The following is a 72089-nucleotide window of genomic DNA, read 5'->3' as shown; positions in this document are numbered from 1 at the left end:
GAAAGCAAAGTTTGCATGTGATATCAGACAGGACCCAAGAAGGAAACAGAAGCCACACCAATTATTTTAGCAGAGATAATTTAGTGTAAAGAAATTGTTCACAAATTTACATATAATGGTATATGTGAATATCTCCATAAAACTGGGGAGAAAGAATTATTCACCAGGGATAAGAGACCTGAAAAGGCAATAGGGAACCCTGAAGTTTCCCTGGGGTGACTGCAAGAAGCAGCTTCGGCCACATGGCTGGGGGAACAAAGGCAAGAGTGCGGGGCTATAAGACCAAGGGGCATGAAGGCGGATCTCACAGAGATGGAACCCAGACCTCTGAGGAAGGCACATGCACTGGCCTGGGCTGGAGGCTCCAAGGAGGGACAGTGAGACTGGTTTGTGAGTGTGAGAAAAATGAAAACCAGAGTTACCTACTCTATTGAAATCATCTGCCACTGCGAAGGTAAGTTGGGGTGATGCTGACAGGAACCAGAAGCAATCACAAAGCTGCACAGCCCTCCTCCTACCTTCAGTCTCTCTAGCACCCCCTATTGGTAGAGCCTAATTCTGACCCAGCTGGCAAAGGAGATAGGGATTTGCGAGTCCCCGCTCCAGAATCACAGAGCAGATTATAAAACGTTGGCATGAATTTGAGACACAATAGTGTAATAACCAACAAGAAGCCAATAGAAACATAATGGAGAGTTATAAATTTTGCAACATATCAAATATTATTCCAAAGACAAACTATGTGTGAATGTATACACATGTGTGGTGTGTGTAATATGTGTCTCTAAATAGCAATGCATCACGTTTCATGGTAGCTCGTTATTTCTAATAATAGGATCTAATATGTACTAAGAGGTTGCTAAGTACAAAGCAGGCACCAAACTCTTCACATCAACGATCTAATTCAGCACTCACAAGAACCTGAGGAGATAAATACTGAAAGAATTTTAATTTTATAGATGTGAAAAATCAAGACATAAAGAGGTTAAGTACCATGCTTCTGATGATCAGAAGGTATACTGGTCACAAAAATTAGGGGATGTTTTTAAAATGAATATGAAGCGATAAAATATCCCCTAATTTTTCTGAGCAGTGTAGTAGATCCAAGACCCGGTGTCATGAAGCTCATGCACAGTCCCTGCACCGCCCTTGTCGAGTGGGCGCCATAGCTACAAGGTGCCCACCTTGTCCTCTCTTCCCACTAACACGGTCAGACCTCCTCCGGCGAGAGGGCCGACAGCGTCCTCGGCGTCCTCTGCTCAGATGTGACGTGCAGCTCCAACTCCATGGGAGAGAGAATCACAGCACTAAAGCTTACACAGCCCTAAGGCACATATACACAACCACAAAACCCAAGGAAGAGCAGAAGAATGCTCACATAGCAGTACAACAGTATCATATGCAAGAAACGTATTGACAGAGAAAGGAAATAGCTAGCATTTAACGAGAGGCTCCCATCTCCTGGGCACTCACTGTATTATGAGTTTATTTGTATTAACGTATTTAATCCTCACAACAACTCGATGTAGTAGATTGCATTATTATTATGCCCATTTTACAGATGAAGAAACTGAGGAACCTCAGAGGTTATAGAATTTGCCGAAGGTCTTAACAGCAGTAAATAATAGCATCAGTATTCGAAACAAGGCAGTCAGGCTTCAGGGTACCTGATGCTGACACCACACTATTCTGACTAGAGCAGAGTGCAAAAAGTTTTGGGACATACAATGCAATTACAAAGAAATCAGATTACAGAAAAGTGTGTGTACTATTTTCCCATGCTTGAGATAAATATATATAATTTTTAATCCATGAGGGAAAGTCTGGAGGGATTAATAAAATATTAACAATGGCTATCTCAGAGCGGTTGTTTGATGTTTTTACTTTGTCATTTTTAAATAACTGTATATTCCGGGTTTTCTACTATAAAATGACTTTTTTATAATTTAAAAAATTAATATTCACTTCCAAAGAAATGAGTGTCATCTCAGGGAAAATGATCTGGCAATTGGAAGAGCTCCTCATATTTGGGGTACATAAGAAAGAACCCTTGTGTCCCCACTACACATGTACAATAAAAAAGAGATAACACATCTGCTTCATCCAGGCAAGGTCATAAAACGCTCCCTGACAATCACCACCACACCCGCCGGGTAAGCCTGGGAGTCAAATCCCAGCATTGTTTTAAGCATGTCTCCTCTTCCACAGTATTGTGAGGAGAGTTTGCAAATTTATTGAACATGAGCATGATGATTCCACTTTGAAACTCATGTCACCTCAGTCCTCATCAAGATGACTTGGTCCTTCTGAACCTCCAACATTTGCGTGCTGGATAGCATTGTTGTGGTAGCTGTGATGTTATCCCTTTGCATCGAGACTATTCTCTCCAATTTCCCCAAGCCATGTGTTGCCTTGGAAACAACATGATTCTTATAGAGATCTAAGCAAAGGGAAATAATAAAAATAATAAAATCTTACAGTTGAAGTCTATCTTTCATGCCACCAAGGCGCGTTGCTAAACCCTTCTTCTAGATAAAAGGACAGACAGGCAGAGTGGCTCATACCATGTGTCATCCTGATAATTAACAATTAGAGAAAACACATTGATCTCTGTTCTCTAGATAATTCAGGTCAAAGTAGTTTTCCACCTGAATTAAGAGGGTTGCCAAGGCCAACAATTTCATGAACAGGAAGATTTAGTCCCATATTTAAAAACACTATAAAGAAAGAGGCCTCTGATCTGGGAAGCAACAAAGACTCCTGCCATCATAGCATCGCCCCATGTGAAAAAAAAAAAAGTCTGACGTAATGCAGGAAATCTTCCTTTTAGAACAGCAGTCAGCAAAATTTTCTCTAAAGGACTGAATAGTAAAAATGTTCAGCTTTGTAGGGTGTTATATTGAGTGGGATACTTGAAATCATGTCAGCACAATAAATTAAAAATTAAAATTAAAAAAGAAAGTTCAACTTTGCAGACCATAGTCTCTGTCTCAACTATTCGATTTTGCTATTGTAGGGTGAAGCACCCACAGATAATATGGAAAGGAATGGGCATGGCTGTGCTCCAATAAAACTTTACTAATAAAAACAGGTGGAGGGGTAGATTAGACCCAGGGACCATGGTCTTCAAACCCTTGCTCTGGAGTGCAGAATGAGGATCCTCAAAGTGTGTCTACACTAGTGAATGGTTACCCTCAGAACACAATAAAGTTGGCAGAGTTGTTCTCATTCATTTATTCCATAAAAGCATGTTGTGTCCCTTTAGCGAGCCAGGCTCTGGCTGAAGCACTGCGAATCAGAAGTAGGAAAGCACATCATGTCCCACAGCTTACATCTGACAGAGGAGGAGACAGAGGAGAACATACTAAGCAAGTAAACACATAAACAAACAAGAAACATTCAGGTAATGATGAGTGGTAGAAAGATGACAAAGAAAAGCAATGGCTTAGTTGGTGGGAGAGGGGAGAGTCCAGTCTGGATGTGGTGGTCAGGGAAGACCTCCTGGAAGAGGTAGTTTTGAGCTCACATCAGAGTGAAGAGAAAGGGATCAAATGCAAAGACCTGGGCAAAGAGCAGGCTATCAAGTAGAAAGAAGGCAAACACAAATGGCCTGGTGGCAGGATCAGACGTCATGAATTTGAGGAAGATGATGAACAGGGAGAGTATGGCTTGAGATCAGGCTGAGGAAATGGTCAGGTGTCACCACAGGCAGGGTCTTCCAAGTCACAGGGCCTTGCATTGACCTCACTTTACATGGTCCAGCATTTCTGGCTCCCATTGTAGCTTTCATGGACATTCCCAGGCTCTGGACCTCCCTCAGTTCCCCGCTTCCATCAACTGTGGCTTGTCCAGGAGGTGTTCTAAAGACACTGAAATGGAACAAGTTCCTCTACCAAGGAAAACACACCTCTTTTCATTGGAGCCATCAGAAGACAGACTAAAGCAAAATAAATTAATGCCGTAGTAAGATTTTAGGCACCTGATCAAATGATTTCTTTCTACCTCCCTTTCTTAGAGTCAATGTTTAAACCAAGATAAATAAGGAAGCAACTAGATGAGTGCTTCAGTGCTTCAGGGCCATGTTCACAAATGGAAAAAGAAAAGAAAGAGAGACAGAGAAAGAGGAAGGAAGGAAGGAAGGAAGGAAGGAAGGAAGGAAGGAAGGAAGGAAGGAAGGAAGGGGAAAGAAAGAGAAGAGAAAGAAAGAAAGAAAGAAAGAAAGAAAGAAAGAAAGAAAGAAAGAAAGAAAGAAAGAAAGAAAGAAAGAAAGAAAAAGAGAGAGAGAAAGAAAGGGAGAAAGAGAGAAAAAGAAAAAGGAAGAAAGCCTATTTAACTCCTTCAGCTTAATCAATGATAATAATCTCCAAACTTGAAAGCATAGAATACACATGTTTGGGAAGACACTGAAGCATAAGGTTGAGAACTAGTAAGACAGTCTTAAGCTATTTTAATGAGATGTATGGCCCCCCAACACCAATAAACCAAGAGTAGGATGCATCTCCAGTACCAGTTATAATAAACTGGGACCTCTGAGACCAGGAGAGGAGCCGGAAAAGGCGATGTTCTTCTTTTCAGAAAAAGCAACCAGGCATATTTCAAAAGCTACAACCCATGAATTGAATATCAGTCCCTAAAAAAGTCCTATAAAAGATAATTATGTAATCACATTTCATGAGCAAGAGGGAAGTGGTAAGTAGTATGACCAGCATGGGTTTCTTGGAACAAATTTCACAGGATTATCCTCACTTCTTTCTTTGATATGATGGTTACATTCAACAAATGTTTAATATACACTAACTCAGTTCTCCTGCCTGGGACAGGTTCCACATATGAACAAGGCAGACAACAGAATCTTTCTACATCAGTGGAGGTCTTTAAGAATATGCCATTGGACTCTCTCCTTGATCCTATCTTGTTCAACATTCTTATCAGTAAGTCGTATGAAGACATGGAAGGCGTGGCTGTCAAACTATGCACCATAAAATGGAGTCCAAAATGGGTTAAAACCAATGAAAAGAAATGGAATGTGAACAAATATTCCATCTTGCACAAGTTAACTCTAAAAGTACAGGATGCAGTCTTCTAGTTTAAAATAGTCAAGTGACCAGAGGCAAAGAGAATGGAAAAGGGGATGTGAGAAGCTGAGAGATTTCATACGTTTTGGAAGAGGAAAGATCAGCGGCAGAGTGATGGGCGATGCAGCAGGATAGAGACAGGCACACATTAAGACGTAGATACTAGGGCAAAAAAGATTGCCAGTTTGCCCTATGGACCTTGGAGAAGCCCAAGACTCAATCAGACTGCCATGAAGAAGGGCACGCAGTGCAGAGCTGCAGGCCACCTGCATCTGACACTGGAACCCCCAGTCCTTCGTGCACCAGCTGTTGAGAACACCAGCAGCTGGGCACTCACCCATCACCACCCTTCTCCAGGGAGGATATCACAAATTCTTCTCTGGGGAATTTCAACAGTCTCAAAGAAAAGACTGTTACATACTGATACTTGGGTTTCTCCCAGTGCCAACCTCCCACCCAGTCACCTGTGGGAAATCTTCCCACTGACAAGCTCCAAACCCATTCTCAGACACAGAGCTACCCATCAGCCCTTTAATCTTGCTTTATTATAGGATAGGAATAGACAAGCAAGATCTTTGACAAGAGTCATCAATGTACAGAAAAGCTAAACTCAACTGGTAGAAAAAAAAGGCACATTGAAACAGTCCTTGTGACTTCAAATTTAGCTTAAAATCCTCGTTCTAGAAATCATCTATGTCTCTTCTCTCTTTCTCTCTCTTTCTTTCTCTCCCTTCCCCCCACCCCTCAGAGACCTAGCCTTTCCCCGAATAATCAGCAAACCCTGAGGCAGCAGAAGGCCTGGATCTCTGGCAGGCTGAAGATAACATCCTGACCTAAATTATATTTCAGCTCCTGAGCCCTAAGATGGAATGATCCCTTGGTTACTTTCCCATGAAACCAGACAGAGGAGCGCCAGAAAAGACCTCAGAACTATACTCAAGACCTGAAGAACTGATTAGCACCATTACCTCACCTCCAGCCAAACAGCTCCCATCACAAATTCAAACCCTAACCCATCAGGGAGTTTGGCCTTTTGAGTATTACTTGCCATTCTCCTGGGGGAGGGGGGGAGGACCATTCATAATTAAATAGCCAATATTTCTCTGCTGAAATTCTTGGGGTTAGTGTTTTGCTCTGCTAGCAACGGGTAGACAAACTCTTTCTGTTTGATAACAATATAATGCTGGAAACAGACTTAGCAAAGAAAAAATACATCTAGTCAGTTTCCTGTAAAAAAATTGACACTTGTCAACAAAAAATATATATACATATTATGAAAAAGAGGTCATCATAAGAACTTTTTAAATTAAAAACATGATAGTATATGTAAATGATTGATAGCCTGCATAAATATATAGAAATAGTTGGAAGATAAAGTTGAAGAATCTTGTAAGAAGTAAAAAAGAGACTGAAAATACAGGGACAAAATTAAGATTCAGCATACGAAGCAGGAGGCCCAATATCTAACTAACAAGAATTCCAGAAAAACAGAACGGAGGGAAAAGAGAAGGAAGACATTTGTATGGATGAATGAGTCTCCAGGTTGAAGGACCCAGTGTAGGCCCGGCACAATGAATGCTCTCACTAAGACCTCTCAAAGTGACAACGTACACCCTAGGAATAACAAGAAAACCTGAAAAGCTTCAGAGAACCAGGCTGCTTACAAAATACCAAGACCAGACTGACAAAGGACTTCTCAGGAATGCAATATTCTAGAACAGCACTTCCCAAAGTATGTAGTGAAGGACTTCACTATTTTCAGTCAATCACTGACTGCTACTTTTATAAAATAAGAGTACAAAACTCATTACCGTACTAGGAAAAATAAAATTCAAAAAAACCATACAAATTACAAGCCCAAATTTTATCAACAGCTTCAGTAGACATAAAAATGACACAATCAAATGAGTATAAAAGTCTGGAAATACTTTCAATTCCTGTACTTTCCTCCTCACAGGTGGATGATGAATCCTTTGCGGACTGACAGTGGTCCCTGGACCACACTTCGTGTAGCAATGTGGTAGCAGAAACACCTTCAGGATTCCAGTCCTTCCTCCAGAATTCTCTAACCAAACTATCAGTCACGATGAGAGCAGAATAATGGAGAACCTGAGACTTGCAAATATGGAGACAGTGTAACTCCATGAATCCTTTCCTAGGAAGCTCCCAGGAGGCATTCAAGCTCAATGAAAGAATCAATCTGGAAAGTGTAAGACTAGTCCAGTCAAGGGAAAGTAGCAGTGGAGTCCTCCAGCCCCTCCGTCCCAACTAGGGCCGCTGGTGTGAGACTGCCCCCCTGCAGTGACTCTCTTCTGGCCCTTGAACAAGCAATCCTCCCCCTCCAAGTTTAAACCCCTAAGTGTGAACCTGCAATGGGTGAGTATATGTGAGGGCGTCAGAGAGAAACTGCAACCAGGCAAGGAAAGTGCCAGAGAAAGGAGAGCCTTGATTTCACCTGTGCCTTTGCTGGGTCTTTCTTATCTGCATGCGTCTACCCAGGGATGCCGATGGGCTCCCACTAAAATCCGGGCTCCCAGCCTGAGATTGTCAGAGAGAGAGGCACAAACGTGGCTGAGGTCCCCAGCGTGGGTCTGCTCCTCCTGACTGCTGGGGCTTACTTACTTCACTCTCTTCTTTCCACTCCGGCGATCCTGGAGAACGATACGAAATCTAAAATATTTGCATTCGGTTTGAGATAACACCACATTTTTTGTAATTATCCCCGCTCCTAAAATCATTTTCTTCTGTGTTTTTTGAGCAAGAAGGGAGGGGCGGGGGGACCAAATGAATTACTTGGCAACAAAAATCTAATTAGTCAAAAACTGTTCTTAGTCATTCAGAACCTCTTCAGCCCACAAAAACAGCAGCCAAAAAGAGCAGGAACAAGTTAATTTGGTTGGAAAAAAAAACCCACCAAACTCAGGTGCTCTTTAGACAACAGTTTCCATGAATGTGCAAGTAGGAGGCAGGGTTGCCCAAGAACTGGAACAGGGTCTTTGGAGTTGGTCTGAGCGGGGCTTGAATCCCAGCTCTGCCTTTTCCTGCATAACCTTGAGCAAGCTACTCTGTCCCTTTGGGCTTCAGTTGTCCCATCTGTAAAAAAGGGATAATAATACTCTCTCATAAGATCCGAGGAGAGATTGAGATGACGTCTGTAAAACCTTCACAGAGTTTGTCGCATTGGAAACATGAAGCATTGATGATGCATTAACATCTCAAGCACTGCTGCTATCACACAAAGTATAAACTTTTAGATGACAGTTTTTTTCAAAGCTGTTTTAAATAGCATTAGGAAGTGTGTTGTATCTTCAGGAATACATACTAAAGAAATAATAGGACATGTATGAAGACAATTAGCTGTAGGTATGGTCGTCATGCTATTCATTCTAATAGAAAAAAAGGAAATGATCTAAATGTGCTAAAATAGGACTTGGTAAAATAAATTATGGTATGCCCATAAAATGCATGATTACTCTTCAAAATGGATGTCAAAGGGTAGTCTATTGATGAGAATATATTGTAGGAGGTGGAGAGGAGGGAGTCAGTTACCAGTTTGTAAAGTATGAACCACATTTATTTTGTCCAAAATATTTTCTATCTGTGTGTATATATATGTACAGATAAAATTTTCTGGCAGAATGACCAAGGTAGTTTTTCTATTTGAGTATTTATTGTCTTCTTTTCACCATTTATATTTCAAAATTTGTTTATAACAATCATCCTCTCTGTGATTTAAAACTTTTGAAATTTTATTTTACCTTTTATAAAGAAAAACCTAGATTTCCTAACTCCACTCAACCTCGTGGCTCTCTGGATGTGACCCCTGAATAACTATCAGCCAGCCGGGTGCTCTGTAAACACAGAAGATGCGCAGAGGAGCCATCTGGGCGCAGTCGTCAGCCTGGTTCCCAGACAATTTCTACAAAAGCCACCAGGGCTGTGCCTCCCCAGCTAATAGGAAATAGCTTCTGTGAAAGAAATAATTCCACTCTAATGTTAACTGGGGTCACCAGCATTGAGTGTGGGTTTGTTTGCTGAGCCATATCTGCTCGCTTTCGCATTCTTTGAGGAGGAGCAGGGGACCCCATTGCTTGCCCTTGATCTTCCCTTTCTCCTCTGGGGTATCCTCAGCCTGTGAGCTCTTGGGCAGGATAGGGCTGCCAGCCTGCCCGCTCCCTCTCCTCCAGCTCTCGGCTGTCACCCTCTCATACCCCCTGCACAAACCCTTGTCCCCTCCAGTCCTCCTCAGGCAGTGCCCTGTGCTCTACTCAGGAGCCAGCCGTCCCTTTTCCTGTCCCCACCCTCCCCGCCCTCCACAACACCCACCCATCCCCTCCTGGGAGGAAAGGCAGATCTGCTGTCAATCACTTATAGCCACTACCATCTGAATTACCTCCCTCCTCCACGTCAGTGTGCAGATAAATAGAAGCACTGATTCAAGGGGGGTAACCTCAGAGATTTACAAAGCCTTTTGGGTTTGCTAAACCTTCTCCTCTCCAGGGTCTCCTGCTACCTTCACGACAGTCTCTGGTGGGAAGAAGGGGGTGCCATCTCCCCATTTTGCAGAGGAGGAGTATGAAGTGAGGCTAGAGGTGAAGCACAGGTCTTAACCCAGCTCCTTAGTGCTCATGCTCAGCCCTACCATTGAGCTAGCCTCCCCGGTCAGTTCTGCCCACTGCAACTCTCATCAGCAGCTCTCTGTACCAGAAGATAGAAGCAGACCTGTGATTTCTCAAAGAACTTTGAGAACAGTTTGGGGAGTGCTGAGCTATAAATAAAAAACCAGAATTTCAATGAAAGAAGAGAGGGACAGAGAAAGGAAAGAAAAAGGGGAGGGAAATAGAGAAGGAGAGAGCTTCGGCCAGGTAGCTCAGTCGGTTAAAGCGTCGCCCGATACGCCAAGGTTGAGGGTTTGCTACTCGGTCAGGACATGCACAGGAGTCAACCAACAAGTGCATAAATGGGTGAAAAACAAGTCAATATTTTTCTCTCTCTCTCTCCATTCCTCTCTTTCTAAAATCAATCAATAAAAACGTTTTTAAAGGAGAACCGAAGAAGGAAGGGAAGAAAGGAAAAGAAAGGAGGGAGGATAGAGAAAAGGAGAGAGTGAGAGGTAGAGGAAGAGGGGGACAGAGAGGGAGGAAAGGAGAGAGAGTGAGTGAGAGAGAGAGACAGAAGCCAAAAGCTTACTATCCAGGTCTTAGCATGCTATCACCGTATGATTCAAGCCCTACTCCCATGACACGTCTCAAGACTATGGTTTCAGGGTCCCCAGTCACCTCCACGCAGTCCACAGAAATCCCATGGGGAAACCCCCCCGGACTCTGAGCATGGCTGAGCAGAGCACAAGGTGACAGCCTAAAAGCTGACGGCTCTGGTGGAAGTTTGAAGACACGTCTTTGGACCTTTCAAGAACTTTCTGCCAGAGGCTTTTGCAAGATGAAGCAGGTGCTGTAATAAAATGTCATCCTGTTGAATCTCCAGTGGAAGAAAGAAACTTCGAAGCAAAACAACCATGAAATGGAACATTTAGCTGCAGGAGCAAAAGAGAAATCAGTAAATAGGAAGAATAATAACAAAAACCCCCAAACAGCTTGACTTGGATGGATAGTCTGTACTTACTCATTTAATTCAACAAACACTGTGTGTCTCCATGGGCTGGGGCCAGGAGCGTTACAGAGATTAGGACAAGGTCAGCCCTTCAGGGTTCACCGTCTCATGGAAGTGTTTCTTCAGGTTCCTTCATGGGACAGACTGTATCTTCCAAAAGCAGCCAGACACAGTAATATTTCTGGTCATACATTTCCTTTCATAGCCTTGCTACTCCTCCATCAAAATGTGGAGTCCGTCTCCCCTCCCTCAGGATCCGGATAGGTCTTTGTGACACGGCAGATCTGACAATGCCCATCCTCCGAGCTAAGTCAAACGCTGATGGGAATGTTCACCTGAAACCTATGTACTCTTATTGATCAGTGTCACCGCTTTAAATGTAATCTTTTAAATTAAAAAAAAAAAAGTGTGTGTGTGTGTGTGCGTGTGTGTGTGTATATATATGTATATATGTGTGTGTGTGCGTGTGTATGTGTGTGTGTGTGCGTGTGTGTATATATATATATATATATATATATATATATATATATATATATATATAAATGGCTGATGGGACTTCTGCATGATTCTCTCTTTTCTGGTCCCACACTTCAAGGGGCTGGCAGAGGCGGGGCCACCATGTTATGAGGAAGCCCAAACCAGTCCACATGAGACAGTTCATGGTGACCTATGTGCAGAGGACCATGGCTCCAGCCAGCCTCAGTCAGCAAATGTGGGAGGGAACAAGCTTTTCTTCTGATAAATGCAGTCTCTAGCCTGCGACCCTGCCAGCTGAGGTGCCAGACATCACGGGGCAGAAATGAGCCTTCCTTGTGGTGCCCCCTCTGAACTGACAGTGAGCGCCCAGAAGGGTTGGCTTAGGCCACTATATTTGGGAGGAATGTGCTACTCATTATAGTGACTGGGACATCTTGGGTTTTTTGTGCCAGGCAGACCTGTTTTTAAACCTCAGCCCTGTCATTTCCCAGTTGAGGGATGCTAGCAGAGTCCATCTGTCTGAGCCTCACTTTCCTTCTCTGTAAAATAGGAATAACATCTATCTCACACGGCTGCTTTGAGGTATCCATGCCGCAGTGTATTGAAGCAGCTAGCCCTCTACTGTGGGAATGGAGAGGCACTGCTGTGAGCACAGGGGTCAGCCACGGGGCTCGAGTCATCAGACAGTATCCTTGAAAGAGGTGAGAGGTGAGACAAGCACAGCCTTGGAGAGTTGGGACAGATAGAGAGGAGGTGCAGGGCGTCCGGGGGCCCAGAGAGGCACCTCCGCTATGGGCCAGGTCTGGATGGGCCTGCCTGGCTGCCTGCCTCCAAGGCCCTGCAGTCCCTGGCCCAGGGGCTGCTCAACAGCTCCTACTGGAGCTTCTCCTCTGCTCTGGAAACAATGCTGTCCAAGCCAGGGAAAGAGCAGTTTAGAAGCCCCACTTTCTGGCCACTCTGTCACCGCCACCCCCCTACCAAGTAAACAGCTAATCAAGGCACCTGCTGAGAATCCAAAAAATTGCCTGGCAACTGCTCAGGGCCTCCCCGCATCTCAGACCTCCACCCGCTCCTGGCCGGAGCTTTGACCCACTTTCGTCCCTGTACCCGACTTTGCATTTGTAGAAGGATCTTGGTTTCCCCCATCTGAGCTTAAACACCTCTGAGCACTCTGGCTCCTTCCCATCTTCTGGTTCTTTCTGCCTGACTCCAACCTCAGCATCAGCCTAACCATAATAATAAGAAATAGTTACCAATGATTGACCTTCCATGACAATCCATGTCCTCATAACTGACTCATGTAAAATCCAACAGTCCTCTGAGGTTGGGACCACTGATACCAGTGATTTAAGATGAGGAAATACATGCCACCCAGAGACATTAAATCACTAGCGCAAGGACACCAACAAGCTAGTGGTCCAGGCTCTGGGATCCCTAAAATCTACATATTCTAACTAACTCCTGGGACTGCGGTACCCCGCCTGGCCTTTGTGGCGTGCACACCCACCCACAGCCCGCACAGGCAGGTCATTCTCCACTGCGCCCGCCTCCCTCCTTCTGGCCTGGAGTCCTTCCCTGAGGTCCCACAGGGATCTGTCTGGACGCAGACCTCTCTTATGCTGCCTCCTTATCGCAGCTCCCAACTCAGGAGCCAGGACACCCCATCCCCAGAGGCCAGGCTACCTGGGACAAGGCGGGTGTTTGAAGTGGCTCAGCTACAGGTGATGGGAAGGAGACAGGCTGGGACAAGGGAGCTCACGGTATCTGAAGAATGCAGAGGCAGCCCCGGGAGCTGCTTCCGCAGGCCTGGCCTTTGCTGAGATATCACAGCAGGGCTTCTGATATCGGTCAGATGTCCAGCTAAGGCTTCAGGCCCGAAACTCTCAGAATCCTGTTCCTTGGGGTGAAGAACGAGTGTGCCTGACTTACTAGGCAAATGATTTTCTACCATTTTACACTGGGTACCAGTAAAAATAGGAGAATAATTGCGGGGACCGCTAAGGCAGAAATCACCCCGAGCATAAGCCAATTCGACTAAGATCATTGAGTCTATAATCTTTACACAACGTCAGGGTGGTTAACTTTTGCAGACCATCACGAAATTTCTAGCAGAGCAGTCCACAAGCTGGCAGTTGAAAAACACTGTTCTAGACAATCCTTCTCGTTTACTGCTACCAATTTATCAAAGCAATGGTCAAGCTGTTTATTGGAACTGGCCCCTCAGCACAACTAAGCTGGAACAACTGGCTCAGCTAGACAAAGTCAGGTAGGTGCTCAGTAAGTATTTAAACAAACGGATGAACACACTAAACAGTTAGGTTTCATGAGGACAGACACCAGGTCTGCTTTGCCCCTCAATGCCCAGCATGGCCCCGTGTAACGAGTTCTTTGGAGGCCCAGGGTCAGCTCAGTACAGGGCTGGGCTGACGGGGAAGGACTGAACCTCGGGGGTGGCAGAAGGAGCCCGCGAAAGAGGCCCTGGGATGGGTACTTGAAATAGCGGGGGGCCCACTCTATAGAGTACAGGACCATCTAACCACTACGCTGTACACCTAAAACTAATACAAAAGAATATTGAATGCAAACTGTAATTGGAAAAGAAAAAAAAGAAATTCTGCCAGAAAAAAAAAAGAAAAACCACTTATCAATCCCAATCGATCACATCTATGATTTTCTAGTCATTAAAATAAATAAATAAAGAGGTTCTGGGAATCAGAAACCAGAAGACGAGGTGACAGGTTTGGTGTGGAAGGTGGACGGAAGAGGGAGTCCAGGATGTCCCTGTGTTCATCGCCTGGGACTCCAGAGGGTCACGGAGGCCTTGGCCTGTCAGTGGAAGAGAGGGGACGCTGGCTGGAGGGAGCACAGCCCCAGGGCGGGTGCTCAGGGGACAGCTGCTGCAGGACAGGAAGAAAGGCATGCTAACCCCGAGAGACTGGAGAATCGACAGAGGAAAACGTCCAGCTAGACGCAGCCATCCTTCGGGAGTCGTCCTGGAGGTGATAATTGAGGCTGGTGCAGGAGGGAGGGGGGGAGAGCTGGGGAGCAGGTGGAGCCCAAGGAGCCAGGCTTGTTTAGCCAGAAGATAAGCCACTGTCAGCTCACAGGGGGGCGTGCGTGTGAGTGAGAGGTCTGTCACCACACACTTGGGGTCGGTCAACCCACTCCAGGGCTGCAGAAATTCTAACTGAAGCTACAGGGACTCCAAGACCACAGGAGCAAGCAGAGACTGTGGGGAGAGACCCCAGGGGTAGAAAAGAGGAGTTGGAAAGGACATCAAATCATAAAGGACAAAAGCAGTATCAAAACAGACGAAGCCAGGAGTCTGGAAGGAAAGAAAAGCCACATCAGGGAATCAGAGGGCAAACAGGGAAGGTCTGGATGGTTGTCTAGGAGACAGCGGCTGGAAAGGCCAGAGCAGGCATGTGACTTCACAGGGAAGCACCAGGACCAGGGAGAGAAACCAAAGGGACACAGCTTTCAGCCCAGCAGTGAACACTTTTCATACCCAAAGACGTGACTTGCCCATCACTGGAGTATCTGACCCAAGGCGGAAATGCCCCTGGGAAGGGACATGCAGAGTACACTGAAGCTTCACCTCGAGCGCTGGACCAAGGACCATTCAGGTCCGCCCCACCCTCAGACGCCAGTTCTCGCCAGCCACCTGCACTCCTCACAGGCCCCCCATGAGCGTGCTCTACGCTGCCTTATCACCAGCAGCTCTCCTTCCTCGTTTGTTAGGTTACACTCTCCTCCCCACCATTATTATCCTTAACAAGTTATCCCAAAACTCAGTGGCTTAGAAGCAACATTTCTTATCTCATCATTTCTGTGGGACAGAAACCCAGAGTCAGCTAGGCGGGTCCTCCTGCTCTGAGTCTCGCAGGCTGAGGTCGGGGTGTTGGCCGGCATTGCAGCACCCTCACGGCTCAGCTGGAAGGACTGGCTGCTTGGCTTACTCATGTGCTGCTGGCAGGTTGGTCTGAGGCCTCCGTTTCTCAGGAGCTGTGAGTCAGAGGCCGCCCTCAGGTCCTCGCCACGTAGATCTCTCCATAGAGCCTCTCCAAACATGGCAGTTTGTTTCATCAGAGTGAGCAAGAGGGGGAGCGGGGGAGAATGAGATGGGGAGAGACAGAGAGAGGTCACACACTTTTATAACCTTACCAGAACTGACATCCCATCACTTTGGCTATATTCTATTTCTCAGAAGTGAGTCACTAGGTCCAGCCCACGCCTAGAAGTTGGGAATTACACAGGTGGTGACTACCAGGGGTCACAGCTGCCACACTCCTTCACCCACCCATCCTGAAGGCAGCTTCCTGACAGCAGGCACCTTCTCTGCCGTGTGTACCCCGTTACCCCGTTGCTTCACGCATAGAAGATGTTCAATACGTATTTTAAATGAATGAACAAGGTAAACTGTAATCTCCATGAGCTCCCAATACTGCATTATACAATATATGTTTGTTGAATGAATAAACAAATGAATGAATGAATGAATGAATGAATGAATGATCCAAATGTCCCTTGGTGATACAATTTCTAAATCACTAGCTAAAATAATTTAGGAGACTGAGTAGCTTAGTGGTACCACAAAAAATAAGTTTTCAGGCATAATTATTGATACATTCTGTTTCCCAAACATGTGTCCAGAGGCCATTTTAAAGATGCTTAATAACTTGGGGGTTCCTCTGGAAGGCATGTGGCAAGAGGGCCTGCTGCCCAGGAGAGAAAGAGATGGAAGGCAGACCTTTTATCCTCTTGCCAGGCTGTGGCAAGGGCTCCTGAGAGTTTAAATTTGCATAATTTTCCCCTTGACTGGCTCCCTTCCCTGCGAAAACTGGTGTCCTAGAGATGCCTTTCCGAGTGACAAGTATATTGTCAACACCGGGCCTGCTGATGGCAGGCCTATTAAATAACAAGCAAGGCCCCAAATGAGCAACTTTGGGGACCTGGTGGAAGAGGCTAGTAAAAACATGTCCTCCCCCTCGCCACCCCCACCCCTAGCAGGGCTGTTAATTGCAAAGGGGAATCCTTGCTAAATTATACTGAAAACAGATAAACAACTCGAGCTGTTTATTAAAGAAATAGCAAATGGCACGACGCCAGCACGGATGAGACTCGCTGTAATCAGTGTATGTATTTCACCCAAGAAAAGCCTGCCTGGGCTTCTTTTAAGCCTGATAAACTCATTATGCTAAGTTTCAGCCTTCATAAAACTGAAGCTTTTCTATATGTTAATTCATTTTAGTAAATAATTATTGTTTGGCAAAGGGAATGCATATCTGTGTAATTTAATAATTGGGAGGGTTATTACATGTGATTAATAGGAATCATAACTGAACACTGAGAATAGAATAAAGGAGAGGTGGGGGAAATTCTTCATCCCCCCCCCCCAGCCCCTCCTTCTTTTCTTTTCAGAGTTAGGGATTTGGTGCTTGGAACAGGAGACGTGGCCTGTCTCCTCCACCTAAGACCCAGTTTTTGCACATGGCACGCTGCTCTTCAGAGCTCTGAAATGTGCCTCTGTGTGTCCCTAGGAAACAGGTAAGAAAGGGAGAAGTGAATAGAAAAAACAGAGCGCGAGATAAAGAAAGAGGCAAGAACTTGAATGACTTGTTCTTCCAGGCCAGAGGCTACCAAATGCCCGTCTGAGCCCTGACTTATACCTTTAGTTTTTCCACAGAGCCAAAATGTACCCAATTTTTTTTAAATTCTGGGATCATCCTTCATCCAGCTGGAGTATTAATAATGTCCTTTTGTGCAATCAGGGTCATTGGTAACATCTTTTGCCATCTCCTTACTTGGAAAAATGAAAAGCTAGCAACTTTTGACCTCTTCCCTCTAATTTTTTTTTTTTTTTTTTTTTGCATTTCTAGTTTAGAAATTTCCCAGTCTGTGAAACCCCTAAGTCTTAGAACCTCTGGCTTAAACCAGAGCCTCAAGAATGAAACCATCCCGGGACCAGACTTCCAAGTCTGATTTTCTAGGTTATTCTCTTGTTTATGAAATGGAGAAACTAATTAACCTCTTTCAGCAATTCAAAAATATTGAGCATCTACTATCCAACAAGCACTAGTCTTAGCGCTGATGATAAAGCAACTGATATATTTTAGTAATTAGGTGATTTAGTAGGAGCGTTACTCCTGCAAACATACAGATATGCTGAACATAACTAAGGCAACAACCATAATTCCTGGTTATTAATAAGGGTTTGTTGACTGATTGAATGAATGTACTGAACATGATATATATATATATATATATATATATATATATATATATATATATATATATGATGACAGATATAAAGGTCCTTTACATATTTCAATATTCTTGTTGTTACCATTGTTCCTGCCAGGAAATGGACCCTTCAGACCCAGGCAGGGCCAGCTGGGAAGCCCTAAGGTACCAATGCCTACAAGGAACCATGTGACTGCCACCCCATTATCATTCTACATATGCCTTCTAGTTGGCTCCTCACAGCTGCTTGCCCTCCTGGCCACCCTCAAACCCCAGACCTACTCTCTGACCCTGCGGTTCTGATCCCGATTCCAGCTCTTCTCAGTCCTGACCTTTCCCAGCTCTGCCCACCCTCACCTGCTCTGGCCCATGGGTCCACTGCGGTGCTCCCTGACCTGCCCCTGTCCTGCTGGAATCTGCTTCCCAGGTTGGGACACAGAGATTTGGGCAGAGGCTTCTGGTGATGAGGCTGCTTCTTGCCAAACAGGCCTCCTCTCTCCTAGAGCCCAGTGAGCCTAAGGAAGTACCAGTCCTTACGCCTTGCAGGCACAGTTAACTAGGCCAGGATCACTGCTCCTGTGAACGTGGCACACCTATAAGCCACAGAGAGTTAAGAGCTTCAAGGTGCATTAATTCACTCAACAAATATATTCAGTTTGCACCTAACGTACACCAGTGACTGTGCAAGGCACTAAGGAGACAGCGATGAACAAACTGGCAAACTCTCCACAGACAGATAGAAACACATATTCTATAATACCAGGCAGTGATATGAAGACAATAAAGCAGGACAAGGCATAAGGTGGCAGAGAGGGCCTCTTTAAGGGGGTGACCTGTGAGGTGAACTGCACAGTGCCTGGGGGAAAGGCATTCTAGGCAGAGGTAACAGCACATGCAAAGGCCCCGAGGCCCAAGCTCGCTGGAATGTTATAGAAATGGGGCGGGGGAAGCACAATATAGTAAGCCTGAAGGGGACGCAGTGTGGCAGGAGAGAAGATAATGGGCAGCCAGTTCAGGTGGCACCTATAGGACAGTTGTGAGGACTCTGGATTTAGTCTGAGTACTTAAAAAACTAAGAGAAAAAAAATTTGATTAATCAAAAGCAAGGAGAGGCTCAAACTGAGGCCTGGCCTGGCCCAGCCAACCACGTAGTCTCAAAAGAGGCAGTCAGCCTTCGGAGAGCTCCTCCCAGCCTTTTCTTCTTTCTCTATACCACCTGACACCCTTCCTACTGCTTCCTTCCCAAGACCTCTAGTTGTCTCCCATTCCCACTGCTCATTAGATGACGTCTCATCAGCAAATAATTCTGAAGGGGGTGGTGGCTGGGGGAGGGGACAAAGCACCATGCCATGCCCCATGTTTGTTAGACAACCAGCAGGCAGCCTGGTTTGGTAGAGACAGTACCAGATGTGTGATCAGAGATGGTTCTAGTCCAACTTTGCCATTTAACAGCTGTGTGGCCTTGCACAAGTTACTTAACCTCTCTGGGCTGCCTTTGTCTTTAAATGGCAACTGCAATACTAACTGCTCTGCTAACCTCATGCACTGGTTAGAATCCAGAGTGACAGTGCCACAGATAAACTGCAGCTTGTCAGTTGCCTGAGCCTGCCTGCAGGATCTCACCCTCATAGTGAAGAGCCTTTATAAACACCGTCTTTCCTGACTTCTGTGGGTGCTGGGCCCCAGAGCTGGCTCACCTCCACTCCTCCCTTCCAACTCCCCTGACCTCACTGTTTCTCAGCACTGTGGGGAATTCTGACCTTTGAGATCCCAAAGGTCACAGGAAACGTGCATGACATGGATAAGGCATGGCTTAGTGTCTGACATACCCAGCATTGTCTGGGGGACATCCTGTGGACACCTATCTCAACAGCCTCACAGACAGGCAGGCAGGCAGGTGGGCCGATACACACACATGCACGCACGCACACAGGCTCTAGAACGTTAGCACCATAAGGGCGGGGACTTGGGAGTGTTTACTGCTCCATCCCCAGCAGCCAGAACAACAAATGGCACGTATTTTTTAAACGAATGTTAGGAAGAAACTATTCCAGTCCAAGAGCAAAGCAAATCATGAAGTGATCATGAAGAGGAGCCAAGTTAAGGACAGAGAGGCAGTTTCCATTGGTGGTGGGAGAGAAATCCGCGAGCTGGCTCAGGCAGCTGCTCACAGGGTCCAGCAGTGGGCAGGGTGCTGCAAAGGAGGATGTTACCTGTCAAGGAACACGCGGATGTAGCTGAGGCTTTGAACGTGGCCTTTTTTTATAGAAGGGTTCAGGTCACCCACTCCACCCATCCTCACAAAGGCTCAATTTTTTGCCCAGAAATTGGTAGGCAGAGAAAGCTGACACCAGCCATGGGGCAAGAACATTAACCAGACAATGAAGAAACCAGCACAAATAAAGAAGACATATAATCCTGTTCTCCCTGAGAAGCCGAGGCCCTGGAACAGGCTGAGGTAACAGCTGCCGGGCTAAGGAGGCCATTCTCACAGACCTGCTGTTTGGAAGGTAGCAACATAAGCAAACAAAGTTTATTTCGGATTCTATGGGCTCAGGACAGGGAGCCTATGACCACCGAACAGCCATGACTTGGAGGAAAAGCAGAAAGTCTACACCTTAATACCACACTTTTCACTTATTACTGAGCCAGACGGTCATCAGAGCAGCAAAGTGATGTCTGACCTTGCCCACGGGTTCAGATTAGGTCATGAGAATGTGTTAGTCCCCATGAGCTTGATTCGCACAGGATCAGAGGGGTAGGTGATGGATGGAACTTTACAAGGGAAGAGAGGCCAGTGGATGCAGCACGTTCAGCAGTCGGGTGGCCCAGGCGGCGGCAAGTGGACGATGTGACTCCTGAAGAAGGCTCATTTACTCGGGCCTCAGGAGAGACGACAGAGCGGAGCAGAGAGGAGGGAAGAGAAAAGCAAAGTGTTTCCTGTGCACGAAGGTGAGTCGTAGAGCCTCCAGCCGGAAAACAAGCCAGTGCAGAAACAGGAGGCAAATGTCATTATTTATTCTGAAGAAACTAAAAGAGAGGCGACATTCAGAAGATGTAAAGCATCAAGTAATAGTGTGAAGATAGATTTGTAGATTTAACCAACCATGAAGACGCACCTCCTAAGTAAATCAGGAACTCTACCCACAACTCTTCCTTTCAGTCACTGATCTTCTAGCCGGAGAGCAGAGACCGTGGCAATGTGGGAGGAAGAGCCCTGGGCTGGGAGTCAGAACTTCGCCCTCTCACTTGCCACTAGTCACCTCAGCCTCTAACTGCAACTTCGTTACCTGGTAAAGTGGGAACATTAAGACAGATGTTGCCCTGGCCATTTAGCTCAGTTGGCTAGAGTGTGTCCTGATACACCAAGGTTCTGGGTTTGGTCCCCCATCAGGGCCCATACGAGAATCAACCAATGAGTGCATAAATAAGAACAAATCACTGTTTCTTTCTCTCAAATCAATAAAAAAGAATTTTTTTTAATTGACATTGCATGACTGCTGTGGAGATTAAGTAAAAGATGTGAGAATGCATTGGCAGAGTCAGGTGTTTGTCTGTATGCGTAACAGGTGAGGGCAGAGGGCGGGGGTTGGAGTGAGAAATCCCAGGAAATCAGCAAATGGAAAAACAGAACTGGAACCCCCGCCTCCTCGCTCGGTGCTTTCTGCTCACCGGTGCCTGCCAACAGGCGAGGAGCTTGGATTATTTCATGGATGCACATCTGGTCTCCTCGGCATGTTTCTCGGGACAAGGACTATGTACTCGCCGTGGTTCTCGGTACTTAGTAACAACAGCAAACACATATGGAGCCGTTACTGTGTGTTGGCTCTGTTCTCAGTGATCTTCCTACACTAACTCATTTTATTGGCACATCAAATTTATGAATGAAAGTATTATATTGTCATCTCCATTGTTACAAATGAGGAAACTGAGGCACGGGTTAAGAAACCGACCCAAGATCACCCAGCCGGTTGGTTGGTGGTGTTTCTTTACCAACAGAGACAGTCTGACTGGAAAGCTTTGCTCTAACTTCTGTGAGCAGAGTGCTGGTGTCCCACAGGGAAGCCTGGCCCCGTGCTCACATGTGCCAGGGGCTCGGTCGGTGTGGTTTCCCCTGACCTGAAGCAAAGCCCGTGATACAATCGCTTGCCACACGCAGCCACCCTGGTGTTGGCTTCCTGCAAGCGGGGTAATTTGGAAGCATGTCCATCCTTGCTTCCTTACACCAAAGACTCGAGGAAATTTGTCCCAAAATGTGATGAACAGTTACAAAGGGATGTTAACAAACTAAGAGAATTCTTACAACTCGTCAAGAGTAAAAAAAAAAAAAAACAAAAAAAAACAAATTAGAATTAGATACTCTTTTCACCTATCAAATTAGAAAAGACTTTTAAAAAAATGATACTATCTAATGCTGGCAGATGTGACATAAAACAGGCACTCCTGCCCCTTACTTGTAACAGTGCGCATTGGTTGTACTTCTCTAGAAAACAGTTTGGCCACATTTAGTGGATTTGTGTTATTACCAGTAGTTACATCTTTACAGTCACCATGAACGCTGACTCAGCGAACACTGAACCACGGTTCCTTGGGGAAATACAGGGTTAGGTCACTGCAAGCCTCTGGTCACAACATTTTTGTCAATCAGTCAATACAGAACTTGTTTTATGTGGGTTTCTGTGTAAAGACACCTTACTTAATCTGCTGTATGTTGTTGATTCTTTAACACTGAACTCACTCACAGTCAACAGCACAATAACTCAGACCTGAATGATGCTCTTCAAATACACATATTTTCTCTGGAAGGAACACCACAGCCTTCTTGTGCTTAGAAACACTAGACAGCACTTTCAGTACAATGCTTGGGAGACACTTTAAACAGCAAAATCACACACACACACACACATACAAATGCAAAGAGAAACAAAATGGCCCTAAGGAGACCTCAAAAAGAACGCTATGCACAGTCTGAGACAAGGCAGCTGCCTTGTTCCGCCTCAGCTGGGATCGTGCACGATAGGCAACTCAGTCTCCCACTCTGCACATGTCCGTGAGTGGCCGTGAAAGCCCAGCAAATACTGGTTTGAAGGTCACAAATACATTTTAGCAAGTAGGTGAATCTCAAAATACAGAATCCACAAAAATTGAGGGTCAACTATATTAATTAAGAGCCTAAAATGCACACACACTTTGTAAGGGACAGGTGACACAAATCTAGACTTGACTTCGCCGTTTAATATGGTCTTATTTCAGGGGAAGAAGAGCTGTCGGAGCCCCAGGGTGGGGGCTTGACTGGTAAGAACCCCTGTGTGTTTCAGGCTGAGAACAGTAGCAAGGAGAGGTAAAGGCTCCTCCACTTGGATTTGGGGATGGGGAGCATCACAAAGCCAGATACAGGCTCCTCCAAAACAGACTCTGTCCATAGGGAGAAAGTTCCCACTTCGGACAAAGCCCTTCTCAAGTTGTGCTGAACCCATGGTTCTGGGGATGGCCAGCAAATCAAAGCCCCTTTTCCCACTCTGACTTCTCTCCTGCCCCCTCCCCAGCTTGTTTCTGTCACATCGTTATCTAAAATTCAGTTTCACTGGATGTTCTGAGGTTTTTGTCCTCTCAATCTGGTACCACTACACATTTTAAAGACAAGGAAACGGAGGCTCAGTGACTTCAGGGACTTGCCCCAAGGGCACACCAGGGGGAGAGCCAGAACTAGCCCCACCGATGTCCAACACGTAGCTAACCTCTGTGCTCTCTCAAAGACCCTGTGCTCCTGTGCCCACAGCCACGCCTACATGGCTGTCTAAAGCCATGTACTCTGAAGATTATCTTGCAGTTGAAATGCCCCCTGGGCCTCCAGCAAGGAAGCAGTTCCACATCTATATTTAATCATTTTTAGTAATTTTTTTAATTATAAAAATATATACCCTGCAATATCTTCATCATGGAACACCATACATGAGTGAAAAAGAACAGACTTCTGCTACACATAACAGATTGGTCAGTCTATATGTATTTATACATGTCAACTTAAATAATATTGAACGAGTCTAGATACAAGAGAATATCCTATGTGATCCCATATACATGAAGTTCAAAACTAGGCAAAAGTAATCTATGGTGATGGAATGGTGGCTCCTAGGGGGCTGTGTGGGGAGGATGGGGGGCTTACTTGGAAGGGACACAAGGGAACTTTTTGGGGGGTTTGGTAAGGTATATCTTAATCTGGATTATGCATGTGTATAAATATAGAAATCCAAGCTGTTCGCTCAAGATTTGAATACGTTTCCATTTCTAAGTTGTACTTCAGTGAAAAACTAAAAACAAGCAATATAATTAATACATGCTCATTGTAAAAGAAAAAAATGAATAAAGTACAGACAAGTATAAAAAGAAATCTGCATTCCCACCACTGGGAGATATCATAGCTAACACCTTACAGAGTTATCTTCCAGATCTTTTCCAAACAGTATTAGCTTTTTACATGCATTTCCTAAGACAGGAATCCAGGACCTAGCACCAGTCGCTGGAGTTGCTAATTTATTTAGGAGTCTGAATTTCCCAGGCATGTCTTTCACTTACGCAGAAAGCCCTGATACAACTAGATTTAATTTGACCACTTTTAGAAGAACACGGTACAATTAAAGGCAAATAAATGGAATTAAAATCAAATTGAATACTGCCTTTCAATGATATGATTAGAATTTGATTTTAAGTACAGTAATGAATATAAAATTAAAACTTGGCGTGGAAGGATAAAAAGGGATCTTGAGCCGCCTGGCGCCCAAAGCGCCACCTACTGGTCATTGTCTGGAATGATATCCCACCACCCCATCTAAGAGCATGGGCTTCCTACAGAAGGCGCAAACACGTAATGTATAATACCTCCTTTTATTGTATGAGTTTATCTCTCTCTAAAAAAAGCTTCCCAGACATTTTTGCTTCCCTCTGCATTATATATATCCTAGCATATAGGTAGATTAATAAAAAGTCATTAAATGAATGAATGAATGAAAGAATGAGTGGATAAATGGACAAAAGGATAGGGCATTCTTATATGTCATTGCAAAATGAGGGACAAATCTCTGCCCTACCCATCTCTTTTTGGTTGTCTTGTTTTTAATAAAAATTATGATTTGATACATACACATAGTGAATGATTACTGGTCAAGCTAATTAATATATCATCTTCTCACAGAGTTGCCTTTCTGTGGTGAGAACACCTGAATTCTACTCTCCTTAGCATATTCCCAGCACTCAATACAGTGTTATTAAGAAATAGGCATCATGCCTGACCAGCAGTGGCACAGTGGATAGAGTGTCTGCCTGGGATGCTGAGGACCCAGGTTCAAAACCCCAAGGTTGCTGGCTTGAGCGTGGGATCATACACATGACCCGATGGTTGCTGGTTTGAGCCAACAAATGGAAACGTATTCAAATCTTGAGCCCAAAGGTCACTGGCTTGAAAGCCCAAGCTTTCTGGCTTGAGCAAGGGATCACTCACTCTGCTGGAGCCCCTCAGTTAAGGCACATATGAGAAAGCAATCAATGAACAACTAAGATGCCTCAATGAAGAATTGATGCATCTCATCTCTCTCCCTTCCAGTCTGTCTGTCCCTTTCTCTCTCTGTCTCTCTCTCTCTCACACACACACCCACACACACACTAAAAAAATAAAATAAAAAATATTCATCCCACATAATTGCAACATTGTACCCTTTGACCAACATCTCCCTGCTTCCCCTACCTCCCTGACCCTGGCAATCACCGTTCTACACTCTACTTCTGTGGATTCAACATTTTTAGATTCCACATATAAGTGAGGTCACACAGTTTTTTCCTTTATTCACTGGCTTTTTTGTTGTTGTTTGAGAATTGGATAAGATAATCACTGGGAAAGGCCACATGCATGTGAAGGGTTATTATGACAACTCAATGCCAGGGAGTAGAGTCCTCAAATGGTAGCCAGGTTGAGCAGTGAGGCTGTAGAGACCGGTGCTGTGTTAAGAACAGGAAACTCAAATAAATGTAAAATGTCTTGAGCCAGACATTTCCTAGGCACCTGACAGATGTTAGCTCTTTTCCCCTTCCTCATTCTCCTTTATAGCCCAGCTCACAATTCCTTTCCACAGGATCTGAGCATGGAGATTTGTCCTTTCCTAGGCTCACTCAGAGATGAAGTGATGTTCAATGTTTTTCTGTTGTCAGTTTTGAAACAGACCAGGATATCCTTGTGCTTATTATGGGTGGGAGCTGGCCTGTCAAAGGCTTCCTGAGTTAGGAAAAGTGATTTCCAAGCCATCACTGTCAGGCTGCCTGATGGTGAGGTGCCCATCTGAGCGTGTCCACTGTTGACAGCACTTAACAAGAGTCATGTTGGCCTTGCTTTTAGGTGATGCACAGTGGGGGCTCTGATCCACATAAAGGCAACATGAGGCAGCAGCAATAATATGAACAAGGGATGAGAAGGCTGGGCTCTGCCACTCGCCAGCAAGGTGATCTTAAGCAAGTCGGCTTGTCCTTTTCAGTATATAAACCATCTTACTAGGGCAGTGTAACAAGAGAATGCCTGGTAAAACACTGTAAGCTAAGTCACTGGGCCCAAGTTAAGGTATAGCTGTTCAGAGAACCCCAAATGAACATCATGCTCCAGTTGTGACCTGAGCGAGCTCAGAATCTACAGGGAGTGTCACCTGCATTGATCTGGACCTGGCTTCTGCTTATGGATTCCAACTGGCTTTAGCAGCTGCATCCCAATCTTACTTCACATTGAGTTTATAACCCACTGACACCTAACCCCTTCTGTTTGTTCTAAAATATGGGACTGTACACCTTCAAATATCACCCACTCTTTGGAAAATCAGTTTTTTGAAACTAAATGTAGACTGTGTGTTACATTTACACTAGGTAAATTTCATCTTATTGCTCTGGTCCATCTATATAGGCAATTAAAATATATTAATATGACATGAACCATTCTATTTGTTCTCTCCCTACTGACTTGATGACAGTTGCACATTCAACTGTGTACAGCCCATCCATTAATTCATTCTTCTATTAGATTTATTGAGCACCTACTATTACATAGACACTGTGTCAGGAGACACAGAGGGCATATCTGACAGAGGGTGTTCAGCGCCATTTCAGAGGTCTGCCGTGGCTCTCTGGGCTCGGAGAGCAGGCATCCCTAACACTGTTAACAGTTCTGGACATGTTGCAAAGGCCAGTGGACACTCTTCTCTTCTTACTGAGTACTCTACTGGACTATATTTTCCAGCCCTGATGATTCTTAGTGCTTTCAAGTTAGTGATCAGTTCTTTCCTTCTGGGAAGGTGAAGAGATAAAAAGTCCACTGTGACATGTCTCGCACAATTTCCTGTTTTCCAAGCAAAGGAACCGCAGGTGACAGCAGCTGGCCTGTTCTCATCTGTCTAACCTCATCACCCCACCCTCGTCCCGTTGCCAGTGCACACATTCATTCTGCAAATATCAGTGGAGTGCCTACTGTGGGCCAGTACTGTGATGGGTTCCACTGCCTTCCCTTAAATCCTCTCTGAGTTCAAAGTCTCCACAATGGGGAGCAGGTACCTTCTTCATGTGGGTGGATTGCCTTCCCTAGCTTGTTCGTGCTAGCCAAGATCAAGGTCTGAGCCTCTGCATCACTACACCCCTGGTTTAATACTCTCAGACACCATGTCAGGTCCGAGGAGGGAGAGAGTGCGAGGAGTAAAACACACCTTGTCCTCTCGGGCTCTTTATTAGCAGAGCACTGTAGTGGGGAAAACCTGGACTGCGAGTGAAGACACAGACTCAAGTCCCAGATGTGCAACAACCATTCTTGTGATATTAGATAAAGCCCTCCAGGTTTCATTGCAAAAGGAATTAAGTAGAGCAGGTCTTTGGGTTCCCATTCAGCTCTTTATAGTCTGATTCTTTCTATGCTAATCCCTAATTCCTCCATGAGCCTTCCACTCTCATGAAACCTAGTTTTATAGAGGAATAAAGAATTTTTCAAAAAGAGGCAGAAGGAAGGGAAGTTTCACCAGTCTTCCTTATACTGACGCCTCTGCCAGCAACAAGCAGCCCGAAGCTGGTAAACAGTTGCTAAGGGTTACAACTTGAGAACACCCTAAGAGTCTTCTTTGCCCGTAACCTGATTTCTTTCAGACCCAGCCAAATCTTGAGTCCAGACTCAGTTCCGTACTAATCATCAAGACCAGCTTGAATCATTCATGGAATTTCTACACTGGAATGGTTTGGGAGATATTCTATGCAGGTGTACGCATCCTTTCACATTTTCAGAAACTCAATAAAGAGCCATTTGGATCATCAGTGAGTCCCTTCGCTCTCCTAGGCCTTTGTTTCTTGACCTATAATCAAGGAAGGCAGTTCCTCCAGCTCTAGAATGTCTATGGTTCTGTGATTGCAGGCGCCTCACCTGGTAATTCATATGTAGTTCACAACCAGGAGCAAACCATATAGACCAGAAAAAGAAGAAGAAAAAGGATGCCATGTGATGATTACATGCAGAATTATGCCATTAGCAAAGGACATTGATCACACAACATGTGAGTCTAATTGCTACACATGCAAATGTTTGCTAAATTACATAAATATGGGTTTGCAGTCACTCTGATGCAGATTGAGCTGTAAAGTTAAGGGAAATATAAATCAATTATAAGATGGGGGTAATAAACATAGGGTTTGTGCACTAGGCCAATTAAGATTAAAAACTGAGTAATCGCCTCCTGCCTAACGTGGAATATTAAAGGCATCCCATGCCCATAGTCTGACTACTGTGTAATGACGTTACCACGTTTGGGCCCTGGCCAGTTGGATCAGAGGAAAGAGCATCAGGCTGGTGTATGGACGTCCCCGGTTTAATCCCTGGTCAGGACCACATGAAAAGCGACCAGCTTCTCTTCCCCTCCCTCTCTCCCTTCTCTCTCTCTTCCCCTCTTACAGCCAGTGGCTCAGTTGGTCCGACCAGCAGCCTCAGATACTGAGGATAGCTTGGTTGATTCAAGCATTGGCTCCAGACGGGGGCTGCCAGATGGATCCCAGTCAGGGCATATGTGGGAATCTGTCTCTATCTCCCCTCTTCTCACTTTAAAAAGAAGAAGCGGTTCCTATATGTCATAGGACATGAAATGCTGCTTTATTTTACATACCACATATTGCCTCCAGGCAATATTGGCTTGCCAATGTGCCCAGTGAACGTTGCCAAAGCGGGCAAAGCCTTGTGTTCTGGCTTAGAGAAGAAATACCGGGTCCTAACTGTTTTCAGGCTCTCCTGAACCTGCCACAGATGATAAATCTATAAGCCCATGAAGTAGCTCTTATGTGAGGCCACCCATTAGCCCTCCACAGAAAGGTAAAAAGAGTCTTATAGAGGCAGCCAGTGAAAACTTAGGTTCTAGAGGCAGGCTGCTTGGATTTGAATCCTGGGTCCACCGCTAATTCTTTGACAAGTTAGTTCTGTTCACTGTGCCCTGCCTCATCTCTGTCATGGGGACAAAAATATCACCTATCTCTTGGAGAGGTTGCAAGGATTAAAGAGATTATTACAAGAGTGCAAAGAACATTGTCTGGCACAGAGTAAACAATAGGACTTATTTATTGTATCTGATTTTCCCTGTTTATTAGTTCACTCATCAATCAAGAAGCATCCTCTATGTGCTCGGTAGTATGCTAATGAGAATGATCATAGTGGGGGGACACAGACACGCACTCAGGCCCCATCCTCATATCAGGAATAGGGGAGAAATACTAGCACAAATACCTGCAGTGAAGTAACATGTGCAGTGCACTGTGCAAGTGTCACAAAATGCTCACGGGGATATCCTTCCTGCAAAGCAAGGAGAGAAATCCAAGGTAACATCAGGTGACTGCGGGCAGGGATGGCTATGCCTGCAAAGCAGCTCCGAGGCCAATCATGGCCAGTGTAGGGAAGGGCAGGGAGTGGCGGGGTCTTGGTGTCAAGCCCTGAGTATTCACTTCATTGCGTGAGCAGAGTCCATTTTAAATTAAGCATTTTAGGCCAAAGCGGTGTTAAAGGAAGATAAATCTGACAGGGCAAGCAGAAAAGATGAAAGCAAAGACCATTGACAGTGTGAGCAAGGAGGCTACTGCAATGGTCTAAGTGTACTGTAACAAGGGTAGGAATGAAAAGAAATACAAGGGACATGGAAGGACAAACTGACAGGGCTCGGTGACCAAGAGGATGTGCAGAGGCTTGCTAGTCAACCAAAGATCCTGATTCCTCGTCACCCAGCGCATTATCTAAACCAAGCCCTACCAGCAGGCAGCACAGAGCAGGAGTTCTGAACGTGAGCCTGAGCGTCAGACAGCGAGGGGTCCCTGCTGTGCTATCTGCTGGCTGCGGTACCCTCAGCCAGTTTTAACCTCCCAGGGCTTTCCTCATTTCCAAACCTGGAACGAAAACAACATACCTCCCAGGCATGTGGTGAACATCACATCAGAGAACAGTGATGATAAAAAGCGCCTGAAAATACCTGCCCCATAGGGAGCTCTCAGTAAATGCTGAGAAAAAGGAACACCAATGCCCCAAACAGAGAATACTAAACAAACAAGCTGCGCTCGCGTTCTCCTGAACAGGCTTTACTCGTGTTTTGATGAGTCAGAAGCTCCTTCCAGGTTCTGCAGAACCACCGGCATCGCCCACACACAGCCACTAGGCTCAAGTCGCACAGAAGCACTTCTTGGCACATGCTTTGGATCAACTAAAGACAAATCGGCCCACTGTATTGATTTCAACCAGAGGAGAGAGTCATGAGGAACGATCCCAGGTCTTACTGGACCATGAATTGGGGTACATTTCTCTTGCATTTTCATCAAGGACCCCATCATTTTACTTCTCACCTCTCGGGCAATGCCAGCTTTCCACAAGCCTTTCCTGACTTCCTGTGACAAAGGTGGTGGAAATGATCACAAGGTCTTCTCACCAGCCAGCTGCTACAGGTGGACTTCAAAGGCCTATTGACACAGCTGCACAGGCCTGTCTGAAACGCTTGAGCCCATGTTGAGAGCAGCAGAACCAGAGGCAGGAAGACCAATAAACCATCCCAGGCAGGTTTCAGAGCACTGTTATTTAGATGACAAAAATGCAGCCTGCAAAAGCAAATCAAATGGGCCACTGGCGTTTGGAAATTATAGACCTGAATCTTGGTCTAATCCATTTGCCACCACTGCAGAGTTCTGCTCACAGCTCATGTTTTATTGCAGAAAAAGTTACCCTACGGCTAAATGGCTGTTAATTTTCAAAAATACCTGCACCCTCTGAGACAGACCTTTATGGGTCCATAAAGACAAAAAGACAGTATGCTAGGAAGCAGGGGATTGACCCCTGTCTGTCAGACTTCGAAGCCTATGTTTTATTCCAGTCTCCAAGGGAAGCTCAGCATACGCATAAAATGATACAATGTCGGGAGAGTCAAGTAATCAAGTCTGCTCCTCATGTCACAGGGGAGACAACCGCAGCTCAGAGGAGTGGAATGACTCGTCTAAGATCACGTAGCACATGACAATTTCTACTGTGGCAATCAATAAGCTGCAGAGATTTGATAATATTAATAAGACTATTTCTTTATCATCAAATAACAATTAATGCTTTCAAACTGCTTTTATTTTTGCATACATTGCCTCAGTTGGTCCACACCATCAATGAACTCTTTATGTCACAGACATTAGCAGCCCCTTTCACAGAACACAAAACTGTGGCTCAAAGAGGTAAGTAGCTTCCCCTAGGTCACAGAGCTAACAGGTGCCACAGCCAGGGCGAAAGCCAGAGTCCTTGGATTCTAAGCCAGTTGGCAAGAATTAACTGACTTCAATTCTATGCCCAGGGCTGTGCTTAGAGCAATTAAGATGTTTGTGTGCTGGGAGCAGAGAGAGAAGAACAAAGAGCAGGAGAGGCAATATGTATTAACAGAGCAAATGAACTAGATGGAAAACCTTAAGTTATGATGCACTTACTAAGTCTACTAAGAAATAAGAGTAGTTTTCCTCTTCAATACGTATTTCTCAAGCAATTCTATAAATTAGTCCTATTAGGCCCTGGCCGGTTGGCTCAGTGGTAGAGCGTCGGCCTGGCATGTGAATGTCCCGGGTTCGATTCCTGGCCAGGGCACACAGGAGAAGCATCTATCTGCTTCTCCACCCTTCCCCCTCTCCTTTCTCTCTATCTCTCTCTTCCCCTCCCACAGCCAAGGTTCCATTGGAGCAAAGTTGGCCCGGGCGCTAAGGATGGCTCCAGTTGTGAGCAAGGCCCCAAATGGGCAGAGCATCGCCCCCTAGTGGGCATGCCGGGTGGATCCTGGTCAGGCACATGCGGGAGTCTGTCTCTCTGCCATCCCACTTCTCACTTCAGAAAAAAAATTAAGTCCTATTAAAAAAATAAAATATTTCATACTAGACTTCTTCCCCTCCCCCAACTGAGCACAGGGCACAGTCACACCTGCAGCTGGGGTGGTGGGAGGTAGGAGAAAGGGGGAAGGATGAAGACTCAGTTGGTCAGGAAAAACAATTTCCTGGCAATCTAGCTACTGGGAATTTCTTTCTCCCGAGTGATTAAAACCAGAAAAAATAAAAAGGAAATAATGATTTGTCTGGATTATAATAATATATAATTATAACTATTACTGCATATTTATCATAATGTGCTGCTGACATTATGCTAGGCACTTTACATCCATTTATCTCATCTAATCCTCACAACACACTTCAGGGTGGGTTTTCTGATCCCTATTTTAGAGGAGGAAAAAGCTAAGCTCAGAGAGGTTAAGTAATTTGATTAAGGTCACACAGCTGCAATGATGAGGTGAACTTTGACCCAAAGTCTATTTCACTCCAAAATCCTAAATTTTACCACATATTATCCTCTATCAAGGAAGGTAATTGACTAGAAGGTGTCTATTTCTAGACCCCAAGTTTCTCTAAGAAGTTACCACCTGTGATTTGACACAGACGTGACATTATTCTCACAATGACGCCAAGATAACAAGCACCTAACAATTTTGATTATCAAATATCTTTCCATTTTTAATAAAATAGTGATGTCATTTCCTATTATTCCAAGTAACATGAAGACAATGAGAGATTTTTACTTTAAAGGTTAAATTTGTAATAAACCTTAGCACTATTTAAAAACACATGTAAGCCCTGGCCATGTTGCTCAGTTGGTTAGAGCATTGTCCTGGCACTCCAAGGTTGCAGGTTCAACCCCTGGTCAAGGCACATGAAAGGATCAACCAATGAATGCATAAAGAAGTAGAACAACAAATCAATGTTCCTCTCTCTCTCTCGTTCTCTCTCTCCATTCCTATCTCTAAAATCAATAAATATATTTTTTAAAAATCTTAAAATAATAAAAATAAATGAAAAGCACATTTAGAACTATCCGTTTTGTGGGTAAATTCAAATGCAATTGCTCCAACCAATTTCCATACTGAAAAACACTGTGAGCAATAAAGCTGAGAGCTATGTGCTTCTTTTGGAAGATCTTAATTATTTTGTCAATAAAATTATGTATGTCCTATTCAGTTTCTGCACTATATGGTAAAGTAGTACAGTGAACAAACTCTACCATAATATATCTGGGTATCATGAGATGTATTAGATCCTGAAAACCATTCCTTGAAGGGGAATTCCCAAGTGCCAAGGAGTTAGAAGAAACGTGTTTGAGGAAGAAGTGGGCTGCTAGAGGGCTTGGTGACTGTAACCCTGTAGGGATAACCCAACCCCCCGTGACTTGGCCGGTCAGGAGCCTGTTCTGTCTTCCTGGCTCCTGACTCCAGATGACCTGACTGAGGATTAACCCACTTAAGATGACTTCAGTGATTATTCCAGCAGACACCGGCTGCTTCCAGTGACTCTGAAGCAGCAATTTGAAAGATTCAGAAAAGTAGACAACTTGTCCAAATGAAGTCCATGTCCCTGGATAAGAAATAGAGAAAGAAGTTGGTTAAGTGAAAGGTTGGCTTTGTCAATGTGATTCGAGGGCAGCCACCATGTCCTGTAGCTGGTGCCCAGCACAGTCCTTAGACACAGAGCAAGTGACCCGTAAAAAAAAAGAACAAAAGTTAGATTTCTAAGCAAGAAAGATACTTACAGAAAAACTAAAAAAAGAAAAAGAAAATAAATGTACTATAGCGGTAGGAGATAGAACACATAAAAAAAATCTCTTTGCGGCCCTGGCCAGTTGGCTCAGTGGTAGAACGTCGGCCTGGCGTGCGGGGGACCCGGATCGATTCCCAGCCAGGGCACACAGGAGAAGCGCCCATTTGCTTCTCCACCCCCCCCTCCTTCCTCTCTGTCTCTCTCTTCCCCTCCCACAGCCAAGGCTCCATTGGAGCAAAGATGGCCCGGGCGCTGGGGATGGCTCCTTGGCCTCTGCTCCAGGCGCTAGAGTGGCTCTGGTCACGGCAGAGCGACGCCCTGGAGGGGCAGAGCATCACCCCCTGGTGGGCAGAGCATAGCCCCTGGTGGGCGTGCTGGGTGGAGCCCGGTCGGGCACATGCGGGAGTCTGTCTGACTGTCTCTCCCAGTTTCCAGCTTCAGAAAAATACAAAAAAAAAAAAAAAAAAATCTCTTTGCTAAATTGAGGTAAAGAAGTCTCACGTTTACAGGGAAAAAAATAAGATGATGATAACAGTAATAACAATAGCAGTTAACACTTTGTACTAGACACTGTTCCACTGCTTGACTGAAATTCCAAAAGGACAAGGACTTTGTTTCTTTGACTCACATGTATAAATCAAGCATCCAATCCAGTGCTTGGGGGCATAGGAGGCATTCAGGGTACTATGCTATAGTCAATGACAGATAAAAGTCATGAGTAAAGAGGGTTGGGAATAGTCCTTAGCTAAAGTAAAACATTTTTAAAGGGATGGTTATTATGAGATCATTTTTCCTGACATTATTGAGCACCAAGTACAGGCCAGGCATTGAACTTAGCCATGTATATAGATAAAGAGGTTAAAAGACAAGGTATCTTGTCTTTTATGGCACCCAAGACTAGGACCCTATTCATTCAAGGAACATTATCAAGCCCCTGGTCTGGGCCAGGCACCCAGTTGGGCACGGGGGCTGGGGTGGGGGAGAGAGAAAAAAGGAAGTTCCTCTTCCGGCCCTCTAGGAGCTCACAGTGGTGCAGGAGGGGTGTCTGTGACAGAGCTGCATATCCAGGGCTACAGCACAGGACCTGAGGACTCTGCCCGAAGGGGCACGGCCGCAGTTACACTTCACTCCCAGACGTCACCCAAAGGATAGCAATCACTGAGAAGGGGGTTTATGGGATTCCAGCATTGACTGAGACTTTTTCATGTAATAAATTCCTGCCCCCTACTCCTTGTATGTATACTTTTTTCAATGTTCAGGAACCTGGAGAAATGGGTTCCTCCAATCCACTCATAAGTGCCTAGCCTACATAATCCGAAGCTCTATGACAATTTTAAGACCACATGATGCAGTAAGACAATGAGGACAGAACTCAGACTCGTTCTATAAAAGGGTCTTCAGTATTTTATGTTCTATAATCTCCAAACCATTTTCAAAATTTAGATACAGTAATTACTCAATAAATGGCAGCAACTGTTACGGCTGCTGTTGAATTCAGTGCTGCAAATTCCCATCCAGGGCTCATCAGTTGAGTGGAGCTCTCCCCAGGAAGTCACAGGAGAGTTGGAGAGGACTCCACTCACCCGCTCCGCTGCAGCCATCGGCAGGCTCTGACCAAGCCTAGCCCCACAGTCAGCGCGAGCCAGCGCCCGGGCACTCCGATCTCCTGCATCTCTTGTCATATTCACCCTCTTAAACTCTGCCAGATTGGACCCAACACAATTCGTTTTTGAGCAGAGGAACCAACTAGGTAAAAGGAGGCTGAGCTACAGTTGTAAGCAGCTGTAATCTAACCCCATACATGGGGATTTGTGCAATTTAAAGCTTTAGACAGCTGTTTTGTGGTGACTGTGCCTAAGTGTGCTACAGAAACAGCACAGTCTTGCATCGCCCCACCGGTTCAGGAAATAGTGACAGAGCACATTGGGTGGAAAGTGGTGGCAAGAGAGCAAGAAGTCAAGGTCTAGGAGCCCACTAGCTTAGATCAACTCCTTCCTTAGCCCTTACTCTCCCTCAGTGGGAGAATGGCCTGATTTTTTCACACAGCATGTGTGAAGCTCTGGTGATAATGACAAGGGACATGATTTCAAAATCCTGGAAGTTATCTTTGAATCTAGACACCTTGGATGACGCCCATCTTCCCCTTTACCTCTGATATCTTTTTTCATTGTTTAGTGCTAAGCATGTTACATAATATTGCAGCCCTCCAAGTTGTACAAATCATAAGGGTGGCAGCACAGAGTTGAAAAACTGGTCTAACTTCAGTGACACATACATTACACAACATGATGAAAAGACCAGGAAAAAATGCATAAATTTTCCCTTGGATTATATAACTAATAACTGATTTGATGAGAAAACAAGAAAAAAGATATTCAACCTGTCCTTCATTTTTCTTGGCTTCGCAGTAAACATAACAAAAGTTTTCAATAGATTGGCACAGTGAAGAATATGGCTTTCAGTAAAAAAGTGCTTAAGAATAAACTCTTTAGCTTCAAATCCCAGTGCTGCCACTTACCTTGAGGTTTTTTGTTGGTGTTGTTGCTTTTAGTTACTCAAAAATTTTTGTTATTTTAAAATGCTCTGCTTCTCTTTCTGGATCATAACTCATGGTTAACACCTGTGCTGGGTATTAAATGAGATGCCATCTGTGTAGTCAGAGATGACTGCTCCTTGCATTATATGCCCTACAAGATTTTGGCACTCAGACACCTGGGACATGAATGGCCCTGTAGACCACAGATGTGAGTACATTAGTCACCGCCTCTGAACAGATGGCTGCTTTTGAAGAGTCCCTTTAAAGAGGACTCCTGGGATGTAAAAACTTGAGGTAGGTGAGGCTAAGCTGAACAGGGGCACTCCTATAGGTGCTGGGAGGGAGGAGAGCGAACAACGATTTGTGAAACATAGTAGCTAAAGCAGAAGCACCAACTGCACCCATCTTTTGTTAATGCATTTATAATTGCGCCTTGCTCCAGGAAAGGTGTTCAGGGACTCAGTAAGAATGGCTGCTCAGTGCTGTCGGTGGTGAGGTCCTGCCCTGTGACCCTCGCTTTATTTTAAATCGGAGAGCTATAGGCATCTCACCCAGAGCCAGCCTTCAGGTCCAAACGCTTTCTTGAGCAACACTTGGCCTGAAGCCAGGACGGCCCGCTGGAGAAGAGAGGAAAGGACAGACACACCGTTCAGGGCGGTCACCCTGCGCGCCCTGAGGTAGAGTTCCAGCAGGGGTAAAGCCGCTGTTAGTCACGCAGACCCCTGGCCCTACGGCTGGTTGCTGCAGCACAGCGACCGCAGCCTCACTATCACAGCATCCCAGCCCTTACATCGCATCCGGGAATATAAAAATGTCCCGCGCAGCAAGTCAGCACTGGGTGATTCATTGACACAGAAGCATGAGATGGGACTGCGGGATCGTATCCCTGGGCTTGCTGTGGTTTAAAGACGCGAGATTACAAAAGAGAAGGAAGCGCTCCAACCAAACAGTCGATAAGTGGGCGTCCTGATCTACGTGAGGTTGGGCAATATATGCAGCCCCGCAACTCCAACACAGATCCCCATAAAAGGGGAGAAACGCTTTTAGACAGATAACAGAGAAGCAAACCAAATAGGACGCGAATAATCCAGGCATAGGCAAGGCATCGCTGCCGTCCGAGCTTCGATTTCCCCGTCTGAAAAACGAAGCGGTCGGACTTCAGCGTCTCCCAACCCTATCAATCTAGAACTCTCTAATCATGCTGAAGTTGCCGGGGGCTTGGAAAAAGAGGGAACGCGGGGGAAGACGACAGGGAAGGGCACGGGAGGAGCGGGTAGAACAGGAGTGGGAACGGCGGACGCCCTGAACAAGCTTGGCGGGTGTTCAGCCTTAATCCTCCTTGTCACACACCTGAGTTCTCACGTCTCGGCCAAGACCCCGCGCGCATCGAGTTTGGGCACCAGCTGGCCAAGCCTCTCCCGCCATAAACCAATTTCTTCTAGAAGCCATGTGGCAGATGGTAGATAGCACAGTAATGCATGCCAAGGATGGACGGGGAAATGGTCCGGGTTGGGGTCCAGAGGGCAGGTGAACGGATCTGGGGGCTGCGGAGGGGATCGCACAGCGCCCGCGTTCCAGCCCGCGGGTCCCGGGAGGGCCAAACTTCATTCTCCAACTTTGAGCATGGGGTAAGGGTGCTTGCAAATTAAAAAAAAAGAAAAAAAAAAAGTGGGGGAGTTGCTGAACTTTTCCCCAACACCGTCGTAGAGGCGGGACCTGGGGCGGGGCCCGCACGGCGATTCGCGGCGGGTTCGGGTCTGGAGACTCGGATTGGCGCGCGATGTCCCCGCCGGGAGAGTGGGCGTGAGGGAGGGGAGTGACCCGCCCTGTCCGCGGGATCGGCTCGCGCTGGGAGCGGGTTAATTTCAAATCGGGGGCTTGACTACTCCTGGACGGTCACGCTCCCTCTGTCCTCCCGCCGGCCCGCCAGTCTTGGTCCCGGCGTTTCTCTCTGGCACCCACCTCGGCGCGGCGTAAGGACCAGACTGACGGCCCGACTCGCGGGCTTCGGAGCCTGAGCGGGGAGGACGTGCCGAGGAGTCCCCGCTCAGATTCCGCCCGCTTCAACTGGGAGCTGAACTGACAGGTCAGCGGGACGCAGAGGCAAGCGACGCCTGGCCGGCCAGGCACCGGGAGGGAGCTCGGGAGGGCATCGGCATCGGCGGCCGTTTCCCGCCTCTCGCTCCGCCGGGGGCCGTGGGAGGAGGAGGAGCTGAGCTCCCGCGCAGAGGGGAGGGGGCGAGCGAGGGGGAGGGGCGGGGGATGCCAGGATTCCGGGCGCGGGTTTGCCCGCGCTCCAGCTCCGCGCAGCTAAGGGGCGGTGCCCACCGCGGTCCGGCTTTCCGCGCCAAATTTTTAAATCGAAGGCGGACGGTCCGGACCCGCCCTTGGAACCCCCAACCAATCGTAGGCTCGCGGCCAGCTTTCTGATTGGTCGGGTGCCGTTGCCCTGGAAACCGCGGGGATGCGGTCCGGAAACTGAGTGGCGGGAGGCGCGCGGGCTAGGTTTTGGAGGAGGGAAGATTGACCTGCCTGAGCGGGAAGTGCTGCGCTCGCTGAGTGTGTGGCACCAGCGGACTGTACTTGGTTGCCTTAATGCGCACATGCAGCCTTCCCTGGGGTCCAACATCGTGGCGTGAACTGGTCATCCGAATAGCGCTTCGCATCTTTAAGGAAGTCTTTATAAAAAGTCTGAATCGTAAGGCGTTCTTTAAATGCCCAGAGTATATTAGACTCTAATGATTAGAGCTTAAGGACTGAATTTGGAAGTTTTCTATCAAGCTGCTTCCCAAGACTTTACTGCTGAGTTTATGCACGTTGTATGTCAGGGTAGAAATTTGGGCATCTAAATGCAAATTTTTATCCAGATACTTGGGGTTGTGTCAGTTCAGTCTCGAGCCCTGATCTGTGACTTAGGTGTGTGCTTGTGCTTGTCCGTTCCGTCGAGTCCCTAGAAAAATGCCTGACTTCCCTAAAGGTGAGAGAAGACTGTCACTGGAAATTCTGTGGATTACTTGAAGTTTCAGAACAGCGAGTCGGTTTGCTCAAAGAATTTACTGGCGTTTGATGTAGTTTCCTCCCCAGTGGGGCTATCTCTTGTCCGGAATAAAGTGTAAATGCAGTTCGTCAGTTTTCGTTCGTCTTTGTTTCAATAGTCTGTGCTGTTCATGAAGAAATTTTCAAAGGATCTCCTGCTTCTATTTTTCTTTAAAATTTTTATTTCTTTTTTTTTTCTTTAAGGATATTAAACTTTTTAATAGAGTTTATTGGACTGCTTGAACCATCAGGATATTGGGAGGAACTTCAGATTTTTTATTTTTAAAGAAACTCTAAATGTATGAGAAATTTACAGGATGGAGAACGAAAAGGTACCTTTTTAACTTCAGTATTCATCCTTGCAGTTTTAAATGGAGTATCATCCTGATTTGATTCATAACTTTTCAATATCCAGTAATAACTTATTAATACCAGATCCTATTTTAGTTACCCTCTGTAAAAACCCAGAAGGAAGAGAAATTTAACTTTTGAAGAGGGAGAGTTGCCCAGAGTCAAAGTACTCTTTCTAGTTTTTAATGGCTTTGGCGGAAGTCTCAAAGAGTTAAGCAGAGAGAAAAGTTATTTTTAAGAATAGTAAAAATTGTTAGTCTCATTACACTATTTCTGAGAATTCTTGAACAGAAGAAATTCAGAAAGGTCATCTGACATGATTTGAGACTGGATTTCTCTAAGATAATTTTCTACCAAATGAGCAGCTTAATTATAGGAGCTGAAAACATTCTGTTTGAAAGAAAAACATTTCTGTAAAATTTACAATAGGATTGTCAGTGTGGGTGTCATAAAAGAAAGAAATAATGTAAATTTCCTCAAAGTTTTATAGATTAGTTAAATAAGAGAATTGCGGTTACTTATATAGCCTGAGGCAAAGGAGAGCAGCCTGTAGAAAAATCCCGTTCTTGGATCAGCACCTCTCAGGTGCTCTCGCTCAGGAGGGCTTCCCATTGGATCCCTCGCGCTGGCTTCCATGTAAGGGTACCGTAGTTGGACTGAGGCTTTAAATCCTGTGCAACCTCTCAATCTGTCTGTCCTCTTCTGCAGAATAGGACAATAGGATTTATTGAAAATACTAAACAGAAAAGCACTTGATAAATCTTAGGGAGTCACAGGCATACTAAATAGTCCCATTAATCTTTGCTTCTAAAGTCATTGAGGAATTCATGTGTGTCTCTATTCTCTGCCATCCCAAACATTTTCTTTAAAGTAGATTGGGAGGATGTGTGAAGTCCCCAGGGAACAAAAGTAGAAGAACCACGGTCCCCATTAGTCTTATTTATGAACTGCTGTCAGTTTACCCTCTTATGTCTCAGTGGCAGTCCCCTTGCTGCCAGGAAGTAGCTTTGTGACGTTGAATAACTAATTTTACTTCTCCATCTGTAAAGTGAAGGGGTCAGTATTCAAAGGACAGCCTTTTCTGATCAGAAATCCTACCCTTTGGCACTCTGGATTCTGCTTCCTGCTGGATTTCACCAACAAGTCTGACCACATGCTAGTGCTTGTCCTCATTTTCTTGGCTCTTTGACTCTTCTACATCAATGGCGTTTTATTGAACACCTACTGCATGTAGCCATTGTGCTAGATGGATGCACAGATGAATGGGACATGGTTTCTGCTATGGAGGCCTTATTACATTTCATGAGTGAAAGTCACTCCTCGGAGTTTGGGATCATTTAAAATGATCACTTCTGTTAGGGGAAAATCAGTGAAAGGTATATGGGAACTCAATACTACCTTTGCAACTTTAAAGCTAAAATTATTTCAACATAAGTTTGTTTTGAATATTTTTTATCCTTAGAATAGAAGATGAAAAATAATAAAGTCCTTGCTTTGTTGCAAAATTAAAAATGAGAGATTTTTTAGAATGAACAAGTATCAATATAGGTACTAATTTAATCAACTCGACTACCTCATCAGGCGATCTTTTCCTCAGCAATATCCTACTTATTGTATAATTTCTAGAATCAAAAGCTATCTGATAAATCCTATTTTACAGTGAATTTAATTATTCTTTTAAACCAGGAAAATCTCTTTTCTGAGCCACATAAAAGGAGACAGATGAAAACACCTCTAAAAGAATCCACTTCAGCAAATATAGTGTTGACAGAAATTCAACCTGACTTTGGCCCTTTAACCACACCCACCAAGCCCAAGGAAATCTCCCAGGGAGAACCCTGGACGCCAACAGCCAACCTGAAAATGCTCATCAGTGCTGTCAGCCCCGAGATCCGCAACAGAGATCAGAAAAGGGGGCTGTTTGACAACAGAAATGGATTGCCTGAGCCCAAAGATTGTTCACATGTAGGTTTGCAGAGGACCGGAGGGATCTGGGGGTGGAGAATTGTCGCTGTGGCAAAAATGCCAGCAATATAAAACATTACCACCCACAAACTGTTAGCCTCCTCAGAGCTTCAGAAAGGTAGGGACCCCATCCAGTGCAGCACTGGGAATTCTGAACCTTTTACTTACTTTCAGTTTAAGCTTCCCTTTTAGATCCATCAAGCAACTTATACTGGCTCCCGATCTCCACCCAAAACTGCAGTTTTTGAAGCAAAGCACTCGTACCAGTGTTAGTTACAGAGTGCAGATGCCCCAATACATCCATCAAACTTTATTTCAGAATAAGACATTATTTACCTCTTCCTTTGTAGGATCACTTATCAGGAGACGAATGTGAAAAATCCCAACCAAGTCGAAAAGAGAAAAGTTTAGGATTGCTGTGCCATAAATTCTTAGCACGATATCCTGACTATCCCAACACTGCTGTGAATAATGACATCTGTCTTGATGAAGTAGCTGAGGAACTTAGTAAGTATGCACACAGCTGGCTGAAATGGTTAATAGTTCAAGTAACTTGGTGGACTTACTCCTCAGACCCACACTCACCTAGCTGGTGTTTGTAATGACGCAAAGAAGCCCACAGAGAATTATAAATCTCTAAAGCCCTTTTTATATTTAAGAAAAGCATATAGTTTCCAATTTTATTGCATCTTTAAAAAAGCAACAAGATTATAATGGAGATTGCCTCTGACTGCATTTCAAATGCTCTGCAACTTTAAAGGAAGGCAACATTGTTTTATGACTGGTTTCATAACAGCTACAACTCTGAATTCTCTGGGCTCATTGGTTGAAGAGTCAGGCAATGGAATGATACATTCAGGGTGTGTGTGAAAGAGAGAGAAAGAAAGAGCAGGGCTATAGCGCTCCCTGCTGTGTGTGTGTGTGTGTGTGTGTGTGTGTGTGTGTGTGTGTGAGAGAGAGAGAGAGAGAGAGTTCGAGAGAGCAGGGCTATAGCGCTCCCTGCTGTGTGTGTGTGTGTGTGTGAGAGAGAGAGAGAGAGCAGGGCTATAGCGCTCCCTGCTGTGTGTGTGTGTGTGTGTGTGTGTCAGAGAGAGAGAGAGAGAGAGAGCAGGGCTATAGCGCTCCCTGCTGTGTGTGTGTGTGTGTGTGAGAGAGAGAGAGTGCGAGAGAGCAGGGCTATAGCGCTCCCTGCTGTGTGTGTGTGTGTGTCAGAGAGAGAGAGAAAGAAAGAGCAGGGCTATAGCGCTCCCTGCTGTGTGTGTGTGTGTGTGTGTGTGTCAGAGAGAGAGAGAAAGAAAGAGCAGGGCTATAGCGCTCCCTGCTGTGTGTGTGTGTGTGTGTGTGTGTGTGTGTGTGTGTGTCAGAGAGAGAGAGAGAGAGAGAGAGAGAGAAAGAGAAGCAGGGCTATAGCGCTCCCTGCTGCTCAGTACTGTTCGAGGACCAATGCGTTTTTTGAAGGTCTGGCAAAATTAGTGTCCCCTTGCCCCCTTTTACCCCTCTATTTATGGACCTGCATCTAGTTATAGCTAAAAAGAGGTCTGGCAAATTTGTGGTATCTTTGCAGGTATGAAAATATAATCTGAAACTGAAGAGATATGCAGGATATATTAATTATAGTTATCATGTCATAAAGTTTTAGCCTTCTAATACATGTTTATAAATGGCCACTTTATTTCACATTTTAAGAATATGCATTTGATATTTTTTCACTCACATACACTTCACCGTAATTATGTAGGTAATATTCTATAATTCAGCAGGTATCTATTGATTGCCTACTGTGTGCCGGGCAGTGTTGTAACAGCTTGTGATAAGATCAGTGAACGGAAAGGAAAAATGCCTGCTCCTGTGGAATCTACATTCTAGTGGGGCAGTAGATAATATTCAGAGGACATAATGACGTATGTTAGAAGGTAATACATGCTATGGAAAAAGAAAATGTAGATAGACCAGGATAAAGGGGTGCTGGGCGAGTGCTTTGCAATTTTAAATTAAGTGGTCAGGTCAGGCCTCACTTTGAGAAGGTATCGTCTGAGCAAGGACTTGAACGAACCAAGGCAGGGAGCAATGAGGACATCTGGAAGAGGAATTCCAGGCAGAAAGAATAGCCCAGCACAAAGGGCTTCAGGCGAAGGCAGTCTGGCAGGTTCCATGAGCAGCAAGAAATCTCAACACCTTGTACCTACGATATGACAGCCCTGTGTCTGTGTGTGTGTTGGGGAGTAACATAAGAAACACATTGTAAAGTGGGATTTAAAGTATTAAAGACTTGCTTTTGCCACTCACTGGCTCTGTGCCCTGGGGTGAGCCCCTTAGCCAGCCTGAGCCCCTATTTCCTCGTCATTAAAGCATGCAGGATAATACCTACCTCACAAGTTCAGGCTAGAAATTTCTAAATGCTGTATGGCACATAGTTGACCCTCATTAAATGGTCCCTTTGTACCCTTTGAGAGCAGGGACATGTCTTTCTCATCTTCACCTTTGTTGAGTGTAAATAAGTTACATCATCCAGAACCTACTGATAAAGAAGCCATGGAAGACAGTTATTCAAGTCTCTACATGTTCCAAGATCTGATCCCAGTAACATTCAGTTGCTCATTCTTTATAGATGTCGAGCGGCGACGCATTTATGATATCGTGAATGTCCTAGAGAGTTTGCACATGGTGAGCCGCCTTGCCAAAAACAGGTACACTTGGCATGGGCGGCATAATCTCCACAAAACTCTGGGGACTTTGAAAAGCGTCGGGGAGGAAAACAAATATGCCGAGCAGATTATGATGATCAAGAAGAAAGAATATGAACAAGAGTTTGACTTTAGTAAAAGTGACGGTCTAGAGGATCACCTCATCAAAGCAAACCCTGACCAAAATGGACACCCAGACATGTGCTTTGTTGAACTCCCTGGAGTGGAATTTCGGACAGGTGAGAGACGGTCTTGGAAAGCTCAGGTCTAAAGAAAAGTTTCCTTAGGAAACACTGCTCTAAAGCTACAGCTGCCTTTACTGTTAAAATGCTGCAGTTGTCAGGTGGTGGTATTTTTAGCTTTGTTACTTTAGAAGTCATTTATCCCTTCATGAATTTTAATTCTCTAATCCTCTTCTTTCTTCAAAGCTTCTGTAAACAGCCGCAAAGACAAGTCTCTAAGAGTGATGAGCCAGAAATTTGTGATGCTGTTTTTGGTGTCAACGCCTCAGATAGTGAGCCTAGAAATCGCTGCCAAGATTTTAATTGGGGAGGACCATGTGGAAGATTTGGATAAAAGCAAGTTTAAAAGTAAGTGTCATGACTCCACGACTTTTGACCTGTTAATAAAATCTCAGTTACAAACTGATTTCCAAATGCATTTACTGTCTACACTGCTCACAAATATTAGGGGATATTTTTTCGCTTCATATTTGTTTTTGAAATATCCCTTAATTTTTGTGAGCAGTATATATAGATCTTCTCTAATTGTGCTTTTGTATCTTCTCCCGAGAAGCCATGCTCATACTGCTTTAACTAATGTGCAGGATTCAAAGATAATGTATATAACTACTCTTCTTTGTCTGACACTTTGATTTATAGACAGTTCCTTAAAAGTTACCTCATTTGATACTATAACATTGTCCCCATCTTACTAATACACAATCTGTAGTTGCCTGAAGTCTAAATGAGCAGTGAATTGTAAAATGGAACTGTAACCCCTTCTCTGCTGTTTCCACTGTCTTTCATGTGAGGGTACAAATAACTCTTCTAAGTCCCCAGAATGATCTGCAGTTGGTTTGCCACTTTGAAAAAATGGTTTTAGCCAGAATATTTGCTTGAAGTTGGGATGGGATTATAGGTTGGATTTCTGACCCCGAGGTCCATCCTCGCCTCTGTAACAGACTTTATATGGAGAGGCAGAGACAGAGGCCTAAAGAGGGTGTGGAAAGAAGCACTCAGCAGATGGGGAAGGGTCTGTGGCACGCCCACCTCCCCTGGAGGCATTAGCAAACCTCCAAGCAGGGAGTGGGGCTAGCCTGACATCGGACACTGGGAATCCAGCTGTATGATGAAGAGAAGCCACCTTGTGCAATAGCAGAGGCTGTGGGAATCCCAAGTGTACCTGGGAGTGCTCACACAGACCCCTTCCCATCCCTGGAGCACTGGACTAGGCCCATGAAAGTATATTCAGACATCCCAGATGGATGGTGTCTCTATCGATAAAGACAAAACTAAGTAGCCTGACCAGGCGGTGGCGCAGTGGATAGAGTGTCAGACTGGGACACGGAGGACCCAGGTTCGAAACCCTGAGGTCGCCAGCTTGAGCACAGGCTCGCCAGCTTGAGCCCAAGGTCGCTGGCTTGAGCAAGGGGTCACTCGCTCTGCTGCAGCCCCTAAGACAAGGCACATATGAGAAAGCAATCAATGAACAACTAAGGTGCCACAAAGAAGAACTGATGCTTCTCATCTCTCTCTCTCTCTCTTCCTGTCTGTCTGTCCCTATCTGTCCCTCTCTCTATCTCTCTCTGTCTCTGTCACAAAAACAAACAAAAAAACAAACAAAATAACTAGGTAGAGAGAAAGACAATGCTGGCAATTGGCTTGGGAGATTTGCGGCTTCAGAAAACACGTCCGGATACTGCTGACGGGCTGCCTGCTTTTCTGAGTCACCAGTTTTCAGCTCTTCATTTCCCTGGTTAATCACAGCTTGGAAACCATTTCAGGAACTGCAGGTGTGTGATTTGCTGACTCCCCAGGGAATTCAGAGCCTGCTGGTGCGGCTATGAAGAGGGGGCTCGATTTATAATTTTGTACTATCGAGCGGAAAGTAAAAGCAGATTTTTTCTAACAAAACTTTTTAAGATAATGTAAGATCTGTAGAATGAATAAGTGTATGCTTTGTATATTACAGAAGGACAGTTACAACAATTTATAAATTTTGATGGGCTATGGAACTATCTTTCCAGGCATACGATATTAAATCATAACCTTATTGTTATAAATGGTCACAAGCAGAAAAGCAATACATTTACCATTGATGATTTATTTATTTTGTTAATAAAATTCTTCTGAATCCTCATTAGAAGATGCCCGGCAATGGTGACTTTTTGTCAAAAAATCTGTAACCGACTTCCTGATAGGATGACCTCTTGAGTCATTTTCCTTTTTCAATACGTGCTCTTGTCATTTCACCATTCAGTACCAGCAGTGACTGAGTCTTTTCAATATTTAAAACTCTTTTCTTTATTTTAATTAAAGCAATATCACTAGGATGACTTTAAAAGAGTCAACATTTTTTTCTCTGTCTGACATTGATGGTTAGGATGGCTCTTTGAATATGTGAAATCCTTATGAAGCAAAGTCCTTTGATCTTTCATTATTCCATTAAGTGGTATATATACTTTTCTTTCCCCAGCAAAAATTAGGAGGTTGTATGATATAGCTAATGTTCTGAGTAGCTTGAATCTTATCAAGAAAGTTCATGTTACTGAAGAAAGAGGCCGAAAACCAGCTTTTAAATGGACAGGCCCAGAGATCAGTCCAAATCCCAGTGGTATGTATTTGTTTGCTTAAATACTCTGCTTCACTGTTTTGAATTAATGGATATCTAGAGAGATTCTCTCTTCCTCTTCCTACCCACACTCCCCCATGGAAAAAAATGCAGATAAGTGATTAAAAAGACAAAGATGAGTATCAGTATGGAAAGTTTGGCTGTTGGGCTCCATCAGCAACCCAAGGTCCGTAACCATTTCCCGTACAATGCCCAGGAGCTGGAAACTGTATGTGAAAAGATATGAAAAAGTTGAAAGCATCACAAAACATAAGATACCATTGCTGTCATTATGCTTTTCCGTGACCACAACAGAGCCAATGCCCATTGACAATAAGAAATGAGTTCATTCAGGGCCCTGGCCAGTTGGTTCAGCGGTAGAGCATCGGCCCAGGGTGTGGAAGTCCTGGGTTCAAATCCCAGCCAGGGCACACAGGATAATCGCCCATTTACTTCTCCAACCTTCCCCCTCTCCTTCTTCTCTATCTCTCTCTTCCCCTCCCACAGCCAAGGCTCCATTGGAGCAAAGTTGGCCCGGGCGCTGAGGATGGCTCTGTGGTCTCCACCTCAGGTGCTAGAATGGCTCTGATTGTAATGGAACAAGGTCCCAGATGGGCAGAGCATCACCCCCTAGTGGGCATGCTAGGTGGATCCTGATCGGACACATGCAGGAGTCTATCTCTGCCCCCCTGCTTCTCACTTCAGAAAAATATAGATAGATAGATAGATAGATAGATAGATAGATAGATAGATAGATAGATAGATAGATGATAGATAGATAGATAGCAATGAGTTCATTCAGGATCGATATTGTAGTGTCCGTCTCAACTCTGGGATTCTGCTATTTTGCATTCCACCAAAGCTGCCCACACAGAAGTGTTGGGAAGTGGCAAGAACATGGACCATGGAGAGCTTCCAGTCCCAGCCCTGCCACTCGTTAGCTATGTGGCATTGGGCACGTTTCTTCTCCAAGGCTGTGTTTCCATGTCTGCAGAATGGGAAGAACCATGACACCTTGGTGAGGATATTTTTATTTGGGCTGTAGCCTCAGAGAGAGGATTTTTGGTGCAGGAATTTGGAGTACAAGCTCTGGGACCACACTGATGGAGTTCATATCAGGCCACGGTCTCTAGCTGAGAGCCCATGATTCAGTTGGTTAATGTCTCTGGAAGGGGGATGCATTTCCTGAGAAGTAAACCCCTAGTGGAGTTGCTGAGAGTGTCTTAGTAGGTTCAGGCTGCTATAACAATACCATAGACTGAGTGGCTTATAAACAAAAGAAGTTTGTTCTTCACAGTGTGGAGGCTGGGAATCCAAGGTCAAGGCACCTGCATATTCAGTGTCTGGTGAGCACCTGCTTTCTAGACAGTCTTCTTTTTGTTGTAATCTCATGGTGGCAGGGGAGCTCTGTGGCAGCTAGTCCTGTTCAGAAGGTTCGGCCCTTGTGACCTTAGCACCTCCCCTCGGCTCCACTTCCTAATATTATGTTGAGCATTAGTTTTCAACATATGAATTGGGGTGGGGGGACACATATTCAGTTCATAGGACTGAGAATCACCATATTTCATCAGAGTAAGACTCCCCTCATGATAAGATGCATAATTTTATTATATATGAATAAGGGAAAAAACCACCAACACATTATAGCATGCCACTGATTATAAGGTACAACGGGTTTTAGGAATGCTAAATGTGAAATCTTGGTTCAGAATTCATTTAAAATGATAGACAAGGTATAGATAAAAAGCCCTTGTACCCATGTCTGGCACATAATTGCTACCACTTCATTCCTAAAGTAATTTGTAGAGCCGCACTGTCTTTACATTCCACAGGGAGGCGAATCGCCCCTGTTTAGACCCCCTGGCCTCTTCCCTTACAGGTCTGAGCCCCGTCGTCCCTTCCCTCCCCTCAGACCTGGAAGTGAAGCCGTCTTCAAAAGAGAATTGCGCCAAAAACCTCTTTTCCACACAAGGGAAGCCAAACTTCACTCGGCACCCGTCTCTTATCAAACTGGTCAAGAGCATAGAGAGTGATCGGAGAAAGATCAATTCTGCTCCCAGCAGCCCTATCAAGACCAGCAAAGGTGTGTTTTCAATCATGTCAGGGCTCTCCTTGGAAGAATTCCTTTTTATCTGTTTTTCTTTCTTTCTTTATTTTTTTTAGCTTGCTTGAGCCCAGTGAGACTTGTTAGAGAATTGTTTCCATATCCATCTGCCTAACCTAATATGAGTCCTAACGTATGCATGAATTAAAGGATAAAGAGTAGTTTGTGGGATTTTTTTCATTTATTGCTGTGTGATTTGGGGGAGAGGTATGTTTTCTGTTCCTTCCTTGGGCTGCAGTGATGTCATCTCCGTGAGCATTTATTCTTTTGCTCTGACCAACCCCCCTTTCTATTCTACCAGCTGAAAGTTCTCAGGATCCTGCACCCTTCCCCAGTAAAATGGCTCAGCTCGCGGCTATTTGCAAAATGCAGTTAGAGGAGCAATCAAGGTATGTTGGCAGTGGTCCTTAGTATCGGGATGAATTACTTAGTTGCATCATTAGCATTACTTATTCCATGTAAGAACTGGTACTCGCCTTGGAATCTGATAAGACCATCTTTCCTATAACAGAAACTACCTGCTAGTTTCATAAAAGCGGGGCTTCCATCTGGGATGCTCTACAGTGGCAGACCTAAAATTTTAGAGAAAATATGTTTAATTTTAGGATGTTTTAATATGTCATGTTAGCCCTGGCCGGTTGGCTCAGTGGTAGAGCGTCGGCCTGGCGTGCAGAAGTCCCAGGTTCAATTCCCGGCCAGGGCACACAGGAGAAGCGCCCATCTGCTTCTCCACCCCTCCCCCTCTCCTTCCTCTCTGTTTCTCACTTCCCCTCCTGCAGCCAGGGCTCCATTGGAGCAGAGTTGGCCCGGGCACTGAGGATGGCTCTGTGGCCTCTGCCTCAGGCACTGGAATGGCTCTGGTTGCAGCAGAGCGAAGCCCCAGGTGGGCAGAGCATTGCCCCCTGGTGGGCATGCTGGGTGGATCCCGGTCGGGCGCATGTAGGAGTCTGACTGCCTCCCTGTTTCCAACTTCAGAAAAGTACAAAAAATTAAAATTAAAAAAAAAAAAAGAAATATGTCATGCTTTAAATCTTGTCTTTTAGTGAACCCAGAAAGAAAGCAAAATTACAGCTGGCAAGATCTGGGCACTGCAAACCAGTGGCCCCTCTGGACGCCCCAGTGAATGCTGAGCTGGGGCTGACCGCACCGGCCCTCCTCCAGCCCCTGGGGGTGGTCCCTCTGATCCACAGCCGGTTGACATCAGCTGTGCCCGTGATCCTACCTCAAGCCCCTTCGGGCCCATCCTACGCCATCTACTTGCAGCCTGCCCAAACCCAAACCATGATGCTGCCCCGAGGCCTGAGCCCAACAATCTGCCCTACCCCCTCTTCTAAAGCTACAAGATCAAAAGACTGCATAGGTACCACCACCGAGAAAGCAGCCAATGAGACCGCAAAGCCTGGTGCCTCCACCAGGCCTGGAAGCCTGTTGCCGGGGCCAGAGAGACAAGTTGCACAGAACCGAAACGAACCTGCTGAAGAAAGAGGCTCAAAGAGGGCAAACATGCTTGAGGACAGTGGTTCCAAGAAGAAGTTAAAAGAGGACCTAAAAGGGCTTGAAAGTGTCTCTGCCGCGGTAAGTACACCCTTGCCCTGGGCAGAGTGTTAGGAACTCGCCCAATTGATGAGAGGAGGATTTGGTGGCTTGTGAAACTTACCAGAGCAAAGAGCAGTCTCTCGGAAGACAAGGAACTATTCCTTAGCATCTATAATCCAAACAAGGCTCCAGACAGCTAATCCCCCGACTGGGATCACGGCAGGGACATTTTTAACCATTGGAGGAAGGGATTATTTGCTCTTTTTTTAAAGCACCACAGTTGGTTGTTTTAAGTCCCATTTCTCCACCGCATACTGTAATGCAAACACCTGTCAGGAAAGTCTTAAATTATTTATAAGCAGATATAACCCCAAATGAATGGATGGATACATAGGGTTCCGGTGACTCCTGCTTTCTGAGTCATTACCTAATGTTTGTTTGATGTCATCTAACTGGTATCTGTTGCCTGGAAGATAAATCGTTCACCCTGTTTTTACTTCTAAAATCGAAACCAAAATTTATATATTGTGCAAATAGAAAAATCTTATCTTAGAAAACTGTAGATATATTTAACACACTAATTTCTAGGGACTATGATGTTCCAGGTCATTTCTTTCTTAGGCATAGTTTAGTTCAAGAAGGAATTAACATTTATTGAGTGCCCACCCACACACCAGATGTCAGAAGGATTAAGCACGTTTATATACATTATCTCATTTTCCTCCCTGAGGACAATTATATATGAAAGACATGATCACCGAATGAACACTACTAAATGTGGAAGCAGACGTTAATCTCTCATTTTGTCCCTGCTGTTAACTCAAATTATTTTACTTCTCTACATCTTGTTTTCCCACATCTATAAAGAATTTGTTCATCCAGTTTTTCCTGATCATCTACTGGGTGTAAAGCACTCTGTTCTGAACCAATCAAATCCAGCACCTGCCTTTGGTGATGGTTGCCTTTGAGTACTTGTCCCAGGGCCACATGACAGCTTTTGTGAGAGTAGGTGAATATATGACATGATGATGTACCCAAAGGGGTTGTGATTCTTTTAAGGCACCTATAAGATGAAGGGCATTATCTGTAACTTGTTATTAAGGAGGCTTTAGAGTTTGTTAAGTCTTCCCTTAGGATGGCTTCATGGTAACAGTTTAAAATATCTATCTTAGCATAGTATCATTTTGCATTTAATATCCATGCTAGTGGAAAATTACAAGGCTTAAGCCTGATTGGATTTTCTGGGAGGTCCATAATCTCTTGGAGCCAATGGGGTAATTTAATAATGGTCTCTGTTGTTCACTTAGTTATTCAGGATTAGGGTTTTCAGTGGATAGATTTTCCATGTGCCCCTGCTTCTTTTTCTTCTTTGTGACTTCATTTTGACCATTGCTCTTCAGCATGAACTGAGCGGGAAAGAGAAAATGTGTTAATTTGAGTGTTAATCCACTTAGCAAACCCTTACTGAGAATCTACACTTACAAGGGTGGAGAGAAGACAGCATGCAAATAACACAAACATGTCAGGCAGTGAATAATAACTATAGTGAAAATAAAATAGGACTTGTAATAAGAAGAGGGGGTAAGAGGACTAATATAGCCTAGATGAGTTAACACGCAAGTTGAAATATGTCAAATTCATTCATCCTGCTAATTTCTCATTTTTTAAAAAAGGGATTAGCATTACAGGTTAAAAGATATGATGAAAGTAGTTTGTAGAAAATTGAAAAATAATTAGAGTACTGCAGGTTTTGCTGAAGATTTGAAAGAATTAAACCAGCAACCAGAGTAGCTTGAACCACGAGAGAGTATGATTAACAATGGCAAAGAGGATTTGTAAAATCCCTAAATTCACCTGTTAAAAATGTCTATTTGTGCAGCTTTCAACGAACCTACCCATAAAGATAATGAACAGTACCAAGCATCTAAGAAACGAAACTTAATGTTTGTGGTATACTTTTGCATTGTGGATTCTGAATTTCCTGGTTCCCAAGGAAAAGGCAGGACCTATTAACCACTAGATCAGGGGTCCCCAAACTTTTTAGACAGGGGCCAGTTCACTGTCCCTCAGACCATTGGAGGGCCAGACTATAAAAAAAACTATGAACAAATCCCTATGCACACTGCACATATCTTATTTTAAAGTAAAAAAACAAAAAGGGAATAAATACAGTCTTTAAAATAAAAAACAAGTAAATTTAAATCAACAAACTGACCAGTATTTCAATGGGAACTATGCTCCTCTCACTGACCACCAATGAAAGAGGTGCCCCTTCCGGAAGTGCAGCGGGAGGGCGGATAAATGGCCTCAGGGGGCCGCATGTGGCCTGCGGGCCATAGTTTGGGGAGCCCTGCACTAGATCAAAGTGTAAACTATTGTTTTAACAATGTCCAGAAGAAAGATCTGGAGGAAGATAAGAGGAGGGTCCCCGGGTTCACACGAGCTGCTGTTAGCTTTCGCCGGTCCCGGTGAGGCTGAAGGGGACTAGAGGCGGTCCGGCCACCATGGCTTCCTCTGTGTGCTGGAGTACAGTGACCTAGCAGGCGTGGGGGGCGGGGACACACAGCCCAACGTTCCAGCCATCTCCTTGTGATCTGTAACTATGCTGCCTACAGCTTTTGCTCCGAGACAGTTGGGTCCCTAATATGAATCAATCAGTCCTCTTTTTTCATCTATAGTTTTTGAAATCTGATGCCGTGTCCTTTGGTTTGTATATTACAAGTGTGTTTACTTGGTATCACTAGATCCTAAAGTATTAGAAACAAATCCATAGTTGTATAACTCCTTTTTCTAAGTCAGGAATCAGTAAACATCTTTCTGTACAGGACCAGATAGTAAATAATTTGGCTTTTTGGACCGTGTGGTCTCTGTGGTACCTATTTAGCCCTGCCATTGTAGAGGAAAGCTGCTACCGACAATCCATAAATGAATGGGCAGGGCTGTGTTCCAATGCCATTTAATTTACAAAAACAGACAGGATCCTGGGTTTTGGCCCGTGGTTTGGCAACCCCCTTTTCTAAATCAACATTTCTTAAAGTCTTCTCCTTAAATTCCGATACCGCCAAAAATTCGATTTTCAGATAACCTGGGAAATGCTATGTGCTGGATGCCCATGGATGATTTACAATGCATGCCATTATAAAGACTCTCAGAAACTCTCTAATTAAAACACCGTTTTCCTTTGTTGAATCAGCATTTCCCAAACATCTGAGCATGATTCGAGCAGTGCCTCCTTGCATCCCATGAAACCAGGGTCCCTCAGAATACTCCTTGGGAAATACCATTCTATGTAACTCAAGAGCAGTTGATAAAAACAGAGCAGTGCCATTATAGTATCCAACTGATTAACTTGGTTCAGACAGCACCACGATATACCAAGGAGGCTGACAGCAGGACATAGGATGTCAGGGTGAAGCGGGTCTGCTGGGTGAGTCCTACTTTCAGCAGGCTCAATGGTAGCCTCAGGACACTTCTAAGAATAGAGAGCATTTAAGGAACACATGGTTTGTATTACTCAGAACAAGCGTTGGAACGGGAGGGAGGGATAGTATCTTCAGGGAGCTGATCGCTGCCCTGCCCGGAGCCTGTACAGTTTGGAGGCATTAGTCTAATGAGACAGCCAGGAAGGTATATTAATCCTGGTAGAGGCACATGGCCATTTTATTCCAGTATTTGTATGTAAAATAAACCCTTCCTCCTTGTTTTCTAGACCTTGTTCCCATCGGGATACCTAATCCCTCTCACCCAGTGTTCATCCCTGGGGGCAGAGTCCCTTCTGGCTGGTAAAGAAAACTCAGGTACGCTTTCCCCGAACCACAGGATCTACAGCTCCCCGATCGCAGGTGAGTGTACGTAGAACACTATTTTGGCGTGGGTCAGCCTCACGTTCACTTAAGCCTTGTAAGTATCTCAGACAAATCCTGTGCTTTTAAGATATTTATCCCCCCTTTTTTTTTTCCAGGTGTTATTCCAGTGACATCATCTGAACTTACTGCTGTTAATTTTCCCTCTTTTCATGTAACACCTTTGAAGCTAATGGTCTCACCAACTTCTGTGGCGGCCGTACCTGTAGGGAACAGCCCGGCTCTCACTGCGGGCCACCCCGTTCCTGTCCAGACCCCAAGCTCAGCCATTGTAAACTTCACCCTGCAGCACTTGGGCCTCGTCTCCCCCGGTGTGCAGGTGTCCGCCAGCCCCGAGCCCGGAACTTTTCCCATGTCTCCAAGAATAGAGGCTGTTAACGTCGTACCGGAAAATGCAGGCACTCAGCAAGGAAGGGCCACCAGGTATGACTCTCCAGTCCTGGGCCAGAACCAACTGAATGGACAATCCATTGCTGTGATGGGGGCACAACAGGTGAGAGTATTTCCATTTAACTTATTTTTTTTCCCTTGGGTTATTAAGTCCCAAATAGCAGTGTCATGTGAGATGAACTTCTGCTTTTCTTCTTTGAAGAGGGAAAGGATGGGAGAGAGGAGTGAGAAAGGCCCACCTACTCTCCAAACCAGGGAGAAGCACACAAGGAGGCCATATTACTGAGTTACCATGAGCTTTTTCCCTGGCCTTAACAAATGCAGCTGAGCATGTAAAACTCACCCGGGCTTACCTAGCCAATTTCAAAGGATATTGGGCTTCCACGTGTGACATGTCCTTCCAGGCCAGTCTTCTGTGAGTTTGTTTGACTTCTTTTTTCCATTCCTCTCTTTCCAATCAGCCTGTTCCAGTAACACCCAAAGGGTCACAATTAGTGGCCGAAAGTTTCTTCCGTACCCCAGGTGGACCAATAAAATTGATGAGCTCGTCCTGCATGGATTTTGATGGTGCTAATAAAACCTCTGTAGGGACCCTCTTTGTCCCACAGCGAAAACTGGAAGTTTCCACGGAGGATGTGCATTAATTGACAAATTTGGCTTCTAAAGAGTTAATAAGATGTACTCAGACTGATTTGGAGAACACATTCTCTGAAAATACTGTAAATACGTTGAAGGTTTACTTAATTTCAAAGCAAACACTTGTTTTCATACATATACACACACACATACATTTACACATACGTGTGTGTGTGTGTGTGTGTGTATTTGAATTAAGCTAAATTCATTCATCCTAAAAAATAAAGGTAAAATGTTGACCTAAGGTACATTAATTCCTAGGAAAAAAGAATGAATTATTTCACCTGTGCCTGTGCCATTATGCAAAGTAACTATTAAAGTTTACTTCCCATTGAGTGAATGTGTGACATGGCTAATACAGCATTCTCTTAAACTTTGCACAAAGAAAACGCTGTGATTTGTGATGTATTTTTAAATAGGAGGGGCTATAGCTATATTTTTCTGTAATTTTAATGTTTTTGTTGCAGTATGTCTTTTTGTAAAGTTTGCCACAATCCTCAATCAAGTCTATGGAAAAATTATTTATAAAATGTAATTTTAATCATAAATTGTTGAAATTAAAATTTTTCTAAAATGTATTTAACATTTTCATTTGTCTAGTCAGGGCATTTTGGGGAGAAAATGAAAATGTATCTAACTAACCACAAGGGCAAGTTCTTGGTCTGGGGAATACATCCTGGGTTCCCTTAGATATGCAAAGTTTACAAAATGTTCCCACATTCCGTCCTTTTGTTCGTCCATATGGCTCCGGTTTCACAGAAGAGAAAATGGCTTTGGAGACGCTCTTGCTTGGCCAGGGCCACCCCGCTAAATCCCATGTGCTTTCCTTCGTATGCCGGGAGATTAGACACGAAAGGCAGCTTGGGGGTGCTCCCTACCCTGCCAGGGCACCACCAGCATATACCCCAGGTGCTGTCTACAGAGGAGGGCTGCAGATGCAGTCCTCTTACCACACTTAGCAAATGGCCCCGCTCCAGCAATGGGAAAGCAGCAGCAAGCTTTCTGATTTCCTCCACATCCAAGAAACTACACTACGCCCCATGAGTAGACACGAGCTACAATGTGTTAAGTGTGCATCTCCTTGACCGCCCCCCCCCCCTTTGTTATGGGATGAACGGCACCTCCCATAACTAGTGCCATAAGAAGTGACGTGTGCCCTTCCTGGTCAGGGTCTTAAAGGATCATCATCATATCTATTCCCTACGTGTTTACTGTATGCCAGGCTCTGCTATTTATGCGAAAGGCATCACCCCTATGAGCTAGGACTCTGAGGTCACAGACTCAGAAATTAAAGCAATAAGTCCCGCGTCACACTGCTAGTGCATGCAAGGACTCAGCTATGTCTATTGGCCCTCTATCCATTCCCCACCTGCCTCCAGATACAAACACATTGTTTCAGGGTACTCTGCGCATTTGTAAGCTCATCCCTTTCAAATATACACATTTTGTTTGCATAATCAAGTACAGCTAAGAGAGGAGAGATTTTCACATTGTCTTCAAGACCCCCTCTTTTTTCACACCAATAGAGAAGCAATCTGAGCTATATTCCCAAGTTCTCTGCCTTTTACGCTACTTGAAGGACCTGTAAGTGGTTCCTGATATAAGAAATGGTACCTGGCCTGACCAGGCGGTGGCACAGTGGATAGAGCGTCGGACTGGGATGCCGAGGACCCAAGTTCGAGACCCCAAGGTTGCCAGCTTGAGCACTGGCTCCTCTGGTTTGAGCAAAAGCTCACCAGCTTGGACCCAAGGTCGCTGGCTTGAGCAAGGGGTTACTGGGTCTGCTGAAGGCCCGCGGTCAAGGCACATATGAGAGCAATCAATGAACAACTAAGGTGTCGCAACGAAAAACTAATAATTGATGCTTCTCATCTCTCTCCCTTCCTGTCTGTCTGTCCCTATCTATCCCTCTCTCTGACTCTCTCTCTGGATCTGTAAAATAAATAAATAAATAAATAAATAAATGGTACCTGGCCTGACCTGTGATGGTGCAGTGGATAAAGCGTCAACATGGAACACTTGAAGTCGCTGGTTTGAAACCATGGGTTTGCTGCCTGGTCAAAACAGATATGAGCGTTGATGCTTCCTGCTCCTCCCCCTTCTCTCTCTCTCCCCCCCCCCACTAAAATCAATAAATAAAATTTTTAAAAAATTAGGCTCAGGCTGGTTGGCTCAGTGGTAGAGCTTTGGGATTGCATGTGGATATCTGGGTTTGATTCCTGGTCAAGGCACAGGAGAAGCACCCATGTGCTTCACCACTTCCCCTCTTGCTTCTCTCTCTTCCCCTCCTGAATCCATAGCTCAATTGGAGCAAATTGGCCCCAGGCATTAAAGATGACTCCATGGCCTCCACCTCAGGCACTAAGAAGAGCTTGGTTGTTGAGCAATGGAGCAATGCCCCAGATGGGCAGGGCATCACCCCCTGGTAGGCTTGCCACGGATCCTAGTTGGGTTGGGGTGCACGTGGGAGTCTGTCTCTGCCTCCCTTTCTTTCACAGAATTAAAAAAAAAAAAGAAGAAAGGAAAAAAGAAATGGCTCCTGCCTTTAGGTGCTTATTTATAAGACAAGGATGGGCAAAATACAATAATTAATAGTATAAAAGTAAACTACTCACAACTGTAAACCTACTTTTGCCTACTCCTGTATAGTTGAGAAAGACAATATGTACATGCAAGTAAATGAAGAAAGAATTTCCATGTACTAAAAACAAACTAAAAACAAAAATTTACCAAATGGTACATACAGACAAAATCTGTAGCTCAGTGGAGGGTACTAGATTCAACTGCACACTACTAGGGAAACACCAGCTAGAAAGAACCAATAGCTCAGGTGAAGCTCCTTACACCCCTCCGCCCTCCGCTATAGCTGGGCTGGAAGGAACAGAGGGTGATGTTTGGTTCTGCCCCCCTACATCAGTTAGCCAAATGAAATAGCTCCCCAGAACTGAGGTTTAGGGAAGTCGGGTGCACAGAAAGGTATGTTAGGCAGCTCTGGGGGTTGTCCCATTCAGCTCTGCTGCTCTTAGATCGTGGGTTTGCCCTAACTCCCACTTGCTGGTATTCATGCCCCTGTGCAACCTCCTTCCCTTGAGTATACATGGGGTCTATGTATTCCTTCTAACCAATAGGATACAGTCAAAATGACGGGATGTGTGTAGTTATACGTATAGAATCAAGTGCTTACAATAAGATTGTCGTGCCTGTCTTGCTGGATTCTCTCCCTTGCTGGCTTTGAGACATCCAAGTGGCCATATTGGTGGACCCACCACAGCAAGAACCTGTAAGCAGTCTCTTGGCACTGAGGGTGGCCCACAGCCAACAACCAGTAAGAAACTGAAATCCTCAGTCCTACCTAGAGCCATGAGAAACTGAATTCCGCCAACAGCCTGAGTGAGCTTGCAAGTGGTTCTTTCTCCAATTGGGTCTCAAATGAGACCACAACCCTGACACCTTCATCTCAGCTTGTTGAGATCCTAAGCCAAGAACCCAGCTGAGCAATCCCTGGACTCCTGACCCATAGGGACTGTAAGATAATCAAGCTGTGTTGCTTTAAGATGCTAAGTTTGTTGGTAACACTGTTATGCAGCAATAGAGAACTAATACAACCACTATTATATAGTGACAGTTACCACCAGCAGACAACAGATAATTTACTAGTGCTCATAACTGTCTTCTTCCAGTTGGTCTTATTATTGCTCATGGGTTTTATAGGCATTCACAGTTGTAAACATCATGGAGATGTGGTAACCCCCAAAGACTTTCATGGGAGAAGCGCTGCCCAGGTTTAAAGCTGGAAGCAACTTTAGAGATGCCACATAGCACAACAGAGGACAAAAATATCTGCCCGGCATGCAATTTCTGTTTTCAAACTGTGTTCCGATTTCCTCTTAAGGAATTACAGGATGGAACCCCGAGGGCCGTTACTGGAGACTCCGCACATATCTATAACAAGGGTGGGATTGCCATTCTGACCAGGCCAACCTCCCTGGAATCTGATGTTTCATTTCATCCTAGCATTGACCTCACCTTTCATTTTGGTCCTGCCTCAAGTTTGTTGTTAGGGTTCCTGCATCCCAGCCTCTGGAAAGGCCTTGGTACCTGCCCATGTTCAAGCCTGGTTTTCAGCCCTCTGCTGATTCTGTGGGCCTTTGCTATCCTGCCAATAAAATGCCTTTGCTGTAAGTTGCCGTCATTTCTGAGCCTAGTAACCAAGAATTCTTACAAATCACAGAGGAAAACCCAGAGCCAGCCTCCCCAATTCCCACACCAGTTAGTTCTTTGTTCCCTGGTTCTGGCAAAATCCAGCCAAAGAGTAAATAGAAAAAGCCTTAAGAAATGCTTATCTCACCAGAAAATGCAAGCAACTCACCTGTGTTCAAATGAATGTAAAGTGTCATTTAAAATACTTGAAAGAGAAATAGTTGAAATAAAAGACACAAGAAACCCAGGACACTAAAGCAATAGAAAATGATGCCAAAAACATTTTTTTAACCTAGCTTTAGGACAAGTTTCCTTAACCTTATACTTTTCAAGTGATTAGTGTTTCTGTAGATAAAGTAGAAAGAAATTTCCAAAACTTAAGCAGATAAGCTTCCTGAGCAATTCTATTAATAATATAGAAGACTCTATTGACTTTACAGAACATAGATTCTTTATCATCACCTGGTATTTTTCAGATCTTGAGGGTGTAAACTTAAGAGATAAGCTGGAAGGGAAAGTGTCATTACTGTACATTACAAAAAATATATATACAGGCTTTTTATTTAAAGAAGTGGTTTTACATCTCAATTTTCTATTGGAGTGCATTCAGGTCAATTACTTGCTCAATCGGATAAGTACCTAAATTTGGACGTGTCATGATTGTCAACATTTTATAGAAAAATATAGGTAGGGAATATATTATCAGTATCTTCCAACAGTCAAGTAAGTAACTGCATTTTTGAAAGGCTACAAGAGAATCTTCCATATTCTATGAGTTAGGCTCAGAGTCTGATTTGCCCTGTATATACTGAATTCTATTTTTTAAATATGTATTCAATTATTACTGCATGCTCAGACTGTGTTATGCAAAGCAATGCCTATTATCCTACTTTGGATAATAAAAGATCCATGGTGTATAAATTTTATCCCGAAGGAAAACATTTTTATTTTAGTTACTATAGGTTAAAATCTTTCTAAAAATGGTAAGATAGCTCCCCAGATTCCTAAACAGAGTACTTTGAATATAATGTAACTTTTTCTTCATGTTTAAGAAACTCATGAGCACTATTGTTTTGTTAAATTCAAATTCAACAAACAATTTAGGCCATCCATGATACAGTAACACCCTTGGGTGCTATTCAATGTGTAGGTCTATATTCTAAAATGGATGGCTCCAGAAAGTTATACTTTTCAAGTTCTTGATTTTATGGTTCTCTGCCTTCACCTTTCCTCTCCTATCTGCTCTCATGATTAATCTCTCTCTCTTCTGATCCTGGAAAACTGCAGGATTCCAGGGGAACTGACGTCACCACCCTCACTTTTATACACCATTTCATGTCAATAGATTTGTAACTACTTAAGGAGTGCTCTGTTTCTCTCTTGTGGGGTAAAAGCAAAGAGCTTCTCAGGTGTTTCCCTTGCCAGTCAGTCATCTTCCTCACTGTCCACACACATCCCAACTTGTTGCTCCTAGGAATCTGGGACCTGATGAAATGCCAGGAATGCTGAGTATAAACTATACACCTGTATTCATTATCAAAATCCAACACTTAGACAATTAAAAGCATTTCTAAATGGAGATGTTCTGAGAAACAGGACATGTCCTACATATAGTGGGGGAAAGACAGCCTTGAGATATGAAAAGAACAAGTTTTATTGAGCATCTGCCATTCTACCTACTTCAAAATAATATTATGAGGTGGTTATTATTGGCCCCATTTTACAAAATGAGGAAGCTAATTTCAGACGGTGTAGGAGTGTGTCCCAATCCCACAGTATGCGGACAAAGCTAGCATGTATAAATACTTGTGCGTATTTCTGGCGACCAAGCCCATGCTGATTCCAGAACACCACACTCCAAAGCTTCATCATACCAAAGCTGTCACACGGTTTCACACCGGCGTGAATCAGGCCAATTCCAGATTGTTTATGACAAATGAAAACAAAGCGTCAGGAGTATTACCTGCAAAGTGTGACAGATCTTCCTACTTTGGGCTCGCTACCTATAGTGATTCATACTGTCAAGCTATTTAAGCCAGAACAACCTTTCTCACACACCACACACAAAACCCTTCGTGTATGGTTGTGCTTTTGAGTTCACCAAAAGAGGAACGCTTGGCTTTTCAGATGGACTGGTTGGCGGCAGCTCTGATTCTCCAACTCACCCTTTCAAACTCTCACTTCCCCAGCTCTTCCTACAATTTCACAAGGTCTGATTCCTGTAAGAAATCCTTTATTCACAACTCATCTTGGTTCTGCTTCCCCGAATAAACACTGACTAAACAACAATACCATGTGGCGCTTTGCAAAGAGATGGAATGGGGGCGGGGTGTTCCAGAGGTGGCCAGGAGCTATCTACTTCCCAGAGCCCAGATAGCAGAATGTGCCAGCAAACTGGCACCTTGTGAGCTGTTGGCCATTTTGGTTGCCAATATTTTTATAGCCACAAATCCAGGAGCTAAAACATTTTTAGGTCAAAGTGCCCACTGAAATGCATCGCATGGAATTCAGCCATGACCCACTACAGCTATCTGACCCAGCTCAGTCAGCGGGCCAGGAGACCCTGCATCCAAGACCTCACCTGACTCAGCTCAGAGAGAACACATGGCCTAGGAGTCAAAGTCTGGCTGCTAGTCCTAGCTCTGACCCCTGAAGAAGACACTTCCCCTCTCGGGCTGGTTTCTTCTTCCAGCATTATAGAAGTGAGCTCAAAATAATTTCATAAATTTTTATGAAAAATAAATTTAAACTCACTAGTAATTCCTAGCACATAAGCAGAAACTGTCTTCAACCAAAAGAATTTTGTCAAACACATGGCGAGGGCTAATCCTCAGGAGGAAAGGAGACTCTTAATGAAAGCACTGATCCTCAGACTACAGCATACATGGCATTCCTCCTGGCTCACACCATATAAAGTAGATTTAGAATCCATGCTGTTACTATTGCAAGAAATTGTAATTGCCACAAACTAATCTTATAGGTTGTGAGTCCACTCTCCCGTTGCTTTTAATATCTTGATTTTCCCCACCAATTAGATAGATAAAGATATAGATATAGATCTTTTTTCTTTTTTTTAATTTTTCTTTTTTATTTATTTATTTATATTTTTTTTACAGAGACAGAGAGTCAGAGAGAGGGATAGACAGGGACAGACAGACAGGAACAGAGAGAGATGAGAAGCATCAATCATCAGCTTTTCATTGCAACACCCTAGTTGTTCACCCATTGCCCCCTCACATGTGCCTTGACCGTGGGGCTACAGCAGACCGAGTAACCCCTTGCTCAAGCCAGCGACCTCGGGTCCAAGCTGGCGAGCTTTGCTCAAACCAGACGAGCCCACGCTCAAGCTGGCAACCTCGAGGTCTCGAACATGGGTCCTCCACATCCCAATCCAACGCTCTATCCACTGCGCCACCGCCTGGTCAGGCTCTTTTCTCTTTTTTTGTCTGCTCTGTTACAGTATTTGAGATGACCGATATGATCTAGAGCTTCAGGTAAAAATTTGATAGACTGGCACCTCACTTAACAAGCAGCTTTATGGATGGAATATTCTGAATAATATACAACCTAAGGATCTCAGGATTGGAAAGGTCCTTGGAGATCATCTCAACCCAGGGTTCCCACACTTCTAGCTGGGACCCGAAGTTGGGGCCCCCGAGCCAGCACCAGGTTGGCTCCATCTGAAACCAAGAAGCAGCTTCTATGGATTCTTGGCTTCTGATTTTCTGAGATGAGCCCAGGGTAGGGCCCTGGAATCTCTATTTTTTAAGTTTCCAGGTTAATTCAAGTTTTTGCTAGGTTTGAGAATAACGATCTGAGAGAATCACCACCCAGTATTTAAATTGTCATTGCCAATGTTTAATTTAGACAGAGTAAGCTCATGACAGCCTACCTCTCCCGTCAATTATAACTAAAACCTCTGGACAGAATACAAGGGTAACTGGTTGGGGACTCTGAACAGTAAACAGGAGCAAATAGGTTGAGACAGGAAGTCAAACCTGAACAACTGGTTTGGCAGTGAGCTCACTTGGATTTTCTATTTACTTTACTATTATTACTATTATTATTATTATTATTTTACCTCTTGGCTTTAATATGTGGGTAGGCTGAGTCCTAGAACTGTGCTACAGGTGTAGTCAGCAAAATTATCTGGGAGAAAAAACAACCCTTTTCTAGCTAGAGGATCAGGAAAACAGGTTCCTGCTGCTGAGGAATACAAGGGAATACCTTAAAGTTTTTTATTTTTATTCTTTTTTCTTTGTTCTCCTCAACGCCAGCCCTAGTCCCGGGGCTTTACTGTCCTGGCGGCAGCAGCGGTGAGCACCTGACCCGGAGACAAACCATCAGATTTCAGTATTTGGTGAAAGGAGTCTCCATGGTTTGAAGAGTGTGGGAAGGATTCTTTTTATTTCATTCTCTCTTTTTCCTTTCGAGTTGCCCAAAAGGCACTGGTGCTCCAAGTTGTGTGAAAGTGCGTGGACTAAAATTCTGAAAGAAACACTGGATTTCTAGCCAGGAGGCTGGGAAAAAAGACCCCTGGGAGCTGACAAATGTCAGGGTAGTTAGTTCCCAGGTTGAGAAAGCTGCAGAAAGAAATGCTTTCATTCTGTATGAACACAGTTTCAGACTCACCCCTGGGTTATGCATGCACAGAACAGGCCCAGAGAAGAACGGAAAAGCCTTTGAGAGCTAAACTATGATATAAACCACTGCCCAAGTAAGAGAGTAACATCTGAATGGTGTGCGTGTTGGGCAGACACACAGCACAGCAGACGCTTTGAAAACTGAACTGACATTGGAACTACGGTGCCACTCTCGGAAGGCAAGACACAACTTGAGGTACAAGCCTAATCAGGTACATTGCCTGCTATAGCAAGCAGATAACGATGAATGTTTTCCAGAGGATCGTAATAGGACGCAGAATCTCACAACGTAATATTTGAAATTCCAGAATACAATTCAAAATTACTTGACTTACAAAAAAAACAAAATAGAAAATATGCACAGTTCTTAAAGGAAAAGACCATTGGCAGATGCCAAATGCAAGATTATTCAGGTGTTGGCATTATGATTTTAAAGTGAGTATTATAACCATGCTGCATGCAGTAATGATGAGCACTCTTGAAATAAGAGAATATACAGATGTTCTCACCAGAAAATAGAAGCCATAAAAAAGAACAAAAAAAATCAAAATAAATATAAAAGAACAAAGTAGACATTTTAGACCTTAAAAATACAGTTTCTGAAATGAAAAAAAATTCATTGGGTGGGCTCAATAGCACAAACAAAAATTAACAGAGATTTTAGCAGGACCCAGGACGAATAGAGTCCAGAAATAAACCGGCGCAAATTTAGTCAATTGATTTTGTTTTGACAAAGGTGCAAAAAAACTTTAATGGAGAAAGAATAGCCATTTCAGCAAGTCGAGTTAGAGCAGTTGAACATCCGTACCAAAAAATAAAAGTGAACCGCAATGTCCACCTCACATCTTATACAAAAATAAACCCAACATGGATAATATGCCCAAATATATAGAAAATGTAAACCTATCAAGCATTTAAAAAAAAACATAGGAGAAAACCACTGTTACTTTGATTAAGCAAAAAGAACTTTGCTACAAACCCAAAAGCATGATTCATGAAAGACAAAATTTTTAACTGGCTTCCTTCAAAATAAAAAAATGTGTACTCATAAAAGTTTTTAAAATGTTTTTTAAATTAAAAGACCAGTCATAGACTGGGCAGAAATATTTGCAAAATACGTATCTCGCAAAGTACTTGTAAGAATATATAAAGAAGTCTTAAAACTCAACAGTAACAAAGATTAATTTTTTAAATTGGCAAAAGATGTGAACAGTTTAACTAAAGAAAATATGTGAATGACTCATACATACAAAAATCTCAACAGTAGTGTTCAGTGAAGAAATGAAAATTTAAACATTAAAATACTACTATTAGAGTAACTAAAAATTTAAAAACAAAAAACCATCCCAAATGCTGGTAAGGATGCAGAGTAACAAGGACACTCCTTCATTGCTGATGGGAATACAAAACAGTACATATGCTTTGGAAAACAATCGACAGTTTCTTGTAAAGATAAGCATAACTCACCCTATGATCCAGAAATTCCACTCTTCAAAAAATGAACAGTTGCCTGACCAGGCCGTGGCACAGTGCATAGAGCATACATAGGCCTAGGACACAGAGAACCTAAGTTCGAAACCCTGAGGTCACCAGCTTGAGTGTGGGCTCATCTGGCTTGAGTGCAGGCTCACCAGCTTGAGTGCAGGGTTGTCGGCTTGAGTGTGGGATCATAGAAATGACCCTATAGTCACTGACTTGAGCCCAAGGTCTCTGGCTTGAGCAAGGGGTCACTGGCTTGGCTGGAACCTCCTGGTCAAAGCACATATGAGAAAGCAATCAATGAACAACTAAAGTGCCACAGCAAAGAATTGATGTTTCTTATCTCTCTCCCTCCCTGTCTGTCCCTGTCCTTCTCTCTCTCTCTCTCTCTCTCTCTCTCTCTCTTTCTCTCCCTTTCACACACACACACACACACACACACACACACACAAATGAACAATTATGTTCATATAAAGACCTGTATACAAATGTTTATAGCATATTTACCCCTATTCACTCCGAAGTGGAAACAACCCGAATATTCTTAGCATTTATCCTGCTGCTTGGTGTTTTCTGAACTTCCTAGATCTATAGTTTGGTGTCTGATACGAATTTAGGAAATTCTCAATCAATATTGTTTTAAATATTTCTTCTGTCCCTTTTATCTTCTTCTGATATTCCCATAATGTGTATGTTACACTGTTTGTAGTTGTCCCATAGTTCTTGGATATTCTGTTTCATTTTTTGTCTTTTTTCTCTTTGCTTTTCAGTTTTTGAAATTTCCATTGACATATCCTCATGCTCCCTAATTCTTTCCTCTGTTGTGTTCAGTCTACTCAGAAACCCATCAAAGTCATCTTCATTTTTATTACAGTATCTTTGATTTCTAGCATTTCTTCTTGATTCTTTTTAGAATTTCTATTTCTCTGCTTATATTACCTATCAGTTATTGCTTATTGTCTACTTTTTCCAATAAAGCTCTTAGCATATTAACCATAGTTGTTTTTAAATTCCTGGACTGATAATTCTAACATCATGGCTATATTTATATCTGGGTATAGCTTGACATGATGTACTTGGCAAAGAAACTGACTCCCACAGAGGGTTACACCATGGGTTTCTGCTTCTACATTGTGATTTTCTGAATCCACTTGTTTGTCTCTACAATTGGGGGGGCAGCAGTTTGTCCTATGATCTCAATTTTCTGATAGATCTAAGATAAGTTGTTGATTTTCAGTTCATTCAGCTTTTTCTCTATTATAATGAAGTGATGACCTCCAAGCTCCTCACATGCCAGAATGGAAACTAGAAGTCCCCCAAATATTTTTCAAGTAGTGAATGGATAGCCATTGTGTATAGACAATGGAACATACCACGTGCCCTGGCCAAATAGCTTGGTTGGTTAGAGCATCATCCTGATATGCAAAAGGAAGAAACCATGGATGATTTGACAACATGGATGAATCTCAAAAACGCTATGCTAAGTGAAAGAAACGTGGTTGAAAAGGCTGGGTATTAATAGCAAATGTTGGAGAGGCTGTGGAGAAAAAGGAACCCTCATACACTGTTGGTGGGAATGTAAAGTAGTACAACCATTATGGAAGAAAGTATGGTGGTTCCTCAAAAAACTGAAAATAGAACTACCTTATGACCCAGCAATCCCTCTACTGGGTATATATCCCCAAAACTCAGAAACATTGATACGTAAAGACACATGCAGCCCCATGTTTATTGCAGCATTGTTCACAGTGGCCAGGACATGGAAACAACCAAAAAGCCCATCAATAGATGACTGGATAAAGAAGATGTGGCACATATACACTATAGAATACTACTCAGCCATAAGAAATGATGACATCGGAACATTTACAGCAAAATGGTGGGATCTTGATAACATGATACGAAGCGAAATAAGTAAATCAGAAAAAAACAGGAACTGTATTATTCCATACATAGGTGGGACATAATAGTGAAACTAAGAGACATTGATAAGAGTGTGGTGGTTACGGGGGGGAGGGGGGAATGGGAGAGGGATAGGGGGCGGGGAGGGGCACAAAGAAAACAAGATAGAAGGTGACAGAGGACAATCTGACTTTGGGTGGTGGGTATGCAACATAATTGAACGACAAGATAACCTGGACTTGTTATCTTTGAATATATGTATCCTGATTTATTGATGTCACCCCATTAAAAAAATAAAATTATAAAAAAAAAAAAAAAAGAAAAGGCTGGGTATTGTGTGACTCCGTTTATATAACATTCTGAAAAAGGCAACACTATAGGGCTAGAGTATAGATCAGTGGTTGACAGTGGTTAGGGATTGGGTGGATTAGACTATACAGGGTACGTACAAAATAATTTGGAGAAGAGGTAGAATTGTTCTGTATATAGATTGATAATGGTGGGGATTATGTGAGTCCATGCATTTCTCAGAACTTATAAAACCGTACATAAAAAGTACATAATTTTTTTTAAAAAATTGCCATTATAACACCCCACCTGCGTTGTTTGTAAATTCTGCTTGGTTTCCTGTTGGGGAATTAATTTCTTCAAAGACCACTGATCCTATTAATACAGAGCTTCCCAATGTTGTGAAAGGGTTACAGGTTACCCAGATATTAAACAGATCAGCCCTCAGGCAGTCAGAAGTCATTGGACTTTTCCACAGTGAGCTCTAAAAATTCTGTCATTTTCTATTACTGCCACAATGTGAAAAGGGATGTACTATGTTATAAGATAGCTCAAAGATTTTCTTCTACATTGAAACAATATCAGCCTACCCCCATTAGTCCTGGGTTTTCCCCTTCTTGGAACCAGTTTTCTCCTTCATTATATATACGACAGTCCCTCAGATATTGAGAGATCGGCTACACATCTTCATATTCCCAACATCACCAATTTTTCTCTGAGCAAATGTGCTTTGTTCCTTGGGCTATTCCTCACATGGCATGTTTTTAAGATTCACCATTTCCCAGAATATGATCTTCATTGTCGATATAGCTTCCCAATCTCTAGAATAAAACATGATATTTAATTTTCAATTAGTATAGGATCTAAAGGGAATTTAATTTTTTTAATTTATTGATTTTAGAGAGAGAAGAAGGAAAAGAGAGAGAAACATTGACTTGTTTCATTTATTTATGCATTCATTGGTTGATTCTTATATGTGCCCTGACTTGGGATCAAACCTTCAACCTTGGCATATCAAGATAACGCTCTAACCAACTAAGCTACCCAGCAGGGCTGAAAATGTTTTGCTTGTTGAAATCAGTCTTATGATATCTGCCTTGACACATACAGCAGAGAATACATAATGCAGTCTTCCTCAGCAGACTGAAAATATTACAGTGTCTCATGATTTTGCAGTTTAACTATACTGGCTCCATAACCTCTGAGAGTTCTTCCAACACTTTCAAATCCTAGTATTGGGTAGAACTCATAGAAAGAATTTGTGTACTTAAAACATCCCCAAACAAGTCAACAATAACTATAATACAACCACCAGTACCATCTTCAGCATCTATAAAAGGATTCACAGTTGTTATACCATATACTTGGCCTCCCTCCAGCACTATGGCATTCTGTTACTAGAGCTTCTTACTACACTGACCACTTTCTCTCAAATACTCAGGAGGCTAAGTCCTTCCATGTTCCAGTAAACAGGAGACCTTTCTTAGGTTCCCGCTAATCCTCTCAGGAAATTGCTTTATACTCACAAAGCATCTAACCATGTACTTAGTTCATATTCCAGGGGACAAACACTGCCATCGCAATATGTATACTCAGTAAGAGATAAATTTTATCTCCTGGGGGGTTTATGGAACAGGAATTGGAATCCCTTGCTCTATAACTTCACATGTAGCAAAAGTAGGCTCAAGAAATTGGGTTGAAGTCTGTCAACCCAAGACACTCACTCCCTCAACAAATATTTGAAACACACATTGTAAGTTATTACTCAGATTTGACCACCGATTATTTTTCTAACTTCACTTTTTATTAATTCTTAGGTCAAGGAAATACAAATAAAAGCAAACCTATTTCAAGAAGTATTTGAGATCCTGCTCCCCAGTATATGCCATCACTTTGGCTCAAATAAACTAAAAATAAATAAATAAATAAAATTTAAAAAAACTATTTCTACAGGCTAGAAAGAAATTACTGGATAAGTGGACTTTCTGCTAAAGCAATTCAGAAGTAGAATTATGCTGCAAAAAGATACTGACAAAAGAATGAGAAGGCAAACCACAGACCAGGAGAAATTATTTGTAAAAGGCATCTGATAAAGGACTATTATCCAAAATGCACTAAAATCTTTTAAAACTAAACAGTCAGAAAATAAACAACTTAAATATAAAATGGGCAAAAGATCTGAACAGACACCTCACTGAAGAAGATACACAGATGGCAAATAGCATATGAAAAGATGTTCAATATATATTGATATATATGTAACTGAAGATTAAAACAAGATACCACTACATGCCTTTTGCTGTCAAGAACGTGAAGCAACAGGAATTCTCACTCATTGCTGGTAGGAATGCAAAATGGTACAGCCACTTTGAAAGACAATTTGGTGGCTTCTGAAAAAAACTAAACATACTGTTACCATACAATCCAGCAATCACACCCCTTGGTATCTACCAAAAGGTGTTGAAAATAGATGTTCACACAAAAACTTGCACACAGATGTTTATCAAAATTTTATTCATAATTGCCAAAGCTTGGAATCAACCAAAATGTCTTTCATGGCTAACTAAACTGTGGTACATCCAGACTACAGAATATTATTCAGCACTAAAAAGAAATGAAGTATCAAGCTATGAAAAGAAATGGAGGGACCTCAAATGCATGTTACTAAGTAAAAGAAGCCCATCAGAAAATCACATACTGTATTATTCTAACTATATGGCATTCTGGAAAAGCAAAATTATGGATACAATAAAAAGACCAGTCCTCCAGAGGTTAGGGGGGAAGAGGAATGACTAGACAGAACACAGAGAATTTTTAGGACATTGAAACTATTGTTTCAATGATACTGTTATTGTGGATATATGGCATTATACATTTGTCAGAACTCACAGAATATAAAACACCAAGAGTAAACTCTAATGCAAACTGTGAAGTTTGGATGATAACAACGTATCAGTGTAGGCTCGTTGATTGAATGCACCACTCTCATATAGGATGGGGGGGGGCAGAGTGTATATAGAAACTCTCTGTACCTGCCTCTCAATGTTGCTATGAACCTAAAATGGCTCCAAAATAATAAAGCCCCCCAAATGGGTAAAACAGCATTTCAGAATATGAGGAGGGTCACTTTCAGGTTTCTTGTACAAAAGGGAACTGTCACAGCACCCAGCAGGAGCCAGTGACCCAGGTCCATTAACTATCTTGAGGATTGCCAAATTTTTTTGTACCTGTCACATAGTATAAGAATGCCTTCCCTAAAGACCTGAGTTTAAAATTCAGGATCCAAGCATCTCTCTTTCCTCTCCCAACCATCTTCACATATGACCTGATCATTTTATTCTCTCCTTCATTTTTATGAACCCAACAGACAAGCTACTATTTCAAAGGTCTAATGAGTAACCTTTCAATTTTAAAGGGGCAAAGTCCTGATGTTTTGGTAGTAGGAAGTTTTTTATTAGATTTTTTTTGGTTTTTGTTTTTTCCCTTGTATCAGGAACTCTCACTTCATAAAATATTCTGTACTCTAATACCTAAATGTTATGTAATGAGGCCACAGTGAGACAAAGGTGTTTTTATGATAAGACAATGTCTGCTCTTATAACTAAGGGATCACCACACTCAAAGGGAAATAAAGACTTAGTTCTTCTAACTCGAAAAAAATCATCAAATTCAAGAATTAGAAGATGCCTGTCCAGGCAGTGGTGCAGTGGATAGATCGTCAGACTGGGATGCAGAAGGACCCAGGTTCAAGACCCCGAGGTCGCCAGCTTGAGTGCAGGCTCATCTGGTTTGAGCAAAAGCTCACCAGCTTGGACCCAAGGTCGCTGGCTCAAGCAAGGGGTTATTTGGTCTGCTAAAGGCCCGCAGTCAAGGCACATATGAGAAAGCAATCAATGAACAACTAAGGTGTCACAAAGCACAATGAAAAACTAATGATTGATGCTTCTCATCTCTCCATTCCTGTCTGTCCCTGTCTATCCATCTCTCTGACTCTCTCTTTGTCTCTGTTAAAAAAAAATAAAAATTAAAAAATTAAAAATTAAAAAAAAGTTAGAAGACACTTTAAACATCATTTTACCTAACATGAATATTTACAAGTAAAGAATCA

At 43.8% G+C, this 72089-nt stretch overlaps 1 protein-coding gene and 1 non-coding gene across 3 annotated transcripts; both read left to right on the top strand.

Moving 5' to 3' along the window:
• The first annotated feature begins 37918 nt into the window (after positions 1 to 37918).
• E2F8 (E2F transcription factor 8) lies at positions 37919 to 55967 on the top strand. 2 transcript variants are annotated; one of them, XM_066251116.1, is made up of 13 exons: positions 37919 to 38158; positions 39313 to 39440; positions 41146 to 41424; positions 41775 to 41931; positions 44033 to 44347; positions 44537 to 44698; positions 46806 to 46943; positions 48820 to 49023; positions 49346 to 49433; positions 50088 to 50619; positions 54290 to 54422; positions 54542 to 54936; positions 55295 to 55967. In XM_066251116.1, exons 2-13 carry the CDS (start codon positions 39426 to 39428, stop codon positions 55475 to 55477), a joined length of 2601 nt encoding a protein of 866 aa, XP_066107213.1. In that variant the 5' UTR covers positions 37919 to 38158; positions 39313 to 39425; the 3' UTR covers positions 55478 to 55967. The 2 variants fall into 2 exon arrangements, with proteins under 2 accessions (XP_066107213.1, XP_066107214.1); XM_066251117.1 differs by lacking the exon at positions 37919 to 38158 and adding an exon at positions 38645 to 38770.
• Positions 47296 to 47371, top strand: TRNAP-AGG (transfer RNA proline (anticodon AGG)). The gene has a single exon. It is a non-coding gene; the product is annotated as a tRNA-Pro (tRNA).
• Positions 55968 to 72089: the final 16122 nt, after the last annotated feature.

The sequence above is a fragment of the Saccopteryx bilineata genome, chromosome 1, assembly GCF_036850765.1.
Source record: "Saccopteryx bilineata isolate mSacBil1 chromosome 1, mSacBil1_pri_phased_curated, whole genome shotgun sequence".
NCBI classification, from domain to species: Eukaryota; Metazoa; Chordata; class Mammalia; order Chiroptera; family Emballonuridae; genus Saccopteryx; species Saccopteryx bilineata.
This window is presented reverse-complemented; position numbering and strand designations above follow the sequence as displayed.

Coding starts and splice junctions, on each gene's coding strand:
- E2F8 (XM_066251116.1), top strand. Junction 44,348..44,536: donor TGGAGTGGAATTTCGGACAG/GTGAGAGACGGT, acceptor CTTTCTTCAAAG/CTTCTGTAAACAGCCGCAAA. Junction 49,434..50,087: donor CAGTTAGAGGAGCAATCAAG/GTATGTTGGCAG, acceptor CTTGTCTTTTAG/TGAACCCAGAAAGAAAGCAA.